Source organism: Athene cunicularia, assembly GCF_003259725.1.
Source record: "Athene cunicularia isolate RWA chromosome 3 unlocalized genomic scaffold, athCun1 chr3_part1, whole genome shotgun sequence".
Taxonomy (NCBI): domain Eukaryota; kingdom Metazoa; phylum Chordata; class Aves; order Strigiformes; family Strigidae; genus Athene; species Athene cunicularia.
In genome coordinates this window covers 123342385-123406147 of record NW_020799097.1, presented here as the reverse complement: position 1 = coordinate 123406147, position 63763 = coordinate 123342385, and the positions used below count along the sequence as shown (strand labels likewise).

The 63763-nt window shown below is 41.3% G+C and overlaps 1 protein-coding gene across 2 annotated transcripts; it reads right to left on the bottom strand.

The window, feature by feature from the left end:
• Nucleotides 1-19390: 19390 nt before the first annotated feature.
• On the bottom strand, nucleotides 19391-51740 carry PELI1 (pellino E3 ubiquitin protein ligase 1). 2 transcript variants are annotated; one of them, XM_026845702.1, is made up of 8 exons: nucleotides 51685-51740; nucleotides 51406-51567; nucleotides 28126-28267; nucleotides 26881-27010; nucleotides 25212-25313; nucleotides 23049-23246; nucleotides 22756-22944; nucleotides 19391-21854 (listed from the first exon to the last, which is right to left on the bottom strand). In XM_026845702.1, exons 2-8 carry the CDS (start codon nucleotides 51458-51460, stop codon nucleotides 21288-21290), a joined length of 1383 nt encoding a protein of 460 aa, XP_026701503.1. In that variant the 5' UTR covers nucleotides 51461-51567; nucleotides 51685-51740; the 3' UTR covers nucleotides 19391-21287. The 2 variants fall into 2 exon arrangements, with proteins under 2 accessions (XP_026701503.1, XP_026701504.1); XM_026845703.1 differs by lacking the exons at nucleotides 51406-51567; nucleotides 51685-51740 and adding an exon at nucleotides 37670-37841.
• Between the last annotated feature and the right edge of the window lie 12023 nt (nucleotides 51741-63763).

Sequence of the window (63763 nt, the reverse complement as noted above, 5' to 3'; positions counted from 1 at the left end):
GGGGGTTGCGGTTCCGTCCCGCCGGCGGAAGGGACCGCGCCTGAGGGAGGCTGCCGGGTTGAGGCGCAGCCATCCCAGCCTGGCTGGGGAGGGGAGTCCCGGCGGGCGACCGCCGTTCCGCGGGGAGAGAGGCTCCGTAGTGCCCCACGTCCGAGGCGCCGCCATTTGAGAGGCCTCACGAGTACCCCGCTGCTACGGCACCTGTGGTGCGAGAGACCCCGGGAGCGCTCCGCAGCCAAGCCGCTGCTATTTGAGAGGCCCCACAAGTACCCCAGGGCTGAGGCGCCGCCATTTGAGAGGCACAAGTACCCCAGGGCTGAGGCGCCGCCATTTAAGAGACCCCACAAGTACCCCAGGGCTGAGGCGCCGCCATTTGAGAGGCACAAGTACCCCGCGGCTACAGCACCTGGGGCGTGAGAGGCCCCGGGAGCGCTCCACAGCCAAGCCTCTGCCATTTGAAAGTCTCCACAAGCACCCGACAGCTGCAGCACCACCATATTCGGGAGTGAGAGGCCCCATAAGTGGCTCATGGCTAAGGTGCTACCATGTCAGATGCTACCATCATTTGAGAGGCCCCACGGCCAAGGTACTGCCATGTGAGAAACCCAACAAGTGCCCCGCAGCTACAGCCTCACTGTCCCAGGGCTTAAGAGTCCCCACAAGTGCCCCACAGCCTTGGAGTGCAAGGGGTCCCCCAAACACGACCCAGCAGCAGGGTCTCCTGGGCACCATGGAGGTCTCACGGCTTCCCTTCATGACAGCAGCGAGCAGGGGAGGGGAAGCCGCAGCAGCCAGGCTCTGACAGCAGCTGCTCCTGCATGGCTTCCAGCCACAGCCACTGCGTTGTGCAGTGATGGAGAAATCGTGCCAGGTGGCCACGGTCACGCTTACTGAGCGTTGCAATTCTCTGGGTGGTAACTTATTCAAACTTACATTTTAGGCTGTAATTCTATATCAGGCCACAAAAGATGCTGAAATACAGGGACACGTTAGGCCCCAATTAAGCAATAACAGCCTAATGCCTGATCGTGCCTTAAACACACTTACATTCTCAGCAATAGTCCTGCAGCAGTCAACAAAAGGTATCAAAACACAGGGAAGCTCCGATTAACTAAGAGCAGTAATTCTATTTGTGTTAACAAGCAGAGGCACGTGAACATGTGGCTATGGGCTGCATAAAAGCATGTATGTGGAAATCCAGGGGTTCACACCCTGGCTTGCTGCTAACTCATTTCTGTGCCTGCCCCTGTGCTGACACCAGACTGGGGTCAGCCCAGCTGGGCTGGAGATGGTTTTTTGCTCCTTAGTAGTCAATGTTGACAGACTTTTGTGGGGTGCAATTTGTTTTGCAGACTCTGGAACAATAAATCCCAAACAGCCATCACTGGGATCAGATGCCTGGGAGTCATAGGGACTCTTCAACCACTTCCTTCAGAGACATGTTTGACCTGACCTATGTTTACCCTTTGGCTCATGACCCTCCTCTGTCAGGTAGCAGGCTCCTCGCTTCAGCTTTTTTCTTGTCACTGATGTACTAATGGCCACAGAAAGCTGCCGAAACCTGTAACGACCCCATGCTAGTTGCTGGTGCAGCGGGCTAAGCTTTTTGCAAGAGGAGGAGTGAGTTATGGATGCAGAAGAGAGAAATGCATATATACACACATAACATAAATAAATAGCAGGAAAAAAAATCAAGAGAATTGTGGAGACGCTTTGTTCCCTGCACAACCGTGCACTATGGACATTATTTCCTTTGTTCCAGATGCTGCATATTGTGGTTGCATTATACTGTTTCATTCCTCCGGTCAGACTTAGTTTGCTACATGGCAAAAGGCTGCATCAGGCTAAAGATAGGCAATAGCACCACTACCACAGGCTGTGAAAGGTTTATCCCAGAGGATAATCAGATTCAGTACATTTAAAGCACAGACCCATCAGCAAGCAAGCCCTTGTATGCCTCACAGTAGAAACTCTGGTTTCAGATGCATGGACGTTGTGCCCACAGGGTAAACTGCATGCTTCTGTCACTTCAAGGCTGTATTTTGCTACTGCTTTGCCTCCAGCAGCAAGGCTGACACAAGTAGTCGCTCCTGTGTACTGCTCCTGGTATCACACACCTGGGCAGCCATTTCCAGTGGGACTACTCTCCCATCTCGCCTTAGCATGGACACGAGTGCTAGGCCATCATAGCTTTTGGACCCAGACATGGAACTTCCTGGGTCACAACTATTTGTGGCACCTGCTAACACACAGCTATCTTCCTGTGGGGTTGTGGAGCTCATGCCAGCTGTTAGCTCTGCAGACATTTGAACACTGCAGAAGGGAACCCCTGAGAGAAGTGGGAGGATTTCATTAACCTCAGAGGCCAATGGAAATTTGTGGCTGCAGTTTTCCTGCTTTCACCACTTTCTCAGGCCGCCACACATCTGGATGCACCCATGGGTCCCCAGGTTTCAGATGGTGAAATACTGAATAATGCCATGGAGCACAATAAGAATCTTACAATCTTAAGGATCTTAACCTTGCAATTACTTCCCTCTCACTTCCTTACCTGCAAGGCCCTGGATGGCCTGATGCTGCAAAGCCAAACTCATCCATAGTCCACATGGAAATGTGTGAACCTAGTGAAGATCAGTCCAAGACTCTTCACTGAGATAATCACAGCCTCAGCCTGCACCTCTTGTAGGCCTCTTGTAACATCACAATTTATTGAGGGCATGGGGAGCACCTTCGACTCCCTTTTATTTACAGGATGAGTACATCTGTTTTCCAGTAAGCAAAACATTCCAGCCCTGTCTGGAAGTAGCCATTTCACACCCAGATAGAGGTTTGGGTGTTTTTGTTGTTGCTGCTATTGTTGATTCATGTTAACACCCTAAAGGCACAACGACTGGAGAGTGAAAACTGTTGCTGTGGATTCCAAGCTTTTTGCATCAGAATATTCCTGGCAGTTTTCACAAAGTCTTTGTGGCTCACAACTCCCGCAGCACCAAAGTTTCCATTGCAAATCTTATTGAAAGCACAGCTTAACATGCTCCTGTGTGGACCAAAGCGCTGGCTACTCAGCCTGGCCTGCTGATTGCCACTCATGTGTGCGTGACAGCCTGGGAGACACTGACATAGGCTGAAATAGCACTGTTTACTATTTTGTGTGCAAAATTGCAATGAAATCAGATCTCTTGTCTTACTCTACAAGAGGTAACTGGTTTATATGATGAGTTTAAAGAGAAGAAAATGTGGCACCACCAGAAAACAAACAAACAAACAAACTGGTTTAATGTTACTATAACTTCAGAACTGTTGTCTTCCATGTCAGTGGTGATCACCACCACCGCTGCTCTCTCTTTACATCCATTATACCTTTCCTAGACATGCTTTAGAAAATTAAGATGTGCCTTTTCATGCTTTCAAATACCATCCTTGGCTTTCTGACGTGCTGGAATTAATATCAGCTCAGCACAGTTCAAAAAGGCTTTATTGGAAGCTGGAACAGCAAAAGCTATAAAAACACCCCATGTTAAATCTTAAATGCTTGTTAGGAAGCCAACGGGATTTTCCCTCCAGCAACCTGCAGACGTCACTCACAATATTTTCATAGCATCTTTTCCACTACCTGGCAGAAATCTCTTTGTCCTTAACAGACTCTGTTTGTGTTCAGACTGCAGGCACACATTTGACATGCTCCTCATGGGGAAAACGTGGTGTGTGTTTATTTGTTTGTTTTGCTTGGGGATCACAATAGCTGGAGTCATCTGTCTTCTAATCCCTAAAACATGACACAGTTGCAATAAAATGAGAGACCATGAGCATAACATAAAACTGATTGTTGTATATAGATCCAGACTGCAGAAAGACTGAGTTTGCAGAATTTATTCACATGGATAAACTCAACGAAATCAGAGAGGCTGTGGGAGTGACGGACACCATGTTAGCCCTGTTGTCCATTGCGGTTCTGGCCTTGTGTTACTTAATGTTGCCTCAGACAATTGTCCTCAGCCGTGTGGGTTGAGAATGGCATTCCTGACTCGCTGCCTCATCACTGCTGCCAGCTGGCTGGGGGTGTCCCCATTGCTCCTACAAGCATGCTCAAGCGAGACAGAAAGTTTGAGTTTGCCCTAATCATGTTCATTGTTTGCTTTCAGTAGTCTGACTTTCGGGAAAGAGACCTGGGAGTGTCTACATAACCATTTTCCACTGGCAAAGAGACAGATGGGAGGGGATGGGAAGGGAGGGGAAAGCAAAAAAGAAAGGGAATCCTCTGTGGAGGAGCAGCTGTGGGTGGTTACTAACTACAGCTGCTGTTTTTGAAGGGAAAGCCCTTCCCCACAGCCTCCGTGGTAAACCAAGTTTCCCCTCTCCTGCCCTATGGGTCAGCCTGAGGCTGAAGGTGAGTGTTGCAGCGTGGATACCATTTTCTATGCCTCCCTTGGACAAATCATGGGCTGATACACTCACTGCTATATTGTGTCCAATCCTGGTCTGCAAACTGAGCTGGAGCCAAGTCCCAACAGCGCAGAACTGCCCTCAGTGCTCAACTGGTGAGGTTCAGCTCTCCAATCTTGAGTGTCCTCACCCAAGTCAAGGAGACGTCCTGCCAGGTTATTCTTAAGTCAGTCTCTCAGAGTAACTTTAAAAAGAAATTTTATATCACTTGCTTAACATGAAATTTGTGTAGAGTTGGACTTAGCCCTCAGCTGACATTTGCCCAGGAAGTACTGATCTGGCTGAAAACCTCAGGTCTGTGTTTCTCTTTCACCAGAGAGGTACATTTAAATCCACAACGACTAATTGTGCCAGAAACACAGGGGAAAGCCATACCCTTAAAGTAAGCTCTTAGGCATGTGCCCTCCCCTGACCTTTAATATTTTTGAGTTACAATGAAGAGTCTTGTTATCTGCTTACACAGAGAAAGTAACAAATTGTTTGATTTTCTACTTTATGCTTCATTGATGTTTTCTCCAAGTTAAATGTTGTTACTGTTCTGCTGCGTTTCCTATCAACAGCAAAGCCCTCTGTTCCCCTTGGGCAGAATAAACTAATGCTGCATAATGTTTGTGGATCAGAAAGAGTGACAGACATACAGTTCTCTCCAGCTGTTTGCTTTTCTGACTGTCATCTTGTGGCTAAACACCACGGTGGCAGTAACAATGCCAGGCCAGCCTGAGATACCTCCTCCCCCCGCCCCCAGGCTGTAGGATGCTCAGCGGGTGATTTCTAGTGACTTTAAGAAGAAAGGCTGGTTTAAACCATAACAAACTTCCCCAGGGTACACAGCGTGGCTGCTCTTGTGAACTCTTATTCACAGCCTGAACATGCCGATGGGTTCTCTGCAGATAAGAATGGCCATTGCTTTACCATCAGAGTTTGGTGAGGAAATTGTGAGTCAGTCAATCATAATTCACTTGGTGTGTTGTCTATCTACCTCTTCGAGTATCACTTATGTCTGTAAAGTCTGCTTTTATGGTAAGTCTTCTGCCTGCAGTGTTTCAATTATCTTTGCTTCTTACTGATTGCCAAGGGCCACGTCGGCTTTGCAGGAGAGTGTGACTCAGCGCTGCCGGTGTGTTACAGTGCCCCAGTGATACAAAAGACAAACACCCTTGTTCCTATGCATGTGGGACAGAGTCCTACAAGGAGTCACCTAGGTAAACAAGTCCAATCCCCAGTAATTTTAGCCAGGAAAATTTTTCTACTGCTGCTTTTTCAGATACGTGAGTTAAATTGGCATTCTTGAAAAACAACAGAAATATGACAGTGTTTTTTCCTACACTCACTCTGGTTCAGGAGTCACTGCGAAGTCTTCCTGGAAGAGAAACAGGGGAAACAGTGGGTTTTCCGATGTAGAAAATAAACAATAAAGAGAACAAAGTAGCTTGACATTTTCCCAGATATGAGAGAGTACAAGAGACAATAAAATGTAAGGAAATGCATATTACTGCTCGACGGCAGAAGTAGTAGCCAACTATTGTAAAAGCTGGGTTATCTCTAGTATTGTCTGGGCTCCTTTCTTGGGATGTTACAGATTTTTAGAAGGCCCTAGCTTGCAGGGTCCTGATACTACTAGCTTTCAGAAAGTTTCACAGAAAACATTTCCTTGGCTTTTACTGCAAGTTAAAAAAAAAAAAAAAAAAAAAAAAAAAGTATTAGGATCCATAAGGAATATTAGAGAAAATAATGATTAAATGTAATTAGAGGGGCAGGTCCCCCAGGAACCCTGAGTGTAGTGGGTAATCATGTCTCTAAAAGAAGAGCATTAAACAATGATAGGAACAATCAAACATCAAGGTAAAGCTCTCCTTGGAGGAAGCAAGGGATATAAAAGCAATATGTAAAATAATGAACACTGCAGAGAAAGCAGATGGAGAGTTTCAGTTTTTCTTGTCTTCAGTGATGTGAAGGGATATTAAGACTTAATTTTTCATGCCAATAGTGGGGAAAACATTTCCATGCCTTGTGTAAGTGGAGCGTGGTGCTCAGTGGCACAAGGCACATTTCAAGAGCTTAGAAAGATGAAGAATGGGATATCAGTTTTTTAGGGCAACATCGGTGGCTTTCAAAATTAACACACAAGCATTTTGAAGATTATTTTTATCACATTAACCAGATGTTAACTATCAGAGCTCAGGATCACACCCATGTAGAGAAGACAGATGACTGGCCCACCTCTGCGCTCACAGGCCACCACCTGACATGCTGTTGTATCCTTGCTAGAAACAAGATACAGGGCTGGATGGGTGTCTGATCTGACCCTGTAAGACAACATCTACATTTTCCTTCAAAGATAAGAACAAGCTGGGCCACTGTGGCATGTCAGAGCACACAAAGCATGAGAAGGGGCCTGCAAGAAGGAAAAGTGGTGGGATCAGGGTACTGGAGGCCAACAGCTTTGTCTAGGACAGTTTTTTAGTAGAGTCATCAAGATGTTGTTACAACACAAGGACAGCCTGTAAAGCAGGGATGCCAAATCTCTCCCATTGCTTCTAGATGATATGGCATATATTCCTCCATGTCTGCAACGGCAGCAGAGCTCCTCCTGGCTCTAAGTCATTCCTCAGCACATCAGACATGCTGCAGATGTACCTGCATTTAACCCAGTTTCTTCTTGGTACTGTCAATCTCTAGTAAAGAGGCTGTGTAAAATTAAAAACTCTTGCTTCTGTATCTGGAGTGAGCACATTTTATCAGATAAAAGCTTATTCTGATGGAGTACGTTAATACCTGAGTCATCAGGGGCTCTGGGTTTTTTTTTATGTCAGCTTTCCAGGCTAGCTTTGTTGTGTGCAGCACTCCCTTTGAATTCGGCCGCTGCCACCCCGACATTACAAAAGGAGGGATTCTATTGGGATGCTTTCAGGGAAGTGTAATGGGAAACAGTCTGTCCGAGCAGCAACTCCAGTATCATCAACCACCGACTCAAACAGGGCTTCACTTTTAAATTAAACAGTGACATGGGAAGTTAGTGAAAAACACAATGGGAGATTCTCCTGTTTGGCAACAAGGAATCACTGCATAAAGACCAAGTGTGTCTGATGCATATGGAATGCATACCACCTATGGCATTTACTTAAATCATCCACAGGGATTAAAATGCTTTATCAAGCCCTCCAGCTTTTCTGGGTCTATGTAAGACTTCTCCTTTTGAAGCCTGTAGACTAATTCTGCTGCTCTTTGAGATATTCCTGAAGAAGTTCCTCCCTCTCTCTCATTTCTTTTTTCTGTCTACATCACATCCTGGGTGTTTTCACCAGTGTCACTCACACCTTTGTACTGCTGACAAATATTTAGCTCTCTTTTATTGGCCTCTGTCTTCTTCCTACCACCTTGAGATGACCATCTCTTCAACAATATTTGGTGGTAGACCTTCTGACTACTGTAGCAAAACACAAGACAAAACCAAATTATTTTCCTTCCCAGATCTCACTGTTTCCAATCATCCTGGTATCCCAGAAGCAGCAAAACATTTTGACTTTACTAGATTTTAGTGTATGAGGCACTGTCTGGCAGAGGGATGGATGCCTGCCTACAAGCAGGCAGACAACACACAACCCAAATGTTTAAAAAAACTACATCTCCTAAGTGCATTCTTTTCATCTGAGCATGCGTGAGAGGAGGTGTTTGATTCTTAAAGAACTCCAGAAACGTGCATCGGCCAGAGTTGCCACCCCACACCCATGCAGTAAATTTCTTTTTAAAAAATGAGCAGGGTGTCAGGAGATCCTGTCCTTTATTCACACCTTTACCTCTGCTAACTTGTTTATTCGGAACAATCCTTTCTGGCCTCTCAGTCTGTCTTTGCTCAGGCAAACTAAAAGCTCTTGTTTCTAAGGTTACTTGTGAGTCAAAATGTGCAGTTTCAAAGCAAGTGATGATGTGGAGAGAGAAAAAGAAAAAAGTACAGAAAAAGCAGACCAAGTTGGTGATGTCTAAAGAAGGCATCAAGGAAACAGGTCTGGGATCTTAGGGACTTTGAGAGATATGAATTTGATTCTAGTTTTACTACAGGGTTCAGTATAGATTTTAAAGATCAGAGATAAATGCCCTAAATTATAGACATTTTTACTTTGCTCCACTCTAGGTTGCGAGGTCCACTGGTAGAGAATACAGCCACAGGAATCCCAACCAAGTAATGGAGAAGCAGCCAAGATAACTTGTTGCTATCTTAGGTATCACACACATACCACTGAGAGGAAAAACACATACCTTCGTGCATTTTACAATTCTACAGCTGAGAGTCTGTAGAAATATATGGGTGCCCAGATTAAGTTGAAGCAGCAGCACACTGTCATGTCCCAGCAGGCTCCTCCAGCCAGCAGCTTTCTGAACTGTGCCTTGGTCCCCCTCTGTCCATCTCTGACCTTGACTGGAAATCCAAGGGATTAACGTAGGTGGGGAACACAAGGATGATTCTTTTCCTCCAAGGGTATTATTTTGTAGGGATAGGTAGGTGACAGCCTGTGGAGAGCTTTTTGGCAGAAAATGGACATCTTGGCTCAACGATGTCCTTGACTTAAGAATAAAGAACAATTGAAGAAAGTTGGCAGCTGTGCAACTATGCAGAACTAAAGAACTGATAACCAGGATGCCGATGGTAGAGTTAATCTTTTAGTTTAGCCAATCAGTGTATAGACTAGGGCGTGTGGACAGCAAATGCACAGTACATTGTAAGCAATTATAATAACGCAGCCCAACGTGCTCAATGCCATAGCTTTGAAGATAGTCTAAAGTCTCAGTGTTAATAACAGTAAAGGTCTCTGTCTGTTTACCTTGTACACAGAGTCCGTGTCTCTGTCTCCTCAGTAGCCATTATTTAGAGTGATCTGCGTGGACAGTGTCAAGAGGCCTTAAAGTGCACAGTTAATCTTTGCTTGTTTTGCCTTGCTTCTACCATAAACTCATCACAGCTTCGATGTGATGACTATGATTTGATTTAAGTCAGATTTATTTCCAGCAACTGCTTTGTATTACAGCAGATGGCAGCCTTTCCCCAGATTTCCAGAAACGAAGAGTACCTGGATTTCAGACAATACATGTCTTGTCTTGCTCCTGGTGTCTGGCTGCGGCCAGCACAAGCCTCTGTAGGCTGAGCAACAGGATTGCAGAAGCTAGAGACAGAAACGAAACTGAAATCACCTTCTTGCACTTTCAGGGCTTGGCTCCTCACCAGAGGTCTGATCAGCTGTTGCACCACCTCTTTATTCATCTAGGACAATGTTTTCCTTCCAATTTATATCATAGTTCAAGATCAAAGTAATTAGATATCCACACTAAATCATTTCTTCACCTTGACAACACATAACAGAAAAATACACTATACTTTGTGGGTAGCATGTCAAAAATCAAAGTGACATTTTTCAGTGCTTGGCTTACTAAGATGTTTGTGCCATATTAAAAAGCACCTCTGTTAAAAGACCTACAGCAGCTGACTGAATAAACTGTGGTGTGGGTGAGGCCGCAGATTACTTCATCTGCTGGTGGCTGTTCAAAAGAGCCTCAGATACGCTCTGTGGGGATTCACCCAGTCCTGAAAAGCAAAGAGAAAAGCGATCAGCACTCTTCTGACCTGCACATTTTTATTACCTGCTCATGGAGCCAGAATAGGAATGCTTACTGTGACAGGGTTTTTTGAGGTGACCACAGGCACACCAAGCTCTAATACCCTCTGGATCCTGCAGAAGCATTTCTTATTACCACACAGCAACTCCCTTGTCCATCCTGTATTTTTGTACCTACATGACTGGTATCCTAGTGGTCTGTTTCACAAGCACAAAAAAAGTGCAAGGATGTCATCTTCGGGGAGGTTGCTCCTGATGCCTGTACAAAACCCCACAGATTTACTTCTATATGGGCTCTGCCTTCAATTTCTACTTTTTATCCTGCTTCTCTTCTCACAAAATATGTTAATGGCATCCAGATGCTTATTAACACATTTCATACTAACAACCAGAGACAGGAAATACAGGCCAGATGAGGAAGAGAACAGCTTAAACAATAGTTAAGAGAGATGAGATTAATTCAGAGTCAGCAGGGCCAAGTAAAATTTACTCTGGAGCCTTCAAATGCTTGGGTGTAGATGACTTTTATAAACTCTGGGGGACAGGAGAGGTCCCCACAGGACCAGAGAATCTATTATCACCATCTAGGGGCACATCCAAATACAGCATTAATTAAAGACCCACGTGATCCTAAAGCAACCACTCTGGGCTTACAAAAACAATCCGTGTCTAACCAACACCATTCCTCCCTTTGATAAGGCAGCTGGCCTGGCAGCTAGGAAAGGGAAGTCACAGATGTGCTGAATCTTCACTCGAACAACGCTGGCTCATGCAGCCACCAAAGAAAATGGTCTAGACAACGTTACTACAAGGTGAACAGGCGAGTTGTTTATGCTTAAGGTGTCATGTTCATCACATCCCCTGGCTCTCTGTCCCTGTCAGCCACTGCCATAGGAACACTGGCTCCCAGAATCTGGCTGAAGAGACAGGAGAATGTATTTCTGTGCACATACTCAGGGAAAAAGAGTTAATTTCACACAGGAAATCACCATTAGTAAGGAAATGACCCCAATTCTCTATGTTATACTCAAGATCTTGGCACTCATGAGCATCTTTTCCTCACAAGACATGCACACCACCCTCCTCCAGTTCAGCTTTTAATGAAAGAAACACTTAAAATGCTCTTCCACCAATCTACCCAGCCTGCAGAGACTGTTGCAGACTGCTGCTTACATCTGTCCCTCAGAGGAGCCTTTTCATCCTTTTGAAAGCTGTTCTCTTCTTTCCCAGCTCTGTAGAGAAATAAAACTAACTAAAAATTTCGAGGCCATTATGCTGCAGCTCTCCCATCTTCCTGGCTGTATTAATTATTAATAGCTCATCATTAAATTTTAATAAATTGACTATCAGAGGTTTAAGGCTTGTTAGGCACCTTTTCTCCTTTTTTCTTTTCCTTCCAGGTCTATTTGTTGGACAAGTTAATTCAGTGTCATGCAGTAGAACCTGTCAATCACAGAAAGTTGTAACATCTTCATTTCCAAACTCTGCAGGAGTGCTTGGAATACAAAAGCTTTCGCTTTAACAAAAAAAAAAAAGATCCCAAACAGTAGGTAAATCTTTGGTCTCAACTTGTTTTTCAGTTTACTTTATTAGAGTGGGAATTGATGAGTTCTAGCTTCATTCATTAAGGAGTTGAGTTCACAGGGAAGGTGGGAGCAACTTTGCTGTGTAAGACTGTTGGCCTGTGTAGGACCGATCCTAATGCAGGATCTCTCCCCCAAAGAATGGTGAATAGGGAGTGCTCCAGGAGAGGCACAGAAGCCCATGGAGGGAGCCTCTCCATGATTTTCAGGGTGGAATTTCCTTCACCTCCATCCCAGGGGTGCACAGCCCCACTCCCAGGTGCAGCAGTGACACTGTCAGCATCACTAATATTTGCTTGCATAGGGTTGTTTTAGTGTGGATCACTCCCCTCACCTTGCGGTTAAAACCTGAAAAGGACTACTCTGTCGCAGATCTGAATTGCTCAGCATTTGGGGCTCAGGCACCCAAAACTTAAAATGCTTTCAATGGGCAGAAATGTACCGAAGCAAAGAACTGTCAGGATTTTTTTTTTTTCCCCCCAGTCTAAGAGTTGGGTATGAGTTTTTGGTGGAATATCAGCATGCAGGACATGGACCTTCTCACTTCAGTCAGCAAGTGGAGGACCTCAGGGAGGACATGGTAAAGACAATTCAGGAAACAGAAGCAAGAACCCCAGCAGTCTGGCAAACACAACCTACAAAGAAGGATCAAAAGAACTGCTTTAGCATAGAGAAGAAAAAGCTGAGAAGCAACATGCCCATAGCCTTCAACTATGTAAAAGGCTGCTAGAAGGAGGGAGAAAAAAACCTACTGCCTCATCACCATCTTGGGGGGAACAAGCAATAACGTGCTAAAGCTTTCCTTTTAGGGAGCTTTAGGTTCAAAATGAAGAGCAATTTTTCACTAGGATAGTTGAGCCAAGGAACAGGCTGTGGGGAAGGGGCAGCAGATATGCCTGCATTCCTGCCTGGAGAGGCTGTGGAGTCTCCATCACTGCAGAGTTTGAAAAAGTGACATGAACACTGCAAGCAGGATTCGGGTAGAGCTGATGCTGCCATGGTCCAGACCAATCCAGGAGGAACTTGCATGGATCCTCGATTACATTATGAACAATACATTCTTAAGTCAGCTGATGCATGGAAGCTTGCATCTAAAATTTGTGAAAAAAGAATTGTTTGATGCAGTCTGGGAACTTTTATTAGTTTTTGCTGTTGTTTTTTGGTTGGGTTTTTGTGGGTTTTTTTAGCTTTGAAACAGAAGGGTAACTCCAGAGACACTAAGATCTGGTAATCAAGAGAGAGCCAGGACTATGATTTTAGACTAGCTCATCTGACATCCATACTGAGCAAAATAAAGAGAAAGCTGATCATAGCTCACATGTAAAGGACAAAAACATAATGCCAAATCAACACAGGTTTTTTTTGAAGAAAAACTCACATCTGGCAAACCTGCTTTCCTCCTCTGAGATAACAAGTTCGGCAGATAAAAGGCAGTCATAATGGAGTTTTGTAAGACATTATACTCAGTATGGAGCAACATTACGATTAAAAGATTAGCACTCTCCCCTGTCAGAAAAGCCCCCATTAAATGGATTAACTGACAGCACCCCCATGGAAGGTCTGCCACAGATGGGACAGAATCATCCAGGAGGTGCCTGGACCTGACTTCGCTTTGCGTGGCCGCTCAGGATCTGGAAGCAAACAAAGCAATTGCTGGCAGGATGTATACAGGACATAAGGATCAGGCAGGTGGCAAGCTGGCTGAGGAAAATAATGTAGGAACTGCTGCTACACAGAGTATACTGGATGCACTGCTATTTTTTTTTAGTACCTAGAGCAAAGGTGTGTTAAATACTTCCACCCTGAGGACTCCCACAACTGCTCTTCTCTTCCTCTGCTGTGTCCTGGGAAAGCCAACCTCTGAAATCCCACCTTTATACTTCTGTAGTGTGAATTAGTCCCTAAATTACAGTCTGAAAGATTGTTTGGGGCCAGCAGAGCATGATATCATTCAACATATTTTTCACTGCAGAAACATAAGTAGAGCCTAGCTTTATTAACCGTTAGCCTATAAAGATAAAAATATAACAAAATGCAGCCACACATGGTCTATAAATATATGCTGTCTTGAGGAACACTAATTCCAGGCCTTCATGGTATGAAAAACACGCCACTGTATAAATACTGTGTATTTGGCAATAATGTATTGAGAACAGGGGGTTTGGGGTGTTTTTTTCCTTTAGGGCTGTCAGAGTTCTCTAGCAAAGTCCCCCTTTTGCAAAGGCACTTGCCCCAGCTCCAGCAATGGCTTTCCCCGGCAGGCAGTTGCCAAGAGCTGCCAAGGAGTGTGACATGAGCACTGATTCATCGACGCCCAAAGGCGCTGGTACACACCTTCTGCTTCTGCTGCTTGAGAACAGGCGGAGTGAGATTTCCAAGTGATAAAGAGTGACGCTGGCAGAAACGCTGAGTAACACTGATATCACCCGGAGCAATGGTGGAGCTGAGGTCTTCGGCATCACTTACCCTGCCTCTCAGGAAAGCTGTTCTGAATCCACTTTTAATGCAAATAATTGAAAAAAGCATTAAATAGCCATGCTCCGTGCTGTATGCAGCATTTAAAAGACTTTCTGATTTAGCTCCCCTTTAGAAATGAAGGAAGCTAATTAAACGAACTGAGGCCCTGGTAGCTTTGCTCTGCAGAGCCTGGGACTTGCTTTGCCCAGCTGGACGCCGTGACCACAGGGTGCAGGGCAGGGGCAGCAGATGTGCCTGTGTCCCTGCGACCCATCTCAGACAATGTTTATCCTCTGGCAATGGTGGAGGGTGGCACCACAGCTTCATCCTGTGATGGGATCCACGGACATGTTCCCATTACAAGGCAACACTCCACAGAAAGGCAAGCTGGGCAGGCGAGACCATGACCTCAATCCACTGCCATTTGGAGCCTTTATCCCTTTAAAGTTGTATTTTAGGTGGTTGTCCAGGCAAAACAAAGGCAGGCACGCCTGCACCTCAGTCCTATGGAGACTTTTGAAAATGTCATCCACTGTGCCAACTGGAAGCACAGGCCAAAGAGAAAAAAAAGAGGCCAATTAAAAGGCCAGGTTGTCTGTGTTGCTCAGGGCTAACACAGAACAGATGATGGCATCCCTGGAAGCTGCATTTGCTTTTAATTGTCCTCATTCCATTGAATAACTAATTCTCTCCTCCTCCCACATGACAGGAAAAAAAAAAGCATGGGTTTTTTGGAAAGGATGAGTTGACTCAAATCCTTCCTTACAGCGCATGACAGCAAGCTGCAGTTTTTAGCTTTGCATCCAGGCAAGTTTAGAATATCACTGCATGCATTTGTTTTGTTTCAAATCTTCTGTGATCAGCTAAAAATATTATTTTGGAGAGATGAGGATATACAAGCACCAAAGGCTTTGTGTTCATTCAGCTCCTAAATTGCAGCCAACCAAAGGGAAGAGCACAGGTAGATCCCACTTGTAAGGTGGTCACATTAAAAAGTTATTTTACAGGTATTAGAGGGCTGGAATGTGGGAAGTGCTGGGGATCTGAGCATGATCAAGGGAAGAAGTGCATCCCCTCAGCCCAAAGATGAAACACTGGGCTTAACCACAATGCCCATCCTTCATGTTGCTGTTTCCCAGGAGTCCAAAGCCATCACTCTCCTGTTATCCTTGACCATCTTACATTTCCAGTATCGTCCAGGAGAGACTGAAGGGAAACCCTATCTATGGTACAGAACAGACAACCATAAAAACCCCAAAACACATTTTGCAGGGCCTGAATCCAGCCAACATTGGTTATATGCATTAAAAATCACTTATTTCAATAGAAAAACTCAAAATCATAACCATGGTGAACACAAGTGAGAAACTGTCAGATAAAACTGCAGAGGAAAAGTGAATTTTTTTTTTTTTTTTAAGTAGGAGCAAATACAAGGACAAAGACAATGAGCTATCAACGAGACAACAGGATGATCTTGGGAGTTATTAGTAAAGAATACACATAAGGAAGCTTCCCCCCTTGCTCCCTAAGTGACTTAACTGTGCACTGCACTTTCATCTACTGTCTAAAAATGTAAATTATCATTTATTACCTACCCTCTTTGTGCTGCTCACACTTCATCTGACATGCTCACGGAGAATCCTTGGGAGTCCATCATGTGCTGGGCAAGTGCACTGGAGGGGAAGCCTTTTAACAACACCTTTCCACTAGGAAGAGGAAAAACAGACAATCCTGGCATGAGTTGTAACTCCAAAGGACTCTACCCTCATATTTTGGAAAGGCAGCAGATCTCCAGTAGCGATCTCAGTACAGAGCTGGTATTATTTACATAGGGTAGAGGAAGGAAGTTGGAGCAGATTAATAATTTATTCCTGCCTCAGAGCTGCTTAGTGACACTAAATCAGCAAAAGCATTCAAAATAATCACAATACTGCAGGCATTGCCAAATTACAAAGGAGTTGCCTCCGCCAGCAGGAAAGCACTTCTCTAGTTGATCTGTAAGGTCACTTGCACCCGCACAGAGGACACAAGATATCTCAACCCCTTGCGTGGTAGTGCTGGGCCCTCAGAAGTGGTGGCAGAACCAAGTGTTTGCCGGTGCCTTCACTGCTGCCACAAACACATCCTCACCAGCAGAGCCAGGCAAATGTCACAGACCAGAAAATAGGGTGACGTTGGTGCTAGTTCCCATTCCATCCTGCCAGCCTTGCAGGAGAGGCAGCAAAATCAAGAGTGGCAGGGAGCTCCTGACTGCTGGAAGCTTTGCCTCTGGTCAGTTGTCTTCCCTTGGGCTCAGAATCAGGTGGTGCAGCACCAGCCTAACCCAAACAGAGCCTGCTTCTGCCAAGTTGCCTGCTCCCTGTGGCTGGGGGAGGATTGTATCTGCCAGGGCTGGAGGGAAGAGGACAGACAGCAGCTCGCAGGGGGACCACAGCTGTGTTTGGGATGGCTGCTCTCACAGGCCTAGCTTAGGCTCAAGGGAAATAAAAGCACTTTTTTTTCCACTGCTCCTTAGATCTGCCACCCTTTTGCTTTCACAGGAGGGAAACAGGACCAGACCAACAACCAGTAGCTCCCAGCACAGCTGAAGCAGCTGGCTGTTTCTTGTGCAATAGCACACATCAGTGTTTCCCCAGCTTGTGTCACTGGGTACATTACCATGGGATATTGCATCCAAATTGCAGTTTGACAGAGTGCTGTTTTCTGCAAGAGAACAGGGTGCTGAGCTCTCGCTGTTGCCCTGGAAGCAGCAGCTGGGAAGGGGCAGGCTTGCTGCTGCCTGTGCATCAGCTACGCTTGCCAGAGAACCTCTGACACATGTCACAGGAACCATCACAGCTCCCACTGAGATGCTTTCCCAGATATTTTCCACAGGATGCACAACAGCATGTGTAACAAGTGATCTATAGCCACGAAAGAGCCTTAGAAGCTGCGTTTCCAGGATGATCACAGCCCTTATGTTAAAGCAGAGTGCTACAATTAAAAATAGATGAGCTTCACCGTTGTTTTTACAGAAAAGGAAGCAGGGATTCCATGAGCCAAGATTAAGACCAGGAAACCCAGTTGAATTCAACAGCAAGCAGGCCTAATCCAGGCTGAAAGCATGCAGGTAGTTAGCTGTAGTCATCACGATAGATTTATATATTTTAAAACTGAAAATGTATTTTTAGAATTGGACCTGGAAAGTGTCGCTAGACAAAAGATCCAGCACGCCACAGCAGGGTCGTGATTAAGATTTGCAGAGCACCTTCAAACACAGTACAGCCCTTGGGGTAACTTCATCATGTCGTTAAAGCTTTCAGGCCACCAGCCTCATTTCTGCAGGTGTCACAAGCCTAGCAAAAATGGGATTGGAAAACCTCATCCCCAGCCTGCACCACACATCTCGGAGCCACACCATGTGCTCATGGGATCGCTTCAACCCAACAGCTGAGTCAGCAAAGGGAACAGAGGGCTCCCTCTGCGCTGGGCTACTCACACCTTTGCAGGGATACTCACACCTTTGCAGGGAAAGCCCCCGCAGCCACCCTGCCAGCACCCTCCTGCCCTGCTGAGTCAACACACCAAGCTGCCCCACTGCTGCTTTGGAAAAAATAAAAAAGCCAAAACCCACAACCAAAGCACTTCATTAGCCAGCTGCTGTGCCAAGCTGCTGCCTTTTACCAGTTTTAAATCCACGCAATTTCCTACAGCTAAAAAGCAAATTGGCTCATTAAATCACCTGCATTGCACACTGCATGAAGGACTGCGCAGAACGGAGCAGCCACGCACAAACCAACTGCAGAAAGCTGGCTCCTTATTTCCAGAGGCACTTCTGCAGATCTTCACAAAACTTTTAAGGCTAGCCAAGAGCCTACACTTAACTTCATTTCCACATGCGTTCCCTCATCAGTTTCACATACCTGTGGTGGTCTCCCTGGGAACAGTCCTGTCCTGTCGGCTGGTTGCATCATCAGTGACTCTTTCCATTTGGACAAACCTCTGAAAGCCAGTTAAGGTCATAGATCTACTTCAGGGCTTTTTTTGTGGGTACAAGGGCCTGGTTTTGGCTGCACACAAGATGAACTGTAATCATCTCAAAGCCAGCACAGTGCAACCTCTTGCACCTCTCCCAGCTCCCAGATTTGTTCAGAAGCAAAGGCCTTAAAGTTCAGAGTGTTTCAGTCAGCTGGTTGAGTCAAAGGGACCATTTTACTTTTATTCTGACATTCATTTTACAGTTTACAGAGCACAAGACCTCCTACTTAAATTGTTTATTAAAGAACAGAAGCCCAGGGGAACTCAAATCAGGGAACCGCAGTCAAAGCTACTGCTTTTAGTTAGCTTGCATGTTGTATGGAAATTGTTCCTCAAACTACTCGACCGCTGCTATCCTGCTTTTGACAGTGGGATTTCCGCATCTCAGGCATTTGAATGCCCATATTCTGTCCTTTTAAAAATAGGATTAACAAGTCCAGCTTGGGTCAAGAAAAGTATCTAACAGGCAGAGAGCGTGGGGCAGATTCTGAAACGTTATCTTCGCATAATGCTACCCAGAGAAGCAGCCAGTTCTGCCAAGACTTCTGTGGTGTTTTGGGGTTTTTTGGGGGTGGGGTGGGAGAGAGCAGGGGTAGAGAAGTATAATGAAAGCCTAACGTGTCATTGTAATGGGGTAGAGGCTTAACGATGGTTGTGTGTTGGGCATGAACCTCTCTTTCCCTCTGCATGTACCCAACGGCTCTACTGGCTCCACTCTAGCACCCAGCTGTGCCTCCAACCTGGGTGTGAGTATGTTGCTTTCCATGTCCACTACCATCCAGTTCTCAATCTGTTTTCACAGTCTGTCTCTATATGTTCACACTGCTTTGCAGCTTTCATCACGGCCTTCTCTGATTTTTTCATATCCCCATAGTCAACAAGATCAGGACCAGAGAAATGTCAATCCAACGATGTGGAAGATGGAATCAAGAGCTCTTGACATTTTAGAAGATCCCAGCCATTGTTAAAGTTCTTGCTTACATTTCATTATTTGTAACTTACAGACTTATAAATCAAGAGATCATTTAAACTATGTCTTTTGAACAACAATCTTGCCTTTGTTAATGTAGGGTGAAATATAAAACACATTGAGAGGTCACATCTGAAAGGAGCCATTCAAATCCATGACTGGGATAACATGCAAACTCTTCACAGTTGCTTCTTTTTTTGTGATCTTAATCCACATGTGCAGAACAAACAATTTACATGACAGCAGAAGGGCCATCTCCAGCCACCTGTCCCTCCTCTTGGAAACAAAGCAACAGACAATCCCAGAATTTCTATTTTTGAAAAGTGTTTACTCACGTAGTTTGAATAAATTAATTTGCAAATAAAAATTAAACTACAGTATACTATAGTTTGAATAAAATGATTAGAACAACTACAATACAGGGATTTCTTGCTGCATAAGTTTCATTAATGCATATAATCTGGAAAATGTCAAAATCAGTTATATTTCTATGGAAAGGGAGTAACAGCAGTTACTTGTACATGACAGCTAACTGAACTTATCATACATGTTTCCTGACACATGCATTTCCTGAGTGAACCAAACAATATATATAATTTCTTTTTAAAAATGGAGAAACAATTGACAAAGTAAATAATTCATGACATCTAAGCAACATAGGTCTCTCTTTAAACCAAGAAAATTTTAGAACAGCTTCAAAAGGAAAAATTAAAGCTATGCTATAAAGTACAGAAATTTGCTACTGTCAATTATACAGTATGCATTTTAGGAAGAAAAAAAAAAAGTATGAAGCTGGCCAAAAAAAGCTCAACTCAATTCTAGAAAAGTCAGGTTGTGTATTTGCCATGAAGCACAGTGGGTTAGCAGCAAAGCTGGATGTAGTGCACTGGCCTTTTCTGGTGGAAAGGGGGAAAGGAAGGGTAGGAAGGGGAGAGCAGAGAGAGACAACTGACTGGAGCCCGCCGCAGTGTGAGATCTCACATGAGCAGCCCGCGCCAGGACCCACGAGCCCAGTCCAGTCCCACCTTGAGCCCTCACCTAACAGACTGCTGAGTGTGACAAGCTGTGCAAGGATGCCAGGATGCAGGTGTGCATCCCTCGGCTACCAGGCTTCAACTCTGTTCCGTGCACAGTCTCGATGAGCACTCGCACCTTGCAGCAGGGTAAAGGCAGACACACAAAGCCCATGGCTCCCATGTGCCAGACGAAAGGCAAAACTTCTGACTGACAAGCCTGTCACAAGCTGGGGCTGTGGTCGGTTCACATATTGCTCCCTGCTCCCCACCCACATGCACAGGCGCTTCCACCTCTCCCCTCACCCCTTGCCCCAAACAACAAGGAACAAAGCGAGCCTCATCTTTCAGGTTTGTTAATGTTTAACATCAGGGAAACTCTCACAAATGTTACTAATGCTAAAAATCAAGAGATGTGTTAGCATGAAGGGAGAAAAAATCCTTAATCTAGGCTAAGTTGCATATTCAAAGGGTCTGGTAAATATTCTCTTCATAACCAGATCTTAAGTACAGTCCTACCAAAAAGACATTTTAAGAAGTCCTTCTTAGCTACCTTTCAACATGGTTAAAGCACACCTTTATGCCATCATAATTTGCATTAGCTTTGTTTAAAAAGCATTTTAACTATTCTAAGAACTCAGTACTTTAGATTAAAAAAGATTTTTCTACCATTTCCATCCTATGTTCTTCTCCATCCAGAACTACTCTACACATCCAACTGCTGGATGTAACACACTATGACCATGCTACTCAACATTCTACATATTTTCAATAATAAAGATAAATAGAAAAGAGTTAATATACACGTTATATTTTACAACGTTTGCATCCAAGCTGTAAACTAATGTTCTTTGAACTATTTACCCTCCATATACAAAAAAGAAACAGCTTTCAAACACTGCGGGCATAACTCAAAACCATTAAATGGAAGGCATCGAAGTTTTCTCGACAACACTTCCTTCACCTCTTCAGAAGTAGTTAACTAAAAATAGCAGTTCTTCCCCCTTCTCCCCCCATTTCTTCCATTTCCAGACTTTTCTCAATAGAGACGAATTTAGCTGTCATAACAAAAAACCCTCCAAAATTCGTCATCTTAATGCAAACCAGCAAAGCCCAGAGAATACGAAAAACAGTTGGTTTAAAAATCAGAAATGCTTAGCTTATCAGTTTACTGCAGTCCTTGGTAACACGTGTGTTAGTCAAGAGGTCCCTGGAAAATGAGTCTGATGTAACCTTGCTCACCAGCCAGCTGATGTGCACAGAACGGACAGGCTGCATGAAAAGTGTGAGTACCATGAGGAAGAGGAATTTGGGACCAATATGCAGTTGTCTTTTCTGAACACACGTGCCCACACGGGCTGAACGCGTGAGTTGGAGGTCCCGCATCCACATAAAATCCTGCTTCGCATCCAAGCCACAGAGGCACGTAGGGGCCGACAGAGCGGCACATGGGGCACTCACGATCCTTCCCGTCTCTCTCCTCTTTGTTTCCCCAGTTGTGATAGCCGTGGACGTGGCCACAGTTCAGGTACACCCACGGCTGCTTTTCGTCTACAACATCTTTTCTCTTCATGCTGGGAAAGGCCAAGGTGTTAAACCCCACGGGACACTGGGGCCTGGCTGCATTTATTTCCTGTCTTAGCGCCTCCAGGTGCTTGACAGTCGGGGTGCGTGAAAGCCCTTCCGCCGTGCGCCACAGCAGTGTTGCTCCACACAGGTCGATGAGAGAGCCATCCTGGAGTTGGTTTGTTTCATTCTCAACCTTGTGATGGGCAAAGAGAAAGAGAGGTGTCACCTAAGGTTACAAATCTTCCTGGAAGATCCAGACAAAAAGTTTCAAGCATCTCCTGACCATCCTATACACACATTGAGAGTTCAGTGTAGCTTCTTTCTCTTTTTTTGTAAGAAAACAAACCACCAAAACTTAAGACAACGTTAATATGTACTTCAAAAAAACAAATTTAGGCATGAAAAGCCCCTCTCCAACCATAACAACTTCTCTCACCTCCATCCTCCCAACTATGCTACCTGAAATGCATCAGGGAGGAATGGCACAAGGCAAGTTTTCTTTAGACCTCCATCACACGTTTTGTTTTCTTCAAACACACCTTTACACACAGGCTTTCCTCTCCTCCAGAAAAAATCAGCTGTTAGCATTCCTAGCTAAATGCATCACTGAAGTGTTTGTGTAGCTTCTTTTAGTTTCTTTTTGCTAAAAGATCCCGAGTCATACCAAACCAAATATTCTCCTGGAAATGTTGCCAATGCTTTTAAAGCAAGAGGAAGAGGAAAACTCAGAATGCCAAGGTGGAAATGGACATCCAGGTATATAGGTGTGTGTCACCAAAACTATTCTTCTATTAAAAAAAGGAAAAGTGGGAAAACCTTAAAATCATTACCTCAAGACTGGCAACTCAATTTAGGAGAGCAGTCTAGATCTGCAGTTAAGTACTAGTTCGCAGATAGACTCTGTCAGTTATTCAGGTTGAACAAGACACCTTCATGTATCAACACAGACACATAAAAACTCAGTGTAACTAATTACAGAGGTGACAGCTACACTGGATGAGGCAGATTAGGGCCTCTGTTTAAGCCCAAGCTTTGCCACTTATGGTTGTCCCCATTTTAAACACATTGCATAAAACATCAGTCACTATTCTTACCATTTTTCCCCTCTGCTGAGCTGATCTGGTTTCACGGAGACTGAACACATTCCCACATACAGATATCTCTCTCCACACCCCTGGCTTGGAGTCTTCTGTAAATCCATTACGAGGATGCATAACAAGAACTCCATTTGTGGTTAGTCCATCCATTTGCCCATCTGATGTCTTCCACTTCGCAGCTTTCTCCTAAGAGAAATTACATCAATGAAAACTTTTAATTTGGCCAAAGTGGAGCTACAAATTCAGTTTAAAAATAAGCCTCCACTCAGAGGAAAGAAGAGTTCCCTTACCCCAAGAAAGATGTTTTTTGAGGAATCAAATCCTGCAGCATATATTCTTGCTGTAAAAGGAGGGTTACGTTCACATATGATTCTGCAGGCAAACCTTGATATAGTGCTCTGCACAGACTGTGTATCTGAATTACTCTGACTTCCAGGAACTGTATCTGTCACGACAAAGTCTATAGGACTCTCTGTTGACCGACCAATCTGAAAAGGGATTAAAAAAACAAAAAACAAAACCAACCAACTCATGTAGAGGTTTGCCTTTGGGTCTAGGAATATTCAAACTCAAAACATTTAAAAGTGATTAAGAAAAAAAACATGACATTCCAGTTTGAAGCATTCCCCTCTACCAATCTAAATTTAGGTTTCTATCCCCTAATCTGAATTTATGAGTTATTCCACCTCCATGTGACCAATGTTATCCTGAAGGCTGAGTACAGCCAACTGAAGGAAGGGGAAAGAAAATGATGTAATTAAGTCAATTCTGAGACTGTTTCCCATTGAAGGCCTTCTCATCAGAAAGGTTGCATTCAGGTCAGCTAGACCAGCTGCAACAGTGCCAAAACAGCTAGGAAACAGCAGTTAGATGGAAGAAAAATGATACGCAGTGACTTTGCATGCCCAGAATATTCTGAACAATGACGGAGTACGTGGAGGTGCAGATGTAGGAAAATTTAGATTATGTGAGCTGACTCTCCAGCTCTGGTGGGGCACCGAGAAGCAGCAAATCTGTCAGGAAAAAACAGGTACAAGATACCTGTGGCAGGGAGGGGTTACATTACCACGCACAGAACAGTAAGAATGCAACATCTGACTACAATTAGATTTTTGTACTAGTTATGCCTTCTTTTCTGGTTGCATGGAAGAATGAATTTTACAGTCCCACACAATGGTACTGGGTTTGATAGAACTGCACGGGTTCCACTGCTTTTCCAAGCAACTCATCTGGTCCTTTTCCTTATGAAGTATGAAGAGAAGTTATATCCCTCTCCCAAACATCCACGTAGCCAGGTTTAAAGCCCGCTTACACATAACTTCCTTTCACTCCCTTCCAGAGCGTTCAGCCTCTTATAAAATAGCTGGTTATACTAAGACTGATTAACTGCTGGGCAGGAGACCCAAAAGCCTGAGGTGCTTTTTGGTGAAGGCTGGAGAGACTTCATGAGACAAACTGCTTTGTCAGAATGTATTTTTCTGTTGCTTCTTGTGCAGGATAACCCATCAGTACAGAGGGACTGCCACTGGCAATTTTAGAGCAACATACATGCCACAGCACGCCTGAAGAGAGAACACTTACACAAACAATAGCTTATGCTGCAGTTAGCTCATTACAGCCCTTCTGCTCTGTTCTAGGTATTCACAGTTGCATAGCAGCTTCCTCCACCACTCACCAACACCTCCCACCTCTTTAGATACTGCAGTGGCGTCACAGCTAAATGCTGTGACAGCAAAACTCCTTACCATAAATTAGCGACAAAAAAAAAAAAAAAAAAAAAAAGAAGGAACAAAAAACATTAATAAACCCCAAAACAAAACCCATCCATTTGACAAAAACAGGAAACAATTGTAAGATATGAGTGCACACCACAGCTGTAAATGTGTTTGTGGTTCCTTCTCATACATACAGGAACTGCAGCAAAGTTGCTCTGAACTGCCAGCACATCAGAATTGGGCGTCCTCCTCTCCACATTTCCCAGTGCTTCACACCTATTTCTGGGTTTGCTTAAAGGACTTAGGGGTATTTTTCACATCAGTTGTGTCAAAAGCTTTCCTGTATTTTTACACTGTATTTTTCCTACCCCATCTCCAACTGGATGATCCTAGATCCCTTTGTAAATGCTAGAAGCAAAGTTCCAAGTGCTTAGAGAAATGTGCACTTTATCTTTCATGTTGGAAGAAGGGACTAAGAGACCAGTTACATGACTTACAAACCAAAGGCAAAACCGTAATGCTGTGCATTAGTCATAAAAAACCCAACAACTTTCACCCCTGACCAAGCTTAAGAGATGCACAGATATACAGCCTCATTCATGTGATAGCTTTGGGAACAAAGAGTTAAGTGACACATGTAAGTGTTTGGGTCTGAGGGAAAAGGCCTGTCAAGAGGACATCTTGTTAAAAACTACCAAAAGCAAGTATACATTTATATATCATATTTACTTCACATACCTGGAACATATCTGTGTTGCTGTCATGTGTATATTCAACTACTACTGTCTGGGCCCGAGACAAAGTGTAAGATATGCTGTGTTGGTCCTTATTACTTATTGCCTAAGGAAAAAATGCCAAATATTATTGAACCAGTGAACAATAACTCCACTGAATACAGCAGCAAAGCAGACAATACATATAACCAGGCTCTTGTTCTACTCAATTAATGCATTGAGGCAGATGGTTGTTAGTGACACACCTATAGTTAAACTTCACAAAAAGCAGTCCTGGTCATTAAAAAGAGGCTGCAGGATTGATTCAGCAACAGACCAAACTGGTCTCTTCACCGCATGCTGCAAAATACACATAGCCAAGACATATTATTAGTCATGCTTTGTGTTAAAGCAACACTGGCCTCAACACAAAAGAGCAAAACAACTGAGTGCAAAGGCTAAAACTGAATGTAACACCTCCATGGCTCTCAGCCTGAACTTCTCCAACCACAAAGCAAGGACAAAAACTTAGTAATTTCATTCTAAAAATGGGATCCAAGTTCATACTAAAATCAAGTGATGATTAAGAAGATATAGGCAAAAAAGTCAACAAGTAGTGGTGGTAAATAGGGTAAAATGGAGAAACTCAGCACAGGTTGAAGAAGTAGCAGCAAAGTAGCCTAGGTTTCAGTTTTAGTCTAGATTGTCATTCTGCAACTACCTATAAGGAACTGAACAAGCACACTGCTAAAAGTGCTTCTAAATAGCACTTACTTACTTGAAGACCTTGAAGAATAAGCAAAAATAAATGTTCTTTTTACAGATCTCCTATAGATGTGATTCTATTACAAGAACTTTGCTCAGCAAAGTGCTTTTGAGAATATTTTACACTATTCCCTGAATTTAAGAATCAATATTTTTAAGCGTTAAGATATTTAGGGAGTCAAACACTTAACACTACTGTATTTAAGAGACTGATCTTGATGCTAGAGATCTCTAAACAACCCCTAAGCATTCTCAAATTCCATTAGTTTTAATAGAAATGCTCCATTTGTTATTGAACATAATCGCACGTACACTTGAATCACCACAAGTATTTCATGGTAATACCTTCACTACAATATATTAGTTTTGACATGAAATACAATTCAACTTCAGAACTAAGCCCTTCCTTTACTGTTCCTTAATGGGAACTCAAACTGATTACAAGTCCTATAAAACATGCCCTGCAAAACCCACCTGTCCTCATCCCTTGGGAACTCCTACCCACTGCATGGAGTAGCAAGTATACACAGAGCTTTGGCAAAGGATCATTTAAAAGTCAGCTTCACGTGAAGCAGAGTTAGCCCTAAAACATAAGTGAGTGTGAAAACAGGAAGTCTAGAACAGATGTCTAGTGAGTTTGGAAGGAAAACAAAACAGAAAGCATTTTACACAACTAGCCTGTGCCCTGAACATTCATGTTTCAAAAATAAACATTTTTCTTTCCGGACACAGCAAGAACTGGGCACCAGATTTGTTTTGCTGAACAGTTTCTTGCTAACCCTGTCAGGTACCAAAAAAACCTTGGATAAACATGAACTATTCTTTTCACAGCCAGAACTTCATGCTTTTTTACATCATTCATCTCAGCGTAACAACTTCACTGAACTCTTTAGACAATACTAGTAGAAATAAGACTTAACAAAGCTTACCTTTGCTGCTTGAGGGGTACAGGCAATGTGCACAGTGCTAGGTTTCACCCCATTTGCCTTGGGCCTTTTAAATAAAGCAAACCTACTTTTTCTTCTTCCTCTATCTCCATTTGGAAGAGACCCATTGTACCTGTCAAAAAGCACAGAAAAAGAACAAAGTCCATCTTCCTGTATTACTTAGCTTCTCATGAGATACAGATGCACAAGAACCTTCAATCTAAGCACAAAATCTTCTTAATTAGTATGGTATTAATAAGTACAGATTTCCAGTTAATCACATTTAAATCTGAGAATTGATAAACACCATATTGAAACATGCCCACAGAATTACGGCATATATACACAAAGCTTGTAGGGCAAGGAATGCTACCCAGATTAATCTCAAAGCTACTAATCTGACATGTGAAAGACTAAGGTCCCAAATATGAAAACAAGTAAGGCTATATGCCTATCTGTAGCTTTATCTCTAAGTGATGCATTCACACTGTAAATTAAAGATTCTAAATACTCATCAACCCTGGTGGAGAGCTAGTATTTCAGAGAATTTTGACCGAAATAAAAACCCATAGGAGATAGATATGCTGTCCTCCTAGACTCTAATTTAATTCATTAGAAAAACTCTCAGACTCTTACTTTGAGCATGTCAACATAAACAGGCCAGCTGGAAAACTTGCTTTATTAAAATCTTCTGTTTGCACTAGAATATTACAGTCAGCTACTATGTTCTTATAAAACTCCTTTTATTTTACTTGAAATCCTAGGGCACCCCTCCTTTCACATTATCACATTAATCATCTGTCTCTATGTAACCTGGAACCCAATGGGAAACCCTTCACGAATTGGCTACCTTTGTCATGAAATACTTACCTGGGAAGAACACAAGAGCTGAAAGCCAACTTACCACCTACTCAGGCATTTAGAGCCCTACCTCCATGCTCACACTGCCACAAAAAACTATGTACACTGCAGTGCAATTCTCCAATATATCCCATTACATATGACACCTGGTTGCCACTGGAGAAAAGCAGACCGCCCGCCCTCCACTCCTTCCCTTCCATGAGATCCAATACCAAAGAAAAGCTGACCTGCTCACACTGTTCAGTTACACACTCACTAGATAAACTGCAAAAGAGGGAGTTCAAGTGGTAGGTTGTGGGACCACCTCACAGCAACCTGCATTTTATCTTAAGTGCCCCCTGAAATTCTAGCGTCATTCTCACTTCCAACCAAGACACAAACACTTACCCTAATACAATCAATTCACCATATTTTACTGGTGCTTTTGATGGATGATTTTCTTGATCAGGAGAAAACATGAGCTTAGCTAATGACTTCTCAAATTTCAGGTCTCTGATCAAGAGTTGTGGCACACTTTTTTCATTATTTCCTGTAAAAACAAAGATAAAATTAAGTGTTAGAAAATATTCAAATCGATCAATTACACAAACCTGCATGCCTGTCTGATGCAATACATACAGTATTTTGTTTTCCATATTTTGGTTTTGCCTGAAATAATTTTTAAAACATATATATAAAACCGCATCAATTATAGTTGAATTGCCTGAAAGATCTATCAGATCACAAAAAACCCACAGTGAATTTAGAAGATTCCAGTATAGCCACGATAAAACATCCACAGGTGTTTTCCTTCATGCTAGTTCCTAGTATAAATTGTATCTAGCTTTGGTTCAACTACCAAGAAGTAGAGCCAGATAGAGATTAAATGTAAAGAAAAAAAAGAAAAAAGCAAGACCAGTCCATTAGCTAGAGAGGTAGAAGTTTTCATGGAAAGGATCTGATTCAGAGCTTTGCAAGAATTTCTGGATTTGCAGATGGAAGGAAGTTGTATGACAATTTGGTATCAAGTCTATGATACAAGTTTGGGGTGTGCAATGTGATCTCTCATGTTCAGACAGAAGTGGTACAAACAGCTGTCTGAAGGAGATTTCCTGAGGGAATTCCACGTAATTCTTAATGTAAACAGTCTCTTGCAATTTTTCATCATATTTCTCCTTTGAGGAACAGTTCACACTAGTATTTTTCTAAAGCTTCTCATTTCCAGACATCTCTGACCTATCCAATCCATCTCTGACTTTCCTGTCAAGAAAACCTACCCAACAGAGCATTTTCTCAATAAAGAATAAATCAGATGCTAGCCCATTTGAGAGGCTTTCTTTAACAGAAGTAAGAACATTGTCTCAGTCCTTCCAGGTAAGTTTTCATACAAACTCAAAAAGGTATTCAGCTTTTTTAACACTCATGGTTAACATTCTGCCTCTGTGTAAATACACACTTTGGCCCCATATAACATTTCTCAAATCCTGTCATTCTCTTTGATCATTAATACAATGCTGTATCTCCATTTTCTTCTACCTCAATTAGACTGTAGATATTAGCATAAAAGATGTCATCATGCAGATTTTACCTACCCCCATCTTATGTCCTAACAAGAGAGAAAAGGATGTGGCAGTGGTTTGACACCCTGCTCACATTTGTTCAGAAGCTGATGCAAAGATCCCTTTACTGAGCTGATCTTTACCCTCTCCCAGTCCTCTCTGCTCCTTCACAGAAAAGCTTGGCCTTCAATATCTCTTCTCAATCTACCAGTTTCTTGTTCAACACAGATATGTTGATTCCCACCTGCAATCAGCTCACATTGCTCTGAAAATATAGTATGCTCCTTCATGCTTTCTTACATTCTATCCCACATATTTAGGAGGGCTTCACACAGGTACAAACAAAGACATCTTAATGTCCTATAAACTTTGCTGTGATGCCTGCAGAACACAACCAGGTGGCCAAATCAAAACTTTTTTCCTTGCATTTCTCATAATTTTCCAAATCTCTCCTCCTTTGCTCTCAAGTCTGGGTACTGTGGATTTCATAGTGCTTGAAATAAGAAGTTGACTGAAGCCTGTTTTTGTGGTTAGCACATGTGTAACATTACCACAACGGTATCCTGACCCACTGCTAGATGCATGAGCACACTGTAATAAACCTGATCTGCACAACACTCCTGTGAACCGCCTGCATCCCGACTACACAACAGTTACACCAATATATTTTTGTTGCATAGAAACCAGCGTGCATTTTCAGTAGGCACCTATCCTGGTTCAAGCCTTAGGGTATCCATCATTTAGCTGGTGCAGAAAGTGCCTTACCCTGATCAGTGGTCCCTGTCTGTCACACAGCAGAAATAGCAGCAGCAGCACAGGAGAAAGCAAAGCAGCATAGTTTGCTCCAAATCATTTCTAGGTTGCTAATCCACGTGTAGCAGTAACTTAAGGGGGATGGTGAGGGTACTTGCTGTTGTAGATGGGGCCCAAAGTCTTGCCTTTAATGAAAATTGACCTTAAACTCCTATCATGCCATAACACATCGAAGTGGAGATTGTCCCATCTGATAAACATTGTGTTCAAAATTTTCATATTTGCTGGCATCACAAACTCACCTCCGAGCACCACACCAGCGCCTCCCTGAATCCACATGCCTTTGAAAGTATCACAAGCAGTGGTTTACTGACATTAATACTGAACTACCTAGCTCTTCGTGTTTAATACTGCTTTGTTCTCTACTCCATCTCCTTTCTGAAGTATTACTACTTAAGAAATGAGTATAAATGATAAGTATTTATCTGAATATAAAAATGATATAAATATATATTCTATAAAGTATTTTACTATCAACTTCAGCATTTCTTGTTTTGCTTTATTTTAAAATCCTCTTGCATTATAGCTGCTTATATATTGTCTTCTAAAAACAGCTCCTCACATTTTAATCTTCTCCCCAAATGGTTAACTTCTTTTCTACTTGAATAGTGATCCCCTCAACAGCCACTCCCCTGCAATTCATTCTTCTCCACATACAAATAATTTCATCTTGGACACTGCATTTCACATGCAGTGCTTCACACTTCTCTGCCAGAATACATAATGGTTGTCCTCTGAATTGACATTTAACAACTCAGAAGAAATACTGCTATGAAATCTACAGCACCACCCATTAGGAAGTAACACAGGACTAGTAAATACCATGACAGGGTAAAAAAAATGGTGTTTGATAAAGAGCTAATCCATTCACTAAGAGAAGGTGGGAAGGCAAGCATTAAAAATAACTAACTTTTGCCATTAGTACCAGAAAAGATTTGGTATAACTCCTCCTCTGTTCACCCAAGTGAACAATTTCATTGAAAGCTGAGGAATACATCTCCCAGTCACACAGTCACCTTCTAAGTCTCATTAAAAGTAGTGACACATGAATGACACTGCTTTAAAGAGTGACCTGAAGAGGTAGCCAGTAACCTCCTCAAGAGATAACTGAGCAAAAACCATTAAGAGAGGCCAACAGTTCCAAGGGGCAGGCTTCAGCAATACAAGAAGTTAACTAGAAAATGTCAGTGTAAGGAAAAGTGTCCAACACCTAACACTCAGCTCACCCTTAATACATTTTTTTGTTTCACATTTAAAGAAATCCAGCCAAGTTTATTTTGGGACCAGCACATATGATGGAAACCCACTTCTTATTTGAGTTAAGAAAGGTTCAGGAGTTAGAAATCTAGAGCTATCATTAGTAAAACAGCTTGCTCATACATTTTCAAAAGCATGGCTTGAATATTTGAACTTGATTTTTTTTTAAAACATCTCAGAACCAAACACACCACTTTCACAACTACTACCACCACCCAGTTAACTCCAACTCAAGCACATATAAAATTCAGTGCCCCTAAAAAAAAAAAAAAATCAGTACAACATACACTACTTCTCACCCAGTATGATCTGCCTGATGCACTGTAGCCGAAAGGAAGACTCATTTCGTTCCCAGAAATAACAAAGATTAATTCTCCCAATGAGGCCACAAAGGCCAGTCCAAGTGAAATCTGACATCTGCAAATAAAACTCAAGTGTTGATCCACTGTAGACAAGTCTAGTAGGTGACAGAATAACATCTCCACTCCTGAAACAGAGCGGGCTTACAGATCATTTAAAGCTGGATAAATCATTTAAGAACTTATGGGTGGGAATGCTCTAAAAGTGAGAGGAAAAATCCACTGATCTATATAATGGGCCTTCACTTGTAGTATAACCTGACCAGTTTTTATTCCTAGAATACTACAGAAGACTTCTTGCAAGTGGTAGGAAAGGCTAATTAAATACATTAAAAAGACAACTTGGTCCCAAAGTTCCAGTATATAACTAAGGAACTGACTGCTTGAACAAAATATATGTAATTTAGGCTTTTTGCTGCCCTTTGGAGCAGCATCTCTGGACCGTGGTGGAATAGGCTTCACTGGAGTAAGCTCTGAACAACAGATTGCTCTAAACTCCTCTAAGAACCATCAACACTGATGAAGAATAAGGTGTTAATTACAAGATCTCACCCCATCCAACATTCTTCCAAAAATCATAGAACTGGCAGTGACAAATGTTTCACATCAAGATCTCTGCTTCCACTACAGAGAAGATATTAAAGCCTGAAAACCCGTACCTGTGCACAGTCCTGTATTATAGAAGTGGAAAGATTTTGTGAGTAAAGCAACTTGCACACAGAAAAACCTGTTTTGGAAAGGCATTACTTGGTTGGGTAAGAGGTGAGCACAACTGTTTGCAGTTAGCACAAAACCACAATGTTAGCATCTTTCAGTCTCAAAAATGGGAAGCTGGAACAGGAAGAACTCCTGAACACCTAATAACTTTTTATTTTTAACACTGGTTTCTCTGAAGGCAGAAGAAAGCTCAATAAAGGTAACTTCTACACGTGCAACTGAGAGACTGGAAAGAGATGACATCTAAACTGAAAAAAGTATTTAAAATTTATTTTAGGAATGGAAATCCAAGCCTCTTTCTTCAATATTCACTCGAGTCACAGAAGGCAAAGATTGCTATGGCAGAAAGCAAGCCACAGATTTCTGATTACATTCAAGTAGAAGGAAAAGCCATGTCATTGGAATATCTCCCTGTAACATTCGAATACAGACTATTCTCCAGGAGGACCTCACAAAGCATGCTTCAGAACAGATGAAGAGTTTAAGAGTCTGTCCACTTTCACTGACCACACCTTTTTCAGCGGGGGACAAAGAGTGAATTTTGGTTGATTTTGAACTATCACCTTTAGCGTACCAACCACCCTCAATGGTTCAGCTGCCTTTTCTGATCATGTGACTCGTACATGACTAGTTTTTGGTGGCTTCCTCAGGAAGTCTGCACATCTTATTTGCATTAAGGCACTGCACCTTGTGAATATGTTTGATATTTAGTAGACCAAGTACAGCTTTTGGAATTACAGCAAGAATAGCAGTGTCTTAATGGTTAAAATGGGGCAGGGGGAGGGGAGAACATAAATTCAATGAGCCCAAGCAGAGATTCATTAAACACTCAGCCGTGAGCTAAAAATACTAGAATAAAAGTCTCTTTGTAATAAATTACCATCATTTTCTAAACACAGAGCCAGCATTATAGGCTGCTAGCAACTGTAGCTAGTGCCAGACTAGCCCTTTTCTAAAATACTACATTAAAAAACCACTTTCACGGCATAAAAAGTCCTCTGTCAATGAGTACATTAAAACAAAAATATGCTGATTCAGATGCAAAAATTGGATTTTTTTTTTCCATTTTTGTAATATGATCTTCATTACGTTCTGTATCTACATATTTTAAAGTTTAATTTTTTTTGGCTTTTAGAAATAAAGCACAAGACGGCTTGTCTACTGATGTTTTTAATTTTATACAATTTGCTATTTGTAGTTCTTCATTTACTATCCTAGCAATTCTCATACTCATATCCCGTTCTTCCCACAGCAATACTGTGCTAAACTGGGGGGATATGGACAAAATATAATCCAGTCCTTCTGACAGGTATACCAGTGACAGGACAAGAGGCAACAAACTGCAACACCGAAAATCCTGATGAACTATCAGGGGAAAAAACCAATCCAGAGAGGCTGTGGGATGTCCATCCTTGGAGATATTCAAACCTCCACTACATGTTGCCCTGAACAACCTGATCTAAGGCATTCCAGTCCCACTTTGAGTTTGGGGACTGTACCAGACAATCCCCCAACCTGAATTATTCTAGGAATACAATTATTTTTAGGAAGCCCAAGAGAATTTTATCAATCAACTGGAATATACACCTGAGGTGTACTTTTGATCAGCTAGCCATAAATTATGCACAATTCCATTACCAATGAAACAAAATTTTATCCTTACCCTTCTGAGATTCACATTACTGTCTATAGCTTTTTTTGTATTTAAACCCCCCCTTTATTTGTATTTAAAACTGCTCTTTAAGCAAGATTTCACACTGAACAGTGCAGTTACCTGACAAAACACAAGTCGGACCCAAGTTTGCTAACATCGATTTATACATTTAAAGCACTTTAGCACTCCAATTTCCACTAGGCAATCTTGTGACTGCAAGATCAGAAACCAAACTCCTCTGAATGCATGCACAGTGTTTCAGTGCTGCGAATTCTCTTCTGTGGTTGTCTCATCTCTTCAAAGGCAAAATACTGACTTCCAGATTTAAAGGACCAGAAGTCACCGTGAGGCATAAAGGATCCATACAGAATACCTGTCTCTCAAGATGAAGATACTTGCAAGCATGGAAGGAAGAGGCAGGAAGTAATGAGAAAGAAGTAAAAAAATCCAAAGTAATTCCCAGACTGACTTCTTGTTTGATTACGAGTCCCCATCAATGCCAGGTGGCCAGATTTCATAAACAGTATCAATGATGTCATTGCTGATCTCCACTGGTGCAAGCAACAAGGAATCAGCTCCTCGCATCACTATGTTTCTGAAAGCTGAGACAGATATTGAGAAATCCCTATCTTCTACATGATGGTTAAATCACCACTGGAAAGTTATTCTCCTTTAACTGTTTTTCCTAGCAATCTTTCCGGAAGCTTTTATTAAAATAGTTTTTACTGAAGCAATTACCTGGGTAAAAGAGCATGCAGAAGAGTACATGTTTATCAACCATAGTTTTTACACTTCTCTCAGTTTCCAGTGAGAAACAAGCTTACGTTTCCTTCACACGCATACCTGGAACTTTAAATTCAGCAGGTTTTATATGCCATCTTTGAGATCAACTAGATTCTGTCTACAGCTTGCATCCTTCACTACAGATGCACAGGAAGGGTATAGAGATGCAGCTGTTATGTATTCAAATTGCGATGTCACTTTAGATCTGTAGTCCAACTTTACATTTCTGAGGAACGGTAATTGATTTTCTCCTTCTAGAAAAGGGATCTTCTCATCACCAAAAAAAAAAAGCACCTTGAGAGTGTGGAAAACCAGTCCCAGTCTTTTGCTTTTGTATGGCTTATTCTTTCCTCTAGTCTATACTGTTCGCCTTTTCTTTTATAACCTCTGAATAAGCTTAGTTATCCATTATGTACACAAGAGCATCTTATGGTACGAAAGCATTGAAAATGAGACAACAAGGCCAAGCTCTGAAACAAGCAAGCAGTATCTCCTGCACAGGATACAAAGCATAAAACAATGCAAACAACTATCTACTGCTGTGCCTTGAGAACATCTGTAAAAACTCAATAGAGGGGTTTTTCATTCTCAAACAGAATGAAAGCATCTTTTTACAACTGCCATTACCGGGCTGGGCATCCTGGAAACAAGTCATGCAAGAGTCACAGCACACACACAAAAAGCACATTGCCTGTAGACACTTTCAAAGGGGCATTAACTTGATACACAAGAGCAAACTTAATGCTTTTCACCAAGGCTACAGCTAACTTTTTCCAGTTTAAGAAACAGCAGTTTTAGTTGGATTGGCATCCAGTGTCCCACTTCAAGTTCTGTTTCTGCCTCAGAAGCAATTCTGAGCGGTTCTCAGCAATTTTAGGAAAGTCAGGAACAGCACTGTGAGGACAAGCATCCTTGTTCAATGAACAAGGCAAGTGTTTTAGAACAAGACTTCTATTATAGGCACCTATATGAAAACCTGTTCTTTATGACAGTACTCAAAAACAGCATTCCTTTTCAGAAGATGGAAAAAATAATCTAAGTACAGGGGCCTGATTTCAGTCAGACCTCTGCTAACTTAAGTCCTGTTACTCTGAACTGCCACCAATGTGATGAGAATGTGGCTGGGCACATTAAACGTGGAAGATTTATGTAACTGCTAATGATCCACTCAGATTGACAAAAATCAATTCTGAAAATATTCCCCTGGAAAAAAAATAAAATGTAGCCTTTTTTTTTTTTTCAGTTAGGAAAAGTAACAGCTGATCCTCCCCTGAGGAAACCACGATAGCCTCCTACAGGTTATAAATGATGTAATTCAGACTGTGTGTGGGAAACTGAAAACATTTGTCTTTTAGCACAAGGTGTCTATTTTAAAGCTGTCACTGCAATATTATCTATAACCTTAATTAGCTGAGAAAGTTCTTCACCAGTTAAACAGCTACATTTACATACAGTCTACACCCCCTTACCACCCAGTCCTCCACATCAGCTTTCGGATATAGCAGTGACGATGCACACAACCTCGCGCTAGGCAAAGCTCCTCCGCTGACTGCCCTTGAAGCATGAGGGCCAAACACTACAAGTGGTACTTGCTCAATCAGCTGAGCTACCTGTGGAAGTTATTCACACAAGCTACTTAAGATTAATTTGCAGCTTTCTACATCAGTTTGTGGCTGTATTTGCACTTCAGCTGTTACTACAAACTCTGTATGTTTTACTAAAAGGGATAGTTTTGGTTTTGTGCTCAGATTATCAAATGAAGATCATTTATATAACCTGTAACGTAAGAAGCCATAAACCAATACAACAGAGGTACACTGGTAGAACAACATTAGGTGTTCATTAGCCACAGCACGACCTATTTGTATCTTTGGGGAGTGCCTTGCAAAAGTACAAACAGGAAAAGAAAAAACTTTGTACATTAGTGGTACAATGTGGCAAAAGTGCAGTTCTGATACAGAGAACTTTGCAGTCATGATCCTTCAAAGTTAACCCCTTTACTGCCTTCAGACAAATTACACAGTATTACCTTAAAAATAAGCAGTCCCAACTTTCATTGCAAGTGGGTGACAGAAGCACAAATTCCATACACAGATTAAGAGTTTATACAAAACCAGAGGCATATTATTTTTTAAAAGGCCATTATGCATCTAGATGGAGCTTTTTATGCTTTGATGCCCAAGCCCAGGGAAATCTACTGTCTGATGCACCTGAACTAGAATACACAGCCAAGGACTCTGTGCTTGCAGAAAACCACAATGACTTCTTGTTCTACAGATCTGAAAGTTACCGTTTTGGTTTTTATGAGCCTCTGACTTCCTGATGAGATAATTTATGTACCAAAGTATCAGCTAAATAGGTTTTGGTATGACACAAAAGCTTTTTCACATAGCATACTCTATCATCTTGCAAAAATAGGAGTTACAATTACATTTAAAGCTTTTTTTTTTTTGTGTAGACAACACAAATATTTAACAGCTCTGAGAAATTCCCCTTTGTATGATTTCATTAGGTAAGAAGGACAGTTTCAAGGCATCTTGCAACGCACCCTAAAAAATGAGAAGTGACTGACACTGCTTACAAACAAGAAGCATTTACTATACTGTAATACAGTTTCAACATTTCCTATTTTAGGCGGAAGGGCAGCCCACAGACACACTGCCTATTCTCAGATTTCTTTTCAACCGCAGTACTGAACTATCTTTCAACTTCTCACTGAAAAACACTGAAAAAACTGAGGAGGCTTTTAGAAGAGAGACTGAAACAATTCAACACTAGAACAGAAAAGCAATGGCATACAGAGCACTTACCAGTATCTTTTTGTCCTCTCAGTATTTCTACACAGTAGAGAAGAAAAAAACCACTCCTTCGATCTTGTTTAAAACCAGCCAAAATCCACCAACTCCTTTAAATCCACAGCAACTGCCAGACTGAGTGCCTCTGCTCTGTGTGCTTTTACTTAAGCTGTGGGTAGCGCCTTCTGACTAAAGAGGGGCTGGTTCTGCCTTGCGTAAGCTAGGTAAACACCACTTCGCCACACACCATTGGCTGGAGTCAGAGCCTGCATCCTGCTCACCGCTCCATAAATTCATCCATCTCTAGCCCCAAAAAGGAAAAAAGGAAGTGGAGGGTGTGCTAAGCATGATCCTGCAGCCCAATTCCCCAGCAGCTCTGTGGATGAGGTTCTCGGAGAAACGCTGATCTATTTCTTTCTTCACTTCTCTTACATAACTGTACCCATGCATGCTATACCTTCTTTCTTCCTTTTCTTTTTTTTAATCCTAATTTATTAGCCCAGCTAGCTTTCCTCACCTCCCACACAAAAAGTGATTTCTTAATAAAGTGAGAATTAAACCAGCAGCAACTCTTCAGGCACTGCCATCCCCATTTTCACTAATGCTCTAGAATTGGACACAACACACCTGCAGACACCACCTGTGTGTACTGAACTCCTATGGCCAACCATGCTGTAACAGCTCATTCCTGTAGGATGCACGTTTAGAAAGGCAAATCTGCATGTGCCAGACCAGGTTCTGAGCTCATTCCTTATTCCACTAACATCAAAATCACTGCATCAAGCCAGTGTGTGGGATAATTTAAATGTCTGAGCCATAAAATGGTGATCAAGTTACCACAGCTTCCAAGTTACCACCTCTTAGAACTGATCATGCAAATGTTCTGAGATTGCTGCATGCATATGACGCAGTAGCTTAACTTTTACATCAAGTTTTACATCACTGTTGTAGTGGGCCAAGGAAGGTGTGCACGGTTACCCTGGCTCAAGCAATCTATATGCAGGGCTGGTACCTGACAGCTTCAAGTGCTACAGGTGACTACTACTCCCATTTCTACTGCTTGGCTTACCACCTCACTTTTGCAATCACAACTTTATGAACAGATCAGGGAAACCAGTTCATGTTTTTAAAAATTGGTTTACCTGCTCAGTTGTTTTTCAGCTGGATGTGTTTCCCAGCTGAGCTCACGGCATGGCTGTGCAGTCATACCAGTAGAACTGCAGGCAGGAAGGGTAGACACATTACTCAGCAGCAACTCAAAGCTAAGTGCTTCTGAACGAGCTTTTTGTTCATAATGCCAGAACACAACATAACTCATATCTCCATGTAAGGCAGCCTCACTGCAGGAAACAAGGTAACTGCACACCTGTTTTCTTTCTCCTTGACCCACAGACAACCTTCCCCATATACCGTAAGGTTGTCCTGTTACAGGATCTTGGCACCCACCTGAAAAACTGCAGAACACATTGCCATAGGATATTCTGGGTAATAAAACTATACATAGGCTCAAAGACACCCTTTTTCTCCCATCATAGATTACTAAGCACAAAGATACCACTTTGCTCCACAGAAGTTATTGAGTCACAGCTGCTGAAACTGAGAACTGCTTGGAAAAACACTGATGTACAGGCGCACCCTTGTTTCCACTCTTCTGGCCACCAAAAAAAATCCCTGCTACTTAATACTGATCTGAGATGGTATGGTCATTATCACAGCTATCAGATTACTAAACTAGTAAAGGGCTTAGGGGAAAAACCAAAACAACATGAAAAGTCCAACTATTTTAACCGAAATCATTTCACTTATCTGTTCATGGGTTTCTTTTGTAAACCTGCTATACCAATGCAAGCGAGGGGACAGGAACCTTCTGAATCAATCTCATCAATAAAGCCAGAGAGTCATCAAGCCACATTCTGAGGTTAAAGTTGAGCCCTCCTCCCTACCAAAAATCAATAGCTTCAAACTTCTGGCACATGAACCTAACTTTTCCACTGGTAACCTGCAGAACTTTATAATGGCACTTTTTACTGAGGTGGAAGAATTACCCAACCCCACCTCCCCCATCATCTTCAAGTATTTTATACTTCAGCCTGGCCTACACAAGATTGGTAGCTTTAATACTATTTTAGCCAGGGCTAAGGGTTTGGGTTTGTGGTTTGTTGTGTTGGTTTTGGGGTGTATTTTTTTTTAAAAAAAAAAAGAAAACCACATCAGGACTGTATGAGTATCACTTAACATAGATATGGCAACAAGAGTACAAAAGGTGCTCTGTATTCAGGTATTTAACTGTAGTGATAAGTTACATTGGTATGACCACTTCTACATTGCATTACTTTTCTCACACAAGCTGTGACACTTGAGTTACCCTGTTTCAATAGTGTTCACTCTGAAAAGCAGAATTTAAGACCAATTTGCTTCTAGAGCTCCCTCATTTTCTCATTTTACAGGTGCCACTGTTCAGATTCCACATTAATAAACTTGTGGATTACTTTATGCTGGAGCCACATAAGAAGCTACAGAGTGAGCAACTGCAGGTGGATATACCTTCTATTGTCCAGCCCAGCACCCCACAGGTAACAATCCTTATCTCTACATCCTACCTGCCTTCATATTACCGACCCACGATATCCTGGACCACAGCCTTCTGCTATCACACAAATGCACCACATAATGCCTTTTTCATAGCTAATCATGCCCAGTCTTAAAACAGGTTTTTTGAGGGTTTACTTTGCCCCTAGCCACACCACTGCATGGCTGCCTCTGAACCTCACCCTACAGAGTTTGAACTACTTTGTTTCCCTGATCATGTTTACTCACAGCCATGCTCCACTCATCTGTTCTTGTGCCACCACTGTCCCTCACTTTTATTAAGATGAGGGTTTAATGATTTCCACTCCACACAAGAACTGTGCTCTGCCTTGAGGACTGGAAGCAAATGCCTCAAGTGTGCTGTCTCCAGGCAAGTTATCTGATTTTTCCTGGAGCAGAGATGCTGTCGACCATGCCAGACTAAAACAAAGAAATCTGTAGCACTGCTAATTTCATGAAGTGATGCTTAACTGCAGGGGAGGTTCTCTCCTTGAAGTTGTTAAAAGAAATAAAGGGCTGTATCGTCATGCTCTTCCATCTGACTCACGAGCAGATGCTGTACAGTTTGATATAATTACGTGATTTCACATGACATTCAAAATGAGCTTTGAAGAGGAATGCATTTCTAGATATATCAGTTAAAAAGCCTTGCACATACAGGCAAAGGCCAATGCTATGTTCTCTAGCATGCAGACAGACAAGAATCTTGAATGGCAAGCTCTTCATCCTAAGAGTTAACCTCATCAGTACATTACAGCTAAATTTTAAGATGGACATTTTAAACATGTCTGTTGATAATTTTATTTAACAAAACAGGCAGGGAGTAGAATAAAAACACCATACAGGGTAAGTGCTTGTGATTACTGCACATAGGGTACAGAGGAGCAGACACTGAAGTATATTCGCACACTCAATACTGAAGGCTGAACACACACTATACACCACCTTAACTGTTTTCCACAAAGTCAGTGGCTGAACTCTGATCAAAGCCAGCAATACCCCAAAAAGACAAATATTTTATGCATTGCAAAACATTAACACTGTTAGGGGGTTCCTAGAAGTCTAACCCCAGATGCACGGGGGAAGAATAAAGGAGGGAAGATTACTGACTTGCCAGCCCCATTAATCTTCCATTGTGTTATGTCACATGTAATCTCTGTGCAAGGAGTTCCCATGTTAAACAGTTAATAAAGTCATACTACAGTGTTTTAAGGAGATTATGGGGTGGGGGGAGAGTCTGAAGCCAAGAACATGCCAATTAGTATACAATAGAAATATTAATCAAATAATCTGCAGGAAGAGGAGGAGGGAAGGAAATGATCTAATCCCCTGCCCTACTGTGTGGTGCCTTGTGGCAAGTAGTAAGAAAATTCTTGTAAGGGCCGAACAAACAAACGTCCATTGTTACAGCTACAGTTTCCAGAGAAGAACGCTCTTCTGCACTTCAAGTTTCTGTAACATGAAGGGTAAATGGTACTTCTTGAACTCTTCCACACTGACCACTTCTGGAAGGGGTTAGGAGAGGGATTAGATTTGCAGCACAACTGAATAAAAGATCTAAATAGAATCTCAAGTTCTTCAGGCACAGCAAATTCAAATCCCTTCAAAGGGATTTTCCAACTCTAAAATGTCTGTCATCCAACCACCATGGTGATCTTTAGGCAACTGTGGAGTAATTCCTCACTGAAGCTGCAGTACCCTAGTTAGAGGCATTTCCCGTGATGTGAGTCATACTTTGTCATCAGACAAACCTAATGAGCATTTCTTACAAAGTCCTATTACACCCTTAGATCTTTGTGTGCCTGCTCCTCAAGTACACCAGGGAAGCCCTTCTACAGCATATTACCACCAGTGAATAACCCAACCGGATCAACTCAGTATATTCAACTTCCTAGGGGAGAGACCTCCATCAAGTAAAGTGCACACAAGATTTCTGATCCTTGGACTGAAAACATACTTCATAGTTAACCTTACTACGAGCTGAATGAATCTCAAGCAGGAATAAAGAAACACCTACAGGACAGCAGGAATACTGACTCTTACGTCATTTCCAAGAGGCTTAGTCAACTCCTTTCCTCATAAGGGACTTCACAGAATCACAGGGTAATCCAGGAGGTCATTTAGTCCAAACTCCTGCTCAAAGCAGGAACTGGTTTCCCAGATACTGAGCTATTACTACAAGAGACTGGGAGCTTTAAGTAAGAAACATCCTCTCAAGATGCACACTGCCTCAGGAAATAGGCAAGACATATTGAATGCTGGAGAACTGCAGATGACAAGCAGTCTTACAGACCAGTCTGGAGCTTCATGTTTGTTCCCAGCCTTCCTATGACTGTTTGATTCAACATTTGCTTAAAATAAAACAATTGGCAAAAATTACTGCAGAGAGCTTGCTGTAGCCACACCAAAGATTGTTTGGGCTGACTAAACACTTGAAAGGGTGAGACCCAAAGCATATCCTATGTTTTACAAGAGAAATATGTCCCAATAAGCAGTTCAGCACTGACAGTACAGAACTCTATTGACAGCGATCGTCCAAGACAGACATTCAGGAAGTGAGCTGCTCTTGAGATGATCCTTCCCCTGGCTTCTCAAGAATAGCCTGAAGCATCAGACATGCTGGATTCCTAAAAATCCAAGACTGAAAGGATGATAGGTAAGGCATCATTCTGAAGAAAACACATTCGTTTCCCAAAACCTCAGACTGATGTAAGCCATCTGCTAAGTCAGAAACACGAAGATGTAGCTGTGCCAGGCTTCTTTCCAAAACAGTAAACTTGAGTTTCCCAGGTACCTGGAAAAAGCTATTGTGAAAGATTTTTCTGAAGTTCTTCAAGAACATTTTCGGATCTTGAAAACTCTGCAAGCCAAATACTGTATCTGCAAATTCAATTAACCTAGGCTATGCACAAGCACTTCCTCAAAGAACTTTTCAGCTGTAGTTTTGCATTCTTTGAACAGCAGAATTCAGATTCACTGAGCTTCAGGTATTATGGTTTCCCCTAAATAAAGGGAGGCCCAATTTGAATTCACTTCCAAGATGTAGTTTTCCTGCTTGCAAAACTTAAGGTGCCTTCTAGCAGAACCAGCTGAACCTGCACTACCTGAAAGTTTTCATTTCCACAAAGCTAGATCCTTTGACCATGGACTTCTTCAGAGAAAGTTAAGACAGGTAGTTGCTAGAAGTATTAACACATCTTTGCCTCACTTTCAGTGATGAAAAACATTTCACATAGGTTAGTAAAAAGACAGGAAAAGTATTTGAGTTATAGAAATTCAGTTATAACAGCTGGCTCCCCCCACTCACATTCTAGGAAAAAAAAAGATCTTAAGAGGGACAAAGTTTAAAAACTGTTCAGTACAGTTTCTATTCAACTCCCACATCACACAAAAGAGTATCTTAAAATAACCTTTTCACTAGAAGAGGTCGTGAAGAACAAAAGCCAAGTTTATCCAATAGTTTCCCTCTGCTTTATCCTAAATTCCTCACCACACTCACTACATTCTTGACACTCACTATTTCGACTGTACTTCATCTGCAATTCCAGTAAAAAAAAAAGCAGATAACCTCCATATTGCTCTCCTCACCTCTGCACATGAATGTCTCAAGTCTAGTTCATACCTGAATATTTTGTAAGTCACTGCTAATAACTGTACCATCTTACTACATTACCTCCTCCTAACTTCAAACTTTGGACAGTCTTTACACAAAGTACAAAACCTGCACATTTCTACACATATCACCTCCAGCATTTACATATAAAAGCGTATGACCTACATACCTCTGGATATCTGTCAGAGGTCTGCCTACTCTCTACAAGCCAAGTGTCAGGTTTTTATAGTGGCCTGATAGGATATATTACAGCCCTATACATAAATGGCTGGTTCAGCACCTCAGTTTCCTGTATTTTTGACATTCAAGCATGTTTTTTTAGGAATATTTTAAATAGTGTTGGATGAGCTCAGGTACAGAACAAAAGTTACTTTAGGCAACTATCCAGGAGAACAAGAATTGATTACTCTGCATATGCAATCGGTTTCTAATAGAGGTATACTGAAATATCTCCAGATATATTAAAAGCTGACTCTTAATGAGTAAAGTTTTATGCTAATACAATTTGTATTTATACATAAACACCAAACGAACTTTTTGCACATCTAAATTTCCATGTTAATCACCTCCTACAGCCAGCAATTCAAACTGAACAAAGTTCAAATATCTCCTCCACCTCCTCTTGTTAGACCACCTACCTGCTCCTAGTTTGTTACTGCTCAGAGAAAAAAATCCCATGCTATTCAATTATTTCATTTTTCTTTCCTTTATAACCCCATGGGCAATGCATGATTTAGTGTATCTAGAGAGGAGCAATACTTTACTTCCTACACTTCTAATCCAATTTGGATAAGAGGTTTGCTGCTTATAAAAATAAGCATGCAGTAGCACTTCTATGCAGGCACTAACATCTAACAACAAAAAGGTCATTCCTGAAGAGTAGTAAGAATTCAGTGCTAGGGATGCCATCCCTAAATTTTAGCCCTTGGTTGAGACAGGAATCCAGTCTCTTGTTTGCAGGCAAGTAGAGCACTGGGAGGCACCCTTGGCTCTTGTCAGATATGACATTTGACATTATTGTGCCAAATATATTCCCACCAAAAAGAGCCAAGAATAGAATACCACAACTACGGAGATGAATCTGTACTACTTCTATAGGGACCCAAGGGACTTTGGTCTGACCATGTGGTCCCATTTCAATTAAGAGCTAAGGAAATTGTCATGCTTAACATTTGACTTACAGTTGGAAGTTTTCAAGGCATCACTAGTTTCAAGTTTTCAATTTGCTGTGTATACACAAAACTGCTACATTCAAGTAAGAAAAGGTATCTAGCTGAATATGGCAACTTTAAGTTAGTATAGTCTTCAGTTACAACCAGAACTCTGATGGAAAAATATTTTCAAGTGTGTGCATCATATAAGATACATTTTTGAAAAACACCAAGTTATTTTTGTACCAAGATAGTGGCACACTTTTTTTTTTTTTTTTTTAATAGCCATGGTCTCCAGAATCTGTAATGCTTTTTGTCCTCTCAGAGTATGTCACTGAGGAAAGAAAAATCAGACAAGAATCTAGCGTACAAAAATAAAAGTAACTTTAAACTGGTAGAGTGCAGGGATACTGACAGTCATTGTGGCAGAACAATTTTCCGGCAACAGTCAAAGTGTGCACCCATTGTTAGGCAGCGTTAAAGTGTTGAGCTGATAATTTAATGGACTGTCCTCGCATTTTCAATGATGTTAAGTCACATCACTAACCCTAATGAAACTACATTAGCAAGTCAGCAATTTGACTTAGTAATTCTACCAATGAGGAAAGTGCTCCTGGAGACAAAAAAAAAAAAAATTACATTCTCCCTTGATCCACCAAACTCAGAATTCTTTGTGATTACAAACCTTCAAGATTTGGCCTAGAAATTGATGATTCCTAAAACTCAGGTTTGGAGCCACTAGTTTAGTGCATTTCTCATCATCTAATGAAAGTTCACTATTTCCTACATAATGTTCTCAAGCAAAATAGCTCTAATTTTTCTTCTGAAAAAAACACATGCTTAAAGCTGCATCCTGGCTAGAACTCTGGTTGTCTGTAGATACCAGCTCATATTTCAAGGTTACCTGAAGAAGCCTCAGAACCAAATGTAGTAGAGCAGTTACAGACTGGACTACATCTGAATTAGCACACGCATGAAAGAAAACCTACATTTCTTCACCATTTCAGGCATTTCTCTGACAAGCAAAGATAAACACAAAAGTATCTTAACACTTGCAAACTCAAGTTGGCTTTGTACTTAGTACCTGTATGCCTTGAGAGGCAGGCTTTAAGCAGTAAAGCTTTCCCTCAAAAATTTTTCCATTCAGGAAATAGGAAACACCGTTGGGCAAATAATACCAAAAAGAGCATATAGCCACAAAAAGTCACAGTTTTGACAGCACCACAACTAAGTAATTTTTAAACAGTACCAGATGATTCAGAACACAGTAGTACTTTACAGTTTTGAAATCAATTGCACACAATTTACAGCACACACTTATTAACCAAAGTGACTGGTTAATATAATACAGGAGAAGGAGGTTGAGAGAAGCCTCCACTTTAACCCATGGTGTGCACTCCAGACATTGATCCAGGCTACCAATGGACTACTGTTTGGGTATCTTCAGGTGCACCTCTGCATACCATGGAAACCTCAAGTCCTGTTTTTCTAGTGTAGCAAAGTTAACCGTAATAATCTAGTATGGAGGAGCTGTTTCACTTGCCCTTTTTTAGTCAGCAGTTCAGTGCAGACTGATTCATTCCAGGAAATTCGACTCTTCAGAAGTAATCTCTGCAAGTTTTTATGGGTAGACCGGCCCTCTCAGGACTGACATTGTTTATGAACTTCCTTCAAATTACCAACAGCTGCTCATACTGAGCATAGTGGTGCCTCGTTCACACACATTCATAAAGATTTGGAGAAGTCCTGCTCACATTCAATTTGCTGCTTCTCATTAGCTACCCTCCTGCTTAAGGATGCCTCATGTCATCCATGTGAGGAGCAGAACACCACCATACAGCTACAGAGGGTATGAACAGTCAGAGGCAACCAAGCTGGCACACATTAAGAAGTTGCTACTCAGACTCAGCAGAGATCTCACATTCAAGCTCCTGGACCAATGCTAATTCAAAGTAAAAAAAAAACATTTGAGGCAGCCCATTCAAGTTTTAACTATACAAAGTTTATATAAATGTATAAATTTAATTTATATAAATTTAAAAGCTATCTTATTAACTTATATGACTTTATAAATTTAAATATACAAATGACATATTAAAACTAAAGAACTACCAATATGGCAAAGTCATTGTAGCCAATTTGACATTAAACAACCAAAATGAGTTTATGAATTGTGAGGCAAGTGGGACAAAGGCTACAAGTTTGTCAGGCTGATCAGCTGAGACAAATAACAGGCAAGTTGTTGCCTTTATCAGCATGTATTGCCTTGACACAACTTAGTGGCAGACATTTTATTTAGAATTTCAAAAAAAAAAGTTCTCAAGCATGCTCAGTCTCACTTCAACACCGGCTGTAGAATATATATTCTCTAAACATAAAGGAAGAAAAAGACTTTCTCTGAGTTCGTAGTCACTATTGTACCTAAAACTCTTTAAAACTCTGAAGTAATTCCATAGTTTTAGCATTCCACTGATGAAAGTGTGTGAATTACACGTCCCCAAAATAAACTCTGAACTATACAAATAAACACTGCACCATCACAAGCTCACCTTGCTCTAGCCTCTCTTTTATAATGCTTATCCCTTGCCTGTAAACATGACTGCTAGGACAAGATGATGTGAGTTCAGCAGCACCGAACAACTCTGAAATGCTATCAACTCTATAGAACATTTCCAAACCAGCATAACAAGGACTCTATCAGCTCCAATAAGTTTATTAGTTTCTGGGGTAAAGCATTTTTCTTTTAATAACCACTTCCAAGCTGACTGAGGCTTTTTTCCTTGTCAGAAGGGAGGCATTTCATTTTAATTGCAGAAAAAGTAAAAAGAAACCTGACAAAACCAGGCAAATACAAAATTAAAAAACAATAAAACCAGGCAAACACAAACCCCTTTATTTTCTAAAAAAGTTTTCACTTTAAAACCAATCTGTGACCTAAGCTTTTTATTTTGACTGTATAGCTTAGTAACATGGTGGGAAAGAACTTGTAACATTAGATATACAGCTATATAAATTTTCATCATATTTAAAAATCTAAGTTATACTACTGATCTCATTAAAAATAAGTTTTTAAAATTACTTCAGAGAAGGATACAAGCATCATAGTCAAAAAGGTGGAGTGCAACTGTTGACACAAAGCTTCAGTCTTGAAACTCACCCAACAAGCACCGTGAGCTAGAGCTCAGCACCTGTGGAGCAAAGCACCACTTCTGAGAATAACTGCACGTTCCTAGTTTTGCAACAGAGCACTACGTTCTACTGCTTCTGGTATTAAAACTAAGCATGCTTGTATTTGCTGGATTAGGATTTTCAAAAGTGCAACTGTGAGCCTAACTGTATGTTTTACATGTCCTAGGTCCTTCTTTTAAGAACAGGACTAAGCCTAGCATTAAGGAATGCAAATCTAGGAATTACTGGCCTTCTTTTTCTATCTAGATCTGTCTTTTCAGGTCACCCTCCCTCACTCAGCAAAATTAAAATGTTAATACAATTAAAAGACGACTTATTTCCATCCCAACATCCTCACATGTTACTTAGCAATTTTTAATTAACAGATTTATTATCTGTGTTTCCCAAAGTTATAGCATGGTGCTTATTCCTTAACTTCTGATATAGAAGTCTACCGAAAATACCGTAAGAATTGGATAAAAAGGCTGGAATCCTGCCCCCCCAAAACCAGTACCACTACAGATGTATACACTGAAGCAGCAAGACTTCTGGACCTTTATTTTTGCAGGTAAAGACAAAAGTTAAGCAAAGATAGCAGGAGACCTAACACAAAAGAGCACTGAAATGCTATAATTGAAACTCCCAGTGAAGTGGCAGCCAACCAAAATCAAAGATTGTAAGAAAAGCTTTCTTGTTAATTGGAAGCAACATGGAATCTCTTTCCAACCAGAAATGCACAGACTAATCTAAAACAGCTCCAGAACAGGGAACACTGTATCCTTTGACAAAACTTGAGCCTTTCAAATAACTGCTTGCAAACTCAACATGCTCAAAAGACAGTTTTTACCATGGCACAAATTAAGAATCACTAATTCAACTAAAAAAAAAAAGATAAAAAACTTACAGCCTCTAAATTTAGCCCAGATTGGAATACTGCAACAAGATCCTCTTGCTTAAGTGTCTTTTTAAAGCATGCCAAAACCCTTAGTTAGAAGGATAATCCAAATAAAGACATTGTTAAAAAAATAAAACTACATCATACCATGGCTAGAACAGCTGAGGAACTGGTCAGGGAGGAAGGATTATTTCCTGGCATAGTAATGTAGCAACAGACTGAGTTCTCTCTCTCTTTTTATTATTACATTAAGCCTTCAAAATGTTTCACAACAATAAAACTGAGGTTTGTAGCTCATCTGTTTAAAGATGATCAATTGTATTAAGCAGCAGGACTTTGCTTCTAGGTATACAGTAAAATTATAAAAAAAAAAAGCATACTTAGTAAAGAAAGGAAACTAAAGTCCAAATTGTGGTTTTGTTCATCTGCCAGGTCACCTCACCAAACCTGATACCTGAGCCCAATTACACAGGTGCAAGGAAGGATTCAACTGCATTGAAGGCAACTGAATTAACCAGCATAAGCAAGATTGCTATCGGCCAGCATAAGCAAGACTGTACTAGAGCAGATCTGGGCTGGATGTGTAATTTAATTTACCATTCTGATTTTGGATGAGCCCCAGACTTTCAGAATAATTACAGTGCTGTCTGACACAATGCTTGATGTCAGTTATAGTATAAGTTGTGTAGTGTTTGTCTGAAGAGGTGAAACACTCAAATGCCAGGTACCTTCCAGCTTCTCAAGCCACCAGCTTCAACAGCATTCCACAACTCTAAGAATTACACTCTAAGAGTTTGTTGCAAGTATTTTGGCTTATACATAAGTAATTGAAACACAGTAACTCCTCTCTGACCCACCATATTTCATTAGATGGATACTTCCTCCTAACAGATGAGACTCAAGTTGATAAACCAAAGTTTAACAGCTATACTACTATTAAAGCTCCAGACCATACTGTACTATCTGTTGAGCTTCACCTTGAAATGCACTGGCAGAGTTAAGTAATTTTGAAATAAGAATTCACTCATGATAGAAACTTGACAGAAAATCACGAGGCACAGTGGAATACACAGCTGATCAGAAACTAAAATAAATATGCAGAATGAATTCAAGTCAGCAAAGTCATGTGAAATAAATAATGCAGTGGTGTTTTCTATACTTAAAATGTTTCAGGCTGTTAACCACCAATACTGACTGCTCATAAACAGTTTTAGGACTTTGGCAGTTGAAACAAAAATAGCAGCCATTGAAGTACTGATACCTTTGATCATGAAAAACATTATTATGATTAGCATCTCATGCCTGTTTGCTCCAATCCCAAGACTTAAAATGTTTACAGTTTTATTTTACAAGTTATATGCCAAGAATCTTCTTTCTCACTATTAATCACACCCATTGTACTTGAGGTTGTGCTCTCAATTTCACTAGCATTAATTTGGTATGAAAACCAGTCCAAGCAAGGAAAAGTTGATGTTCTCACAACACCACATTACTACTTTGGTTCAAGCAATAGCCAGAGGAGGCAGAAGCTGCTGTCCTCAAACCAGAGGGCTAAGGAAAAAAGAACAAGCTGCAGATACATTCACAGACAAAGCTACGGAAAGCAATCCAAGAATTTTAAGCCTACCACATCAGAAGAGTATTATAGTCAGTCTAATGACAAAACTTAAGACACAGCTCCCTGAACCTCTTAGAAAACTCCCGCAATTAAATTTGTTTCTCTCAAGTTGGTGAGAAAAGTCAGCTTGTGGAAAAACTCTGGTCAGTAGGTCTGGAGCAAAGAAGGGTGCAGGGGTGCACGAGTCAGATACGGGGCAGGGGGGGACTATGTGTGTGCACAGGCCAGGGAGGTGAGAGGGAGAAGGCATCACTCTCAGCAGGCAGTAAATATTATATCAGCTCAGAGCCTCTGGAAAAAACCTTCAGTAGAAATCCAACATTAGAGCATGAAAAAGTACAATTTGGTACAGCTTAGGAGGCATCTCTCTAATATAATCATCTGCAGTTTTATAAAAGCAGGGGATGATTGCTGTAGAGAGATGCTGTCCGATGAACAACTTAAAGCACTCTCCACTTACATTAAAAAAAAAGACGTGTTTAGAGAACAAATACCATTAAAGAAAGTAACTGCGAGACAACACTAACAGTTTGCATTGTTCTACACTTCTAGCAACTAATCACAATCAAAATCTTAAAGAGGTAAATAAAAAGGTCTATTTAAGGGAATTGTATAAGTAATTACTGAATTTTTTTCTTCAAATTTTTCATCTAGAGAAGTTCAGGTGCAAGTAGAAAAGTTTGTTCTCTTAAAGCAACTGTGTAGATGTAGACTCACCGTGTCCAAGAACCACGAGATTGTAACCGCACTTCCACTTGGATTTACGATACATAATCAAAAGCCACACTCGCAGAGGGGAAATGACCTGTTGATGATGGTGGCTGTCAACAATGGATTCAGATCAGTTAGCTGCTAGTGCAGACAGGACATTTTTCAACACTGCGAGAGAAAGTCAGAGCGAGACCATATGGTTAAGCCCCATCCACATCAGCACCAAACAGCTAGCATCAGCAATTGAGAACTATCAGCTTGGAGAGGAAGAGGCAGTAAGTCTACCTGTTGCTCACAGCCACTGCAAAGAATGCTTTTGTAGAGGTTTATCAAGGTTGGCTCAGCATCTGCTGGAATAAACGCATTCTGAGAAAGGCACAAATACCATGTCTTTGAATACAGCATATACTCTTGTGTCCAGACAGGATACCTAGTACAGAGCAACTTGAGTACTCAGTTGTTCAAAATTATACAAGGAATTCAGTTACCAGACAGTTGGTTTCAACACACTCAAGTTTTACTGAAATTTAAGAACATATTCTGCAATTATTCTGGATAAGTCCAAGTTTTATATTTACAGAAGATTGACAGTTGCAGGTAAGCATCGGACAAGTATCGTCAGCAGGCACCCTGGCTTTATGCTATTCAAGACCGTGCAAAATAAAGAGATGAAATAGTTGGCTTTTACTTCAAACTATTTTGAGCAGGGGGAGCTGGACCAGATTATCTCCAGAGTTGTCTTACAAAATAAATTATTCTATTCACTGACAAATCTGGCCACTAGTGCAGAGACAGGAGCTTTCCATGCAAAGACATTAGCACTGCATCACAGAACTATTTATCACCTATTCTCAAGACCTGCGGGAATGCCTGCACTTAGTTGTAACCACTAACATGCAGCAGGAGTGCATTCTGTGGTTAAAAAATTTTAAGGCAGCGTAAAATATCACTCCCTGCAAAAGCAGCAGTCTTGCCTGCTGCCCTGCATTTAAACAACATAAGGTTTCTGCACAACCATGGTGTCCACAGATTCATGCCCCAATCTGTTTCTCAATAGGTTTTACCAGGTTCCATGTGTGCATCTGAACCAGGACAGGAACAGAGAGCCAGGACCACCTTTCATGTAGCAGACTTTGTGTTCATTTCCAGAAAGAGCAAAATTATGTATTTTTAAATGCATGGATGAATTAATAGTGACATGACAGGAAATAGTTTGCTCCTGAGCAGTACTTAAAAGCTGTGTTTAATCTTGAAAAACAAGGGAGCACAACTACTCCTATTCTTAACTTTGGAGCTAATTTTGTTTTCTTTATACTCACTCTTCTATTCAACTTACTTTGTTCCTTTAGGTAACAAAAGCTACATTCATCAGCAAGACAGCTTAGTACAGCAGTAATCTTATTAGCATGCATACTAAGTTAATACTAAGCTTATATGAAGGATGTTTGAAAATTAAGCTTGAAAACAAGCACAGTAACAGCAATAAACTAAAAATTTCAAATTCTGTCTCAGTTACAAAAAGCACACTTGCAAGAACTTTTTATTCTGTCTTCATCAGGTTTAGTCACTTTATGTACATTTCTCCATAGGACAATTTTTCTATTACATTTTTTGTTATGCTTGGGGGCCTAGGACGGACTTGAGACAAGAGGAAGAAGCAGCACTGTTAGCCTACTTCATTCTGCAGCATGATACAGCACCAATTTTTCTTATGAGGAACAACACCAAGATAAAAGTTACCAAAACACTTTTGGGAGGCAAAAATGAGGCACAGTTTGTCTGCTAGTTGTTTCCATAACCAGTTGCTACAATAAAACTGGGGGTATATTAACACATCTTAGGGTCCAGTTGCAAGACCTCTTCTAGCAATAATTCTTCCAAATCGGTCATTTGATCTCATGCTGGGAAAGCATCTTCTAGCACTGCCTGGCAAAGGTAAACTGCAAAAATTGAACAAGCCCCAATAGAGACTCCAGCACATGCGTGCTAAGTTGGAATGACAAGACACATGGAGGACAGAAAATATGGTCTCTGAAGACTGTGGAAGAGTATCTGAAGATTGCCAAAGCTTAAGTAATGCTTCAGAAGACTGATCACAACCCTTAAGCAAAGTAAAGTGTGAATTATTAACTACAGCTGAGGACTTGGCAACTCAAGTTAGACTTAAAACCATGCTCAATCCTTTGGCATAAGAGTTGGGCCTACAAAAACCACTGAGTACCATGGTTAAGTCTACAATAAAGACTAGTTACCAATTCCCACATACTTCAATTACAGTGATGACTACTAATAGGGAAATCCTATTGGAGAAATTGGAGGGATTAAGTGTCTCTGTATCAAGAGACACCTCTCTTCCCCACTCAAGATGCATGTCTTTGAAGAGCCAAACAACTTTATTCTAGCAACACTAGCAGAAAGTAAAGTTTCAAAGCAGAAACCAAAACAAACTATCATTTAATGAGGCTCAGCAGAAGGAATAAAAGAGGTAGAGGGGGAAAAAAAACAGGCTTCAAGTGCCATGCTCTTCCACACCACCACAATGGAAGGGAATCCTGCTCCATGCTGAGGGCTATGAGCCACCTGGGCAGAAGCCATGCTTATGCACAACTACTTGGACCTGAGGGTTGAAAATAAAAGATGAACAGCCAAAATACGAGGCCAACAGACACAGCTGTCAGGCAGGGATCAGCAGACCTAATGACTGTAGCATTATGAATGCTCCAGCCCATGTTGGTTGCCTGTTTTGCACTATACTATTCTTTCCCTCAGTTATTTCCTTCCTTTCTTTGTCTACCTACTGTAACTCCTACTTGTGCTGTTTCTCCCCCCTACCTCTTCACTTTTTTGTCTCTTCAGAGTCCAAGGTCTTATGGGGAGACTTCTAGTCATACATCATACAAGCACTACAGAACGAAAATTCACAGGTTTTGGTATGTTCAGTTGATTGTAACAATCCTTTCCCATCGCAGGTTTTTATAAAACTCAAGTTTCTTGAAAGACAGTTGATGGACTCCGTTTACAGCACTATCCTTAGTCACAGCATATCAGTCAGTGTTAAAGACAGGAGTTCAAAAATAATGCAGTGTGCTGATTTAGCTTCTATAAAAGGAGAGTTTGGCCACTGCAGAGACGTCTGATCTACAGCTCTCACTCACATAAACAGTCCCTAGCCACACAAATAAAGACTGTCAAGATCCTTCCCCAGATTCCTGCAGGGAAAAGAAATTAAAATGATAGCAGATTGGATGGAACAGCTCTAAGAAAAATCAATAATGGTAGCTGTAAAATCTAAAATTAAAGTAAGTCTGGTTTTGATGCTTTCAGTACACACAGTACATTAAATTTGGCATACACCCAATGGAACATGAAGTACTTGTGGACAATGTCTGCCAAGAGCTAGAAATACAGCACTTAGTCTTTGAAGAATAAACAGAGAGCCTCCGATAATTTCTACTTTACACATCTGAAAAAAAAAATAAATCAAGGTGATCTTTCTGAGGGAACAATTATATTAAATCTAATTGGTGTGCCTTGTGCAATACTGAATTGAGCATATGCCGATTGGTAGAGATCAGCACTTGCCGTTTTATAATCTGTTCCACTTGTGACAAAGGTTACAAACAGATGCTATACCCCCTCATACTCCAAATCACTATGCCTTCCTCCTCAACATCAGGCTTGTGTCTCAGGTAAGCTCTGTATGTGATCCTTGGTCACAGTGACACTTCTAAACATCTGACACAGTGGAAGCAGAAGAAATGGAAAGCATGAACTCAGGAAACTCACGCTGCACCATCAATTTTTTCACCCACCTTCAAACTTGTTGGCACATTAGTTTACCTGCCTTGGTGTAGAATAAGATTTGATTAGTAACTGAATACTAATTCGCATTTCTGTAGCAGCCTCCAATCATCAGAAAATTAAGTATCAGCACACCTGTGAGTTCCTTACCTTTATTAAAATAAGAAAAAAAAAAAGAGACAAGACTAACACATCTGGGACTTCGGAGACATCAGCCATCATCCCAGTACACAGGCTCCTCTCTCCATCACCACTCATACACTGAACTCCTAGTTGAGCAGGAGAGTGGAGTGCAATTCTAGCTTTCTTAGGTTTTTTGCTATTATATGTGGGAGGGCTTATACATCCTTCCCCAGATCTCCCAGGGGCTCAGGAGGGAACACACCGCTCCTGTCTTTAAGGCCAGTACAAGGTGCTGGCACAGAAGTATCACAGCCCCAGCCATGCCTTGACAAACTGGAGAGCAGGAGAAAATAGCTGATTTTGACATCTGCTCAGAGCAAGGCAAGAAACTTCCCATGCTGCCCCAACTCTACATATAAGCCAAACACTCTCTAGATCTTTAAAAATGCTATTTCTTGATGACTGAGGTTTTGATCTGTATAACAAAACAGGCAGATAAATCTGACTGTTAATCCTCCTCATTAATAGCTATAAAATAATATCAGTATGCCTACAATACTTACTATCATGGGCTCTAAGAGACTGAAAGACACCAGACATTTATTTGCTACACATGCTTACCGATGATAAATAAGCTCTTCACTTCTCCCTGCAACCGATCCCTCTTAGCTTTAGGGTAAAGGGGTTAAGTATTCGCATGTCTTCTGGATCAGGCTTCTAACTCTGCTCCTGTTTAGACACTGCCAACTTAAATGAGCTCCTCCCCAAAGTTAATAGACTGCAGGAAAAATGCTTGTAACACTTTCCCTCTCCAAAGGTAGGGGTTTCCCTTGCAAACTATGCATATCTCAGAACAGTAAAATATTAATAGTTACTTCAATGAGGATAAAAATTAAATACTGTATATATATTAGCATAGAAATTCAAAAGCAGTTGCTATACCTAAGTCACAAGTGGCTTGTAAGTGTCTTGTAAGCCCCCACATTTTACTACAGCATCCTAGCCTTTTTCAGCCATCAGTAAGAGATACAAGGACCTGCTCTATGTTCACATCTGCTGCTCAGAAAGCCTCAAACACCACAAATACACTGGCCACAGTACTGACTGTAAAAATACACACACACAAGAAAAAAGATAAAAATAAAAGCTACCCATGCATTTATCTGTTTGCATGATCAAGGTGAGTTCCTCAACTTCAGCAGGTGGCTGACCACATCAACTATTTAATGCATCACTTCTTTCAAAAAACATAAGAAAAAAATCATCCAGCTGCTACCCTCACCATGTTTCATTCTCCAGTCCTCTGAAACAACCTTGGGTAGTTTACAGAAACCTTAACCAACAGGCAACAGTTCATACTGCACCAAAAGGGAAAGCTCTACTGGAATGATATTTCACATCCACCACATACAGCACCAAATGAATGCTAAAACAATTGATGTGGGCTATAAGCAGCATAGTAATTACCTTATTAAAAAAAATATCAAAGAACAGATCCAGTATAATGGATCCACCTACCACAGGAATCAAGAGATGACTTGGCCTGAAAGTCATCTAAACACAAAGGGGTGATCAACTCTCTTCAGACTAATAGGCATTACAGTAGTATTTGTCTTAAACTTGGTCTGCTAATCCCAAGGTATGAAGTGCACCATTATATATGTACAGTTTATTTCTATGTATATAAAAAACACAGAATGGTTTAATGCTAAGGGGTGCAGTGACAGCAGACTGGAGCAGGAAGCAGTCCTTGCCTTAAGTATCAGCTCTACCAACACAATTTGCCTAAACATTATCACACTAGAAAAAGAACAAATGAAACACTCTAAGAGCCTACTTTTGGGCCTTCTGGGTCTCTGCACTACCCATCTGAAAAACTGAAAAAATCTTTAGATCATTTCTCTGTTAAAAAGCAGTTTTTACTTATTTTCCCCCATAAACTTCAGGGAATTTGAGCTGCATCTCTCCCAGCTCTTTGCTGAAGTTACATTAAACAAATATGTCCCTAACACACACAAATAGCAGGTGTTGAAGTTAGGTGTTACCACAATGTCTTGTTTTACAGTTTGACTATTATCTTCTCCTCTTTAACTATTCAACTTCTATTCATCACTACAGATGTTAAAAATATTTTAACACTACAATGCCAATTAAACAGAACCTCTACCCAATGCAAGAACAAGCTAAGAACATTTTCTACATAAAAATAGAGATGGTCTTTATATGTGGCTTTAACTCATTCTTTTGAAGGTGAAAAAGAGGACAAAAGAGCAAGCCACTTGAATATACCAAATCCTTACAAAGTGTATAGCAAGCGATACTCCTCCTCCTCTCCAGCCCAAGTTTACCACCTCATCTCTGTGGGCCATTCAAGCCTAGGCTGTGTCCTAGGGATAAGATCAGGCCACCCACCACTCCAGCACAGAAGACATTATACCAGAGTTTAAGGAAAAACATCCCCTAGGAAGCTGTGCATGGACAGCCAATGCATTCAGCTTTTTGTGGAGTTCTGAAAGCGACATTCCTAACTCTGAAACCAAATTACTATTAAAATCTGAGCATGAAGATGGAAATAGCAGTATGGACTGAACAGTCCATAACTCTGGTTTCCCATACATGAATAGTCATCAACTCCTGTTTCCTACACAAGGAACTCTCCCAGTTGCCATCACAAGATTTTGACTTCCTTAGTAGCACGTTACATTTTCTTTCTTAAATTCAAAAGAGCACCTACCTGCGACATTAGCTAAGGGTTGAGACCCCTGTACAACAGAAGTTCAGAGTCATCTTCCACTAGCCTTGAAATACAGCAGCAATCTAAATATGGCAACTCAAATACCTATGTGCATTTATTTTCTTCCATGTTGAATAGCCATGTTGAGTATTCAAAGTGGCTCAGGGAAAAAGCAAATCAAGCCAAACAAAGAAAAAATATATTAGTGGGAAATGGTGGAACTGACATATTTTTTAAATTAGCAGTTTATCCCAAGAGGTGCATTAAAGAAGGAAAACGAGCAACAAGTTCTTTAAAAGGAAGAAAATTATTTTATAGTAAGCCTCCATGGGTGGGTGATGCATTTTGGATTTTTTCCCTAACCTCATACCAAATAAATAGTTCAGCTACATGATATGACAAAAGAACCATTACTCATTTTCCCAGCTGAACCTTGTGTTAAACCATGTTTAAGGTAACATTTATTCTTGTAAAAATATCGTACTGAACTACAGCTGCTTCAGAGAAGTGGAAAAGGTACCAAGATAGCATTGGACAAAAATCTGAGTATACATATTAACACTTAAGACAAAAGGAGCCTTGAGGTGTCTGAGCTGGAATTCTTCAGGGACCACTTCTACCATTTAACATGAATAATTTGTCTTAGGACAAAGAAAATACAGATGAAGCACTCAAGTTTGTATGATTTTAAAATCAAGTCTTTACTATTTAATATTTTGTTATTTAATACTCTAAAAATAAATACTTTGCTATTTAATACTCTAAAATCAATACTTTACTATTTAATACTCTTAAAAGCCGAAGGAACTGAGGGCAGGGAAAGTGTGCACTTTGAGGCAGATCTGTAACCATCAGAGGCATGATCTTAACACATAAAAAGGAACTACAAACACATGAAACCCTAGGCCTAATTTTGCTACTAGTTTAATATTCTTATGATGTCCCAGTGGACTTGATGGTTAAGAGGGCCATATGTGCAAGGCTACATAGGCACACTAGTTCCCACACCTAAAGCCCACTGTTCGTTCCACCTAGGTGCCTCATGCTGATTGCTTCTTAGGCAAAGACGACCAGCTAGACAGAAACATTTCAAGTTAGAGCTAACCCAAAGATGCCTGCCCTGACCCAAAGAACAATTAAGACATTCATGTTGTTGACACAGATCAAGGGGTTACCATCCCAGAGGACAAGCTGGCAGAAGGGAGGGAGAAACTAACTCAATGGCTGCTACTTTCCCAGTTGCTCACTACCTTGTTCAGACAAACTGTCAGACAATTAAGCAGGAGCACTGAAGAGGCAAGCAGGACAAGGTGAGATGCTCAAACCAGATTACTGAATTTGCTCTCATTATGCTTACAGAAACTCCTGCAGGGCCTGAGCTCTACCAGTACCAACAGCAAACCTTACCAAACCTTACCAGGAATATAAACTTGTCTTTAACAGAAAACAAATCAGACCCTTCAGATTTGATCTCTATCCCCCACCTTGCTCATGAAGTAAGGAAAATAGGTATCCCAGCTCAGGAAATTGTATTTTTAAGTGTTTGTAATGAAGTCCAAAGGGTTACATAGTTGCAGAAACATTACATACTTGAAATACAAGCAGCTAAGCACATCCAGGCAGATGAATCAACTGACAATGCAAACAAAACACCATTGATGGTGGTCTACTTAAAGACAATTTTGGCTAGGCAGGGTTTTGTGTTTTGTTTATTGTTTTCCTGGGTTTTGGAGGGTTTTTTCCATCTTCTCTTCAAGTCCTAGCTCCAATAAACTATCCTCCAAAGAACCTCACTCGACCAACGTGCTCTAATCCCATATCTTGCAAGCATCTAACAAAGTATTTTTTGCTAAATCCCACTCACTCAAAAAACCTCAATCCACAAAACAGCATTCTCTAGTAGCTATTCATATTATCAACTATCATTGAATAATAAAATACTCTGTAAATCACTTCTGGTTTGAGTCTATTTAACTTCAGCTTCTTTCTACCTTCCCTGCTGTTCACTTTCATGCTACAATATAGACTTGACTTGCCTACAACACATCGCCTCAGCCACTACAGCAAAAGTTACAGACCCACAAATGGAAAAGCTGCACTTAGCGACAAAAGCTTTTCTGCCAAAACCGCCATGCTTATCTCCCTGAATACTGAATATGTAAACCAACAGGCTGACAAAAGCACTCTAATCAGCAAAAGCACGACTACATCTAGGACTCTGATTAACTTTTGGTGCAATTGCTCCCCCAACACATACATGCCCACCCTATCTAATGTAGCCAGACAAGCACTTCTCCAGCCCGAATACCTCTGTACTATAAAAAAGAAAACCCTTCTCCCATAAGGAACACTTTTCTGCCTTCTAAAACCATATTTACGCAATTATTGTGCTACAAACAGGGTCAGCACAGAAAAATATCTGGTTGACATAGCTGTATAGCCAACATCGAAGGAGATCAAGTGTTTTGAGCCAGTGTGACACGTATCCAAAATCTTCTACAACATACTCTACTGGTAAACAAGGAAAGTGCTGCAATGTGAGTGTGAATCAAACAAATCCTCTTCCCAACAGGAATATAATTACGGGACCAGAGTAAGAGGTTTTGACCGCTCCTACTCTGACAACTGCCATATACCTTCAATTAGAAGAGCAAAATTATAGGACACTCCCAATCCTGAAACCACAGCCAGAAATGCAGTGCAAGGTTCAGTCCACTCTGCTTTCGAGTACAGGAGATTTGAGCCCAAAATTCAGCATTTATGTATGTACATGCCATGGATGGCTGTCAAGTCACTATGACTGAATTCAGCAGCATGGATTAAGAAACAAGGTCAGGAGATTAATTTATTACCTATTCATGAACTGAACAGGGCTCCTGACTGGCAGGGACCAGAGTATACCATCAATCTTTAACTAAACGCTTCCATCCAGGCACTGTGTTCAGTCTGAATCAAACAAGCTGCTGACTAGCTCACACTTGAGCCCACATACCCCCCCCCCCCCAAAAAAAAAAACCAAACAAACAAACAAATAAAAGGCCTCACAGCATTTACACCTAGTATGCCAGCCAGAAACGCTGGGAGCAAGCCTGGTATTGATGACCACCTACCTTCAGGACAGGGTGCCAGCAGAGGATGACAGACTTTTCCTGTAGAGCCTGCGTTTTCACTCAACTATTTTACATCCATTCACGACAACGGGGTTATTCCAGAAAGGTCACTTTGAGCAGCTAGCAACATTTGGTGCTCCAAATCACATGACACTGGTCAGCAAAAGAAATTCACAGCATAGGGCTCACCTAGGTAGCCCATAAGCCATGCACTCACTCGTGCAAAGCACTGTAGCATCTCTTCTACTTGAAGCAAAGGCTCTTTTTCAAACCAAGTGCAAGGCTGTAATTTTTCTGCAAATCAAATTATTGTAAATAGCTTTTACTGCTTTTCAAAGAAAGCAGCAACAGGGTAGAGCTTGGGTTTTTTTCAGTTTAAGTATGATTTCTAACATGCCAAAGAACTTTTCATCTTTTTTAACTTGGAAGGTAGGTTTTTGAATACATCAATTCAAACAAGAAATACTTACAATCACTTGTGACTATTAATTGCTGCATCTATGACAAAATATGCCACAAAGAACATGCCACGATGCTACTCAACTGCCCCAGCCAACTCTCAGCTGCCCGCTGGAGAGCCTACAGCAGCACAAGGAGAGAGAATTCCATCCGACGAGCTGCCCACAGCCTCCCAGGAGACACAGAGCCAGTTCAGCTTTGCCCAGCTGACACAATTTGCACCTCATGGGATTAGAGCTAAACTGCTAGTTTACCTTCTTTCCCATTAATCTTTCCATCCAGGTGGGCTAACTGGGCTAGATTAGAGATGCAATATTAATATCAGTAGAATCGGGGACTACAGTAGGAGTATGACATTTCCTGTTAACCAGTAGATCGAAAGGAAACAGAAACTAGATCAGATGGAAACAAGCTTAATTTTTCCACTGAAACTCTCTCAGCAGTGTTTAGCAGTGCTCGACCTACTTCCTACACCATCTCTGTGCTGTCACTTCCTTTGACAGTTTGTCAGCACACTTGTGAATCTGGAGATTAAGGAACGAACATCTGGGAAACAAAAGAGCTGGACCTTTTCCTCTTGATGCCACCTACAGACAAAACTCTTACAATCTAACCAGCAAGGCGCACAGTGACCAGCTAGCAACAAGTACCTCCAATTACTGGCATCCTGTAGGAATTCCTAATCAGCTGTGTAATTTTGCTTATAAGTACATACTTAAAGGTGACTTTGATTTCTCATGAAACACCCTCATTCCTCCTTTTTAGCTCAGGGCACAGATTAGCATCTACAAACAGCATCAGGTTTTCTGCTTTCCTGTATTTCACAAATCCTCTCTGAGAAGACATTTTATATCAAAATATACTTGTACTTAGTTCCTTCCAAACGAATAAGGGTTTTAGATACCACTGGGTCCAAGCAGATGATGGACTATTTTGTGTCTACAAACACACAGTTGCTAGCTATAAATCCTGAAGTGAAAGGATCCTGCTTTCCATGCCTAGTTTCTTAATAGAAACCAGTATCCACACCAAAATACAAAACAGTTGCAGCAGACAGACTTTATACTAAGTTCTGCTTATATTGGTTCTGCTTAAACTAACAGTTACTCAAAATTTTAATTTCCAAGATGAACACTAGCATGGTGACTTGCTGCATTGAGAAATACATTTCAGTGTTTGGTAAGAAAATAAACTTTCATTAGGCACACTTCACAAGATTGTACTCAGCATAACGTAAGTGCTTCCCCAAGTTTAATTAATTTGAAATAGAAGACGTTTACACTTAGGGTGCCCAGTAGGTGCCTATATACAACTAAAACGCGTTCCTAAAGCCTGGCCATTCATACGACTTCAAAACCAGTTAGGACACTTATCTTATGCAGCACTAAAAAGGTCTAATTTTCCAACTACAAGTGCTCAATTTTGTATCAGCTGGACACTTTCTTGGGGGGGAAGGAGGGTGGGGGAGAGGAGAGGGGAGAAGTGTCGCGTGCAGACATTTGAACTTTGGCACGACATTACTCACTCCGAAATCGCCGGCTTAAAACATTTACAAAGCCACACGGACCACAAGACGACACATGAAAACTAAAATCTGGGTTGCCTTTTCGACTGAAGCTTTCATCTCCACTAACCTACCGGCGCCCATCAGCATAAAAAAGGATAGAAGATGTATCATCAACAGGTCATCTGCCTGCTTCTTTGTGAAAAAAACGAAAAAAAAAACCAAAAAAAACCACCCCAAAACAAAACCAAACCCACAAACACCAAAAAAACCCCAACCGAAAAGCTGCTGAACAGAAACCGGAAACTGCCTTTTTTCCCCTGGCTCTCCCCCCGCCCCCCCAACGCGTTCAAAATGGAAAAAATAAACCCATCGTCCTTCGGATGCTGAGCCGCCAGCTCTATCTAGCTGAAATGCTTTGTAATTTTACTTGCCAAGTAGGGTGTTTTCAAGGAAGAGGAGTCCCAGCATAAAAAAAAAAAAAAGGTGGCTTTTAAAAGGCAAGGCCAGAAACACAAGCGTTACACTAGACTGCTTTTTTGCTTGCATGTATTCTAGAAGCTGCATTTTGAAGAGGTGAAATAGCTGCAGTTTTTGGGGGGGTAGTTACAACAGAAACAAAGGCGGGGGGGG

Bases quoted from the DNA above. Each gene is read 5' to 3' on its own strand.
- PELI1 (XM_026845702.1), bottom strand. From the start codon at position 51,460: ATGTATCGTAAATCCAAGTGGAAGTGCGGTTACAATCTCGTGGTTCTT. The intron at 27,011-28,125 runs GTAAGTGTTTGT...GCTTTTTGACAG, and splicing joins GGTGAATTGATTGTATTAGG to GTACAATGGGTCTCTTCCAA. The intron at 25,314-26,880 runs GTAAGCTTTGTT...TTTTTTCCTTAG, and splicing joins GTACCCCTCAAGCAGCAAAG to GCAATAAGTAATAAGGACCA.